Genomic DNA, 72089 nt, shown 5'->3' with positions numbered 1-72089 from the left:
TATAAATTGAGCCATCAGGAAGGAGAGTGGCAGGCGAGATGGCTTTAATCCACGAGTGAGGGAACCGCTGCTGAAGTTCTGAGCGCTGATTACACTAGAAAGGCTGCGGAGCTGTAGAAGCGATCCAACACACACACACACACACACACACACACACACACACACACACACACACACACACACACACACACACACACACACAGGAGCCCGGCACATTTGTAGCTTCCTGGCTCTTTACTGTCCATTGTTGTATTTAGTGACACAACTCGCAAAGGCCGTGTTCAGCGTTGGGCCCAGAAAGAGATTTTCTCACACTTACACGCTCGCACGCACACACACACACACACACACACACACACACACACACACACACACTGTAGAATTCCTGCAGTGAGACAGGGCCCTCCTCTTGCACTCAGTGCAGGAATGCAAGGAAGAGCGAGAGGGGAAAGAGAGAGAGAGAGAGCGAGACATGGGGACTTTCCCCAGGATCCCAGAAAAGGAGGGAGAGAGGAAGCAGACAGTGGGAGCGACAGAGGACAGGAACAAATACAGGAGGAGGAAAAATGGATGGGTTGTCTTTGTGTGTGCATTCGCTTCTCTTTCCCACAGTGGAAATGACCCAGTTATTAGGCTGCAGCGCCGGTAAGCAGGAGGAATAAGCGCTACAATGAGGAGCTGAGGAAGTTGTAAGAAGCCGCGTGGAGCTCCCTCGCTCGCTGCCTGTCAGTGTGTCCCTGTCAAGGTTAATGCCGTGTCCCCGGAGCCCGATGCAGCTGCTGCTGATGTTCCCATTGATCCCACGCACAGCCACCGACGCTGCTCCCCATATGGCACTACTAAGGGTGTGTGTGTGTGTGTGTGTGTGTGTGTGTGTGTGTGTGTGTGTGTGTGTGTGTGTGTGTGTGTGTGTGTGTGTGTGTGTGTGTGTGTGTGTGATAGGGATCAGTAGTCTTGATTGTGACTCACTTTGTGTGTATGTGGGATTGTGTGTGGTCTTTTCCGTGAGCCATACTGGCATTCAAGGTTGTATATATGTGTCTGTGTGTGTGTGTTTCTGTGTGTGTGTGTGTGTGTGTGTGTGTGTGTGTGTGTGTGTGTGTGTGTGTGTGTGTAATAGTAGAAGCCTCTCTCTGACATTAGCAAACTTGCCATGTCATCTCAATCCACGGGAGGCCTCGCTGCGATAAAAGAACAAGGAATCCTTTTACCTCAGTGAGAGCCCACATTAGTGCAGGAGCATGTGTTTGTGTGCGTATCTACTGTACGTCCAGGTGCTTTGGAGTGTGTGGGTGCAGGTACTGTATGTCTGCATAGTGCTTTGCCTATACATGTCTGAGTGTGTGTGTGTGTGTGCAGTGAGGGTGGTCTCCACCTGTGGATCACTCCGTACAGGCCCAAAGGGAGGACCTTCGTTTCCCTGCAGAACACGATCCCTGCGCTGAATAACAACCCCAATGCTGTGAGAAATACGAGCCTCCCTCATTCTGAACATACTACAGGATCCACTTTAATGCTGTTTGACAACTTTAACTGATTATAAATCAGCTGAATTAAACAGGAATGGGTGGGTTTAGGAACGATAGCCAGTGGTTTGTGTCTTGGGTGTTCTGCAAGAATGCAACACGGGAAGTAGATACCGTGTTCCGCCGTGGTGTCCATTCATTCTAATTAAAGCTGATCACTCAGCGTATATGAGCCAAAATACTTTCTGCTTTGCCTCACATTCAGATGATATCATGAACCAGAAGGCTCTCTGGCTTTGGGAGACTTACTGCTCTGCATATTCTGTTTTTTTTTATGTTCTGACGTTACATACATCACACGCGAATCTGGGCCCAGGCACAAAGTCCACGACGGCGGCGTCTGTGTGTGTTGGCTGGCATCGACGTCACCAGTTTAACATCAAGTTGTGTGGAAATGCTTAACTAGCCATTTGTTTTGGAATCCGCTAAATGCAGCATCCGGCCCGAGACATATGAGCTGGTGCGCTGAAGCTTCATCAACCGTGAGCAGTCGCTCCCCTCCAGTCCCAGTCTGCAGCAGTGTTGTGTTCCAAGCAGGCAAAGTCCAGGCCCCCGTGAAAGAAACCATAGAACAGATAAGCTCATCAACAGAACGTTCACACGAATCCTGAGGTGAACTCAGATTTTGGTTGCATTAGATGCGTTTAAAGAACCTAGAGTTGATTTTGGTTCCTATTAACTAAACTGAATTAAAGCTTTTGAGATTTCAAACTTAGACAAATAAAAGTTACAAGCTCTACACAGAGGTTACAACTCATAGTAGAGCAGACGTTTTCCATAGAGTTGAAGCTGGAACTTTCAAAACTCTTTCCAGGTCTATCATGATGTGATCCAGAGATTTTGACATTATTACAAATTAATTCCTTAATAGAACATGGCTAAGTATTTCAACACATAACCTAGAGTGGTGTGGGAGGATTAACCTGTTGGCTAACACCACCTAGAAGAACTGCATCCATGATTCAGTAGTACAAGGATTTTTTTTTTTCTTTAACGCTGAAACTGTTGCATCGAAAGAACCGAAAGGAAAAAGAATCAGCGCTGGCCTTGAAGAACCCGTGTCTGTCTAACCCCAGCTGGTGTGTGAGAGAGACGAAGGAGGAGGCTGCAAACCACATCTTAGCCTGCCAAAAATCACATTTCCCCTCCGCAGTATAGCTGGTTTACATTAAGTCTCACACATGCATGGCAAAGCGCGGGTCCACCCACTTCACATTTCATTACCAAGAAAGGCTCAAACTGTCGTAGCAGCCGCTGCGATACAGCACACGTCTGTAACGTGATTCATCAGACCTTAAGGATGAAAAAGGAGGTTAAGTCGTGGGGGAGGAGGTAGCGGAGGAACAGAGCTACTATAAACCCACCGCCGAGGATTTGGACCAATGGAAACCGGAGAACGTGGGGTCAGCGGTGCCGGCCGGAGCGGCCCCCGACACCTCTCGTCATGAAACCTGCCCGCAGAACACGGGGGGATCACAGCGAAGCGCCCGCGGACACGACTCTCGCACCCGGTAGCGATTACTCAACGTCTGATGATGTAATCAGGGAGGAGAGCTCCTTTTCAAGCTGGCCTCCACGTTGCGAAACCGCCGCGCTGCTGCTTCGCAGGAAGTGTACAATGAGGCGCGTGTGCACTTTGACCCGCGCCAGACGAAGTCGCCTGAGGTCGTGTCTGATCCTCGGCTGCATCGGCCGCTCAGAAAACCTCCTCGCTTGTTCTTACTGTACGTGACCCAGATGCTTGACCCGTGCTTTACACAGTGAGACGCTAAATGCTTGTTCGGTCCTTCATTTTATCAAAAGAGAATATTCAATTTGAAACCCGACGCTGCCAGTTACAACAAACTTGTCAGCAAAGGTTGGTGTCCGGGAGTTAATATTCATTTGTATAGATGGAACTGGAAATCAAGACATTTCATCTTCAGGCTTTTGCATGAAAACATATAACATGAGAAAAGATACTTAATGCTAAAAGAGTTTCTGCACTTTAGCATCTTTTTTGCGTAACTTTTGCCTCCTGTCACTCACGCGGACGACTTTATTCATAAACTGCTCGGACACGCGTTTTAATCAGTAACACTGCTGCCAAACAGTGAGCACAACCCACTGCTGTAGAACCCAGCGTACAGTAACACATACCTGCTATATTTCAAAGTATAAAGCATAAAGATGATAAAGTCGCTCTCTCGCTTCCTGACGCCATATGGATCAGTTTAAACACGCCCTGCTCCGGCCCGGGACATTTATCTTTATTCCCTTCTTCCTCTCCATACCTTATAGAGAAATGACTTTTACAGATGTGCTCCCTCCCTCGCTCGCTCGCTCGCTCGATCGCCCGCTCTCTCGGCCCCCATGGTTTTCTGTGCCTGTGTACACGTATAGAGCTTTCCATCTGGAAAATATATCCTATACTTGACATATGGAAGCGCATGAGGAGAGGACTTAGCTCTTTTTCTTTCTGTGTGTGTGTTTCTTTTCCTTTCCTCCGCTAATCAGACATACGAGGCAGCGTAATGCAACCGAAAACAATTCACCAACATGAGTTTAGAAGATTGCAATTAGCAAGTATGATGAGGTGGTATAACATGCAGCGTGAATTGGCGTGCGGTGAGGGGTTAGAGTAGGTAAAAGATGTTCTGATAGAAATATATGTGATTAAATGCTGAACCAATACAAACGCTAGAAAGCAAATATAAAGCATTTACTCAGCATTCAGCCAGTTCGTGAAGCTTTTTTGCTGAAAACACCTCGGGCTCGGCTGATACTGATGTGTTTTGCTGAAGCAGAGGCACCGGCATCAATTCGCTGGAGGTATTTGTTTCATCAACAGAAACCCTAGAAGGCACAGCTGCGTCGAAGAACTTATTAAAGGTCACCGAGATCAAACACGCCCACGACCTTTGTCCATCACAACCCCCCGTTTTTTTCCTGGGCGTCCTTGTCCGCAGCCCTCTAATGAAGTGCAGTCACGGATCCCAGCACACGAACGGGATGAGTGTGGTCAGTTTTGACCCCATAAGACACATTTCACGCAGTGATCTCATCTTAACACTTTGCTCATTCACTTTGAAGTGGCTGGAGTTGATATGTTTGTAATAGCAGCGTCTCAAGTGACGGGAACTACAGTATGTGACAGTGTCTGAGGCCAACTGTTCTGCTGCTAAAGCCTTTTAGCAAACTGCACCATTTCAAGCTGCAGTACATGCAATTTAACCCTTTAAATCACCCAGCATTTAACAGCACCTCTTCACATTCTCTAAGCTGCAAAAGTCACAACTGTCATCACTTGGATGGTGATTCAAAACTATAGTGCAAGTTTGCAAAAAGTGCTGAGTCGCCCAAAACCTTTCCCTGAGGTCCCAGAGCGTGAGAGACACCAAAATTAAAAGTCACCTCGCTATTGTCGGCGCCGTACTGGTCATAACGTATAGATGCTTTTTAACAAGGCCTCCCATCACCCGGTCATCACCACAGAATCCTCTGGGCCACAAAATTACATGTTCTTAGAAAAGCACAAACAAACAGAAATAAAGATCCCATGATAATGGAGAAGGGGTAGTAGCAAAAGCCTGTGACTCTTCCCTAAACCTTCTCATTTTCACAGACATCCTGTTGGTCTTCTTGGTCCGACCAGACACTGTTGTCAACATCCTGCGTGATGTGTTGAATGCATCGAGGACAAACAGGTCCCTGCATCCTCTGCATTGATCACCTGTGATGTTCTCTGTCCTGTCGCCTGTGGCGAACGGATGGATGTGGTTCATCGGGCGGGTTTTGATCGTTTGATGGATCGTTTTCTGCAATTTGATGCTAAAATGGTGAAAGGGGAACAGTTTGACAATCAAATGAGTTTTGATCGGTGAGCCATGAACAATGTATGTGTCATAAGATAAGGTAAACGCCTCATGATGACGGTTTGGAAGACTCCCATCTCACTAAAAGCTCTGCTTTTGCTCCCAAACTCTAACAGAAAGAACAATCTCTGCGTCAGGTGGCGTAAGTTTGCCAATATTCGACTTTGATCTGCGTCTAGACGAGCCGTGACACACAAACAAAGCCTGAGTGCTTCTCCTCTCAGATGTAATGACCCCGCCTGCCTCCGGTCCACTTATATAAGGAGGAATTACACAAACAAAAGAACGGTGCAAGGAGCAGACCGATATAGCGCCGCAAACCTGGCTGTGCGTTCGATCAAGCGCGTGTGAGCGGTGGAGTGCGTTTGGAGGCAGGAAAGGATGTGCATGAGTCTATATGTCAGCGAGAGGTGGAGGCTGACAAAGACGGAGGGGAAGGAGGCAGGGGGTAGCGCGCGGTCTCTGTGCTTCGGCAGAGAGAGCAATTCATCATCTCTGCGCAGCGTGAATGTGTAAATTGTTTGGGCCGCTGGAAATTTACATTTTACACAGCTCCTTCGGCGCTCGAGTTGCCGATAAAAGTCACAGCAGCCCGGCTAATGCATTGAATTAGTGTGAGAACAAAACAGACAGTTGAGGGGCGCTGGAGACGAGAGGGGAGGGGGGGGGGGGGGGGGGGGGGGGGGGGGGGGGGTGAGGGTTTGACTTAGCAGAAGGACTGGAGCTGCTTCCACACTTCAAGGGCTTTAGTGACAGGGAAGCTGCTGTATTCAGCACTGTCAGCAGTTTTGCTCAGGCGTGTGTGTGTGTGTGTGTGTGTGTGTGTGTGTGTGTGTGTGTGTGTGTGTGTGTGTGTGTGTGTGTGTGTGTGTGTGTGTGTGGTACATGTGTTCTTATCCACAGGGAATGAAAACTCCCTGTGTTGTTGTTCCATAAAGCAAGGACACTTTGTAACATACAGCAGACACAAAGGACAAACACTCACCCAGCACTACAGCACACGTGGCCCCCGTACTGTTAAGTACATCGCACAACGCTGAACTGATGCTGAGCAAAAAAGTCTGATATCAGCTTATTTTCATTCACCACTTCCATGATGAAAATGTGCTCCATTTAATATTTAATGTATAATTATTCCATCCTTCGCCGTTTGCCTTCAGAGAGACCATGTAATTAATTCAGGTGACATTTTGGTTGGATTGCACACGCTCACCTGCATTAATATGTACAATAAGGCTGAGAAACGGTAATTGTGATGTGCAATAAAACATATTTATCACACATTATTAATTGCGCCACGTCACCATTAGTCACCGCCGTCGATGTGCTTTTAAACAATCCACCGCTGTGCAACACGTCAAATGTGGAAATATTTTAGAATTTCAATTGTCATTTCCTGTCATTCACTCCAATAAAGCTCCCGAAGTGTGACTTTTATTTGTAATACTTACGGGGCACGCTGAGGAAGTGATATGTTTCTCGGTGGTAGTAGTGACAAAAGCATAAGGGAAAAAAAACATCCTTTTCTGCCACCTGACAGCTGCTGTTTTTGTTCTTCACCGAGTTGCTATAGTAACAGCGATCTTTGTCCTCATTTGAATTTACAGAACTTTTCACCTTTGACAGTTACAGTAGTTTGCAGCTCACCGAGGAAATCCTCAGTCCGTTCATGAGAAACATTTTCAACCAACAGAGTTGATTAGTCTGTACTAATTCGAGTGTCAGTGTCTGAGTGGAAACAAACAAACACGGTTTCAAACTGAGATTCTCTGAGGTAGTCGAATTTACGCAAGTTGTCTTTTGCAGAAATCCCACGACAATTAAAACAAGAGCTTCGGGTTCCAACAGGTTCTTCAGCATTGATCCTAAGTTTATTTCTCGCATTTGTAATTTTTTTGTACCTTCGTATTGTGGTTTAGTACTTTGACCATCTCTAGAATCCCTCTAGATCAATTAACTAACCTAGAGTTGAACTAGTTACTGACAATTACTCACTAATATATAGTGAAAGTCATAACATTGTATTTCTCCTTATCGTTGAACTACAAGACCTGTTCATCGAAACCAAGACCTAAAACATTAAAACAATAAAAACACCTGAGACTTTATTTTAACTTGGGAGCCGTTAGCCTCAGGTCAAACTAGCATGTCTGTCGTTTGTGCTTGCAGACAGAGAGGAACCTCATGTCACCCGTTCAACCAGATGTTGGACGCTGTGCATGGGCTGAAGTGTTCCAGCGTTGCCGTATCTGAACCGAACCCTTAGATGCATCCGGTCAACTCTTCCATAGTCGCTACAATCCAAGGGTTTGAGGAGAATCCAAATCCCAGCATTTCCCCTCTTTCTGTGCATTTCACACAAACCCTAAGCAGCACTCTGTGCAGTGTCGGACCCACACTGTTACTAAACGATAGCACGGGAATCATAAAAGAACACTTTGTATAATTCAGCGGGCCGCGTTAAGGCTGCAGCGGTGGCACAGTGGCACCCGGCAGTAAAGTGCAGCCATCCCTGGCTGGCACACAGGACGCCCATTCACTCTGTGACAGGGTGTCACAGCACATGATTTATGACGGGTAATTATGCTTATGGAGGTGACATCATATCCTACTCGCCGGCTCCCCGCGTGCATCCGCGCGGCGCACGCGCGCGCGGGTGTCTGTGTGCGCTTTCCTGACTAATTAGTTATGCTGTCTGAATCCAGCAGTGACTGTCTTTGTTTTGCCACACAACGGAAGACAAGGCATGTCACAACAACGCGTCTCGCGGCCCCTCCAGACGCGCACGCACAGCCCAGCGCAGCGGCGCACAGCGCGTGGCCCGCTTTTTTTATTTTTTTTTTTTTGCACAAATTTAAGAATTTGTCTTGAGTTGCGGAGGAGCGACGACGGACGAGCAGAGGCGAAGGCTCCGCGTTCCAGCCGTCAGTCTACCGCGCTCTGAAATTGGCGGCGGCGAGCAAAAGCGCACAATTAGAAATCATTACTCCGCACCTAACCGCTGCTGACAGGCATGGGCACGACGAAATGGGAAAATGGGAAGATTAGAACACAATTTCTCTCCCCTGTACACATCTGCTAATTCACTTGCCAGGTCTAAATAAATTCATTCATTTCAAAATGATTTGACAGACCGTGCGCACCTCTCGGATTACAGACGTGAAGGCTGCCGGGAAAGCAAAATGTTCTTATATCCAACAGCTAAATTAAAGCCATCACTAACCTGGAAGGCCTCTCTTTACGCACATTTTTCATTTATTCTGCAAACAACCCTGGCCTTAATGCTGTTTGAGGAATTTGAAAGCTAACAAACTTTGAACAGGTCACTGTGGGATACATGAATGGCCTTAATCAGCCAACTGGTAGCATGATAATAATAATAATGATGCGAGAGGAAAAAAAAATCTTATATCGACTGCCAGAGTCGCCATAATGAGGTTTTTTGTTGTTGAGTAGACTCATTTCAGTATTCACTCGGAACCTTGGTCCTAGCTACAGGGGCCTCGTATGGGAATGTGCTTGAAAAGTCCATATTTGACTTTATGCCACTATTAAGGCAGCAGCAGCAGCAGCAAATCAGAATCATTGTGCTCCTTATTAAAGTCACTGCAGGTCAACATGCTACGTGAAAGGAAATATACATCTCTTTGTTTCGTGATCCTGCAAATATTTTGCAAAAACGACTGACCTCTCCACTCGTGGCTGACGTGCCGATGAAGACTTCCCAGAATCCCGAGCTCGCGGCGCTCGTTTATCAGAGCTAAACGCTGGCCTGAGTTTATATTCACAGGGTCTTGAAGGAACAGCGTTCATTCAGAACTGCTGGGCTCAGGTCCAAGAAACCCTTTTGCTCCAGTCAGTAATTTAAATAGTGTAATGACACAATGAAATGTGAGAAAAGAAGCAGTCTAGCGCACCTGGTTTGGTCCGGTCCAGTGGGTCGGGGGAGTTCTGCTCCTTCGCTCCCTGGATTTAGCCTTTAGATGCATCACACAAACGTTTCGCTCCTTCGCCTCCTGCATCACGCTGCTCCTTCTGCTGGGCTCCCGTCATCATCGGTCCACAAAGCACCTTGAAGTGATGCCCCCGAGGCATCACTGGAGTATCACAGAAAGCACAGCACACGGCTTTGCGGGGGTAAATACACAAGGAGATTATCTGACGCTTAAGTTAAAGAAGGGAACATGATGCTGTGTTTTATAAGGGTTGAGTCCATTTAGGGGAATGGACGACCTACTGTAACATTTAGTTGAGCGTCGACGCCTGCAGGAAACATGGACGACTAACTTCGTGCTCGTCATCCTTCATACAGGAAGTCGGCCGTGTCTCTCGTGTTTGGATAGCCCCCCATCATCCCTCAAATAGTGTGAGGACGTGTTCAAAAGCCCACCAGAGGATTTTCTTCACGAGGACCCCGCAGGTATCTCGGAGCTCCACTATCCCGACTTTTAGATTCAGTCATCAAACGCATCTTCGCCTTCTCCGTGGCCGTCTGCCGCGGCGCTAAGCCTCTCTGTACTGCTGCTCAGTGGGCAGCCGGTTGAAGGAAAGGACGAGGGAGATTGTCATCGAGTCTCCCATTGCTGTGTCTCTGTGAAAAGCTTTAATCTCAGAGACAGCGCTGATCTACTGAGAACAAAACGAACCGCGGCACCTGAGCAGTCGGTTCAGGTGTTGGTTTGCGTGCCTCCTTCTGGTATCGACAACCTTCCGAGCACCTCAGGCCCCCACGGAGCTGTAATCCTGCTCGGAGCTCTTTAGCATATCCTATTTACTACTAGTCTGCTTTCACGCCCTCCCGCCTCCTGCGTAATTGCTGTCTATATCTGAGTTGATCTCCGTCAGGCTATAACTCATAGCACTTTCTGCACCAACATGAGCTGAGGGTGTAAAACAGACAACCTCTGCAGAAACGTCAGATTCTCCTGCAGCTCAAGACCATGAACTGTCTGAAGACGTGAGTGTACAAGCCTCCAGCTGACGTTCAAGAGCAAATCAAACGGCAACTAATCATTTAGATGAACACAATCAATATTTAAGAGGTCACTTTTCATAAAGAACATAGACAATTATACGGAACGACTGTGAAGGACTGTTTGTTCCTATATATAAGGCTGGAATAAGCAGTGGCTCCACTTACTTAATTTAAAATGTATCACAGGCTGCACAGGCCACAGGTGGAGAAAAACCCTTGAGTGGCTCCAAAACGCTCACGGCAGGTCCTGATGCTAACGCATTTCAATGCAAGCCTCAAAAGCGCACACCGCTACAGACCCAAAAGCACCAGATACGTTGGTTCCAGTGAGCTTAACGGGTTATAAATAGACCAGAGAAGTTTCAGTTGTGCGGAACTTTTCAGGCCTGTGGATCAGTGATAAGTCTGGAGGATGGAGGCTGAAAATAACACCCTGCTCGGCCTGGTGGGCCGCTCCGCTTCCTCTGGCGCTGTAAACCTGCAGCACGTGGGAGGCGAGATGCATTCATTCAAGTATCAAGACGTTCTGGGAGAAAATGCCGCGTTTCCTGCGAAGCGGCTGACGGTCGGGCCTCGTCAGAACCCTGAGTACGAGTCCAGATTTGCTCGTCTCTCCTGTTCATTTCATTGTCGTTCGTGTTGGCGCGGGCTCAGTCAAGCTGAGTGCTGAAGCGAGTCCAGGGAGATGATGTAACTCAGGTTGTGTCACGGCAACAGCGGCCCGTTCCCATTGGAGCGCCCGCTTCCTGATCTGGGTCGCGTCCCGCGTCGCGTGCGAGGAGACACGAAACGGGACGCGTCCTCTTTCGGCTGAAACGCCAGCGAAACGCTCCATTCAGCCACGTGAGCTTTTAGAAATGATCCCTCCAAACCTCAGCGTTCTCGGAGCTCGCCTCTATGTTTTCAAGCACACTCGAGTGCAACACCTACCGCTATGACTCAGTATTCCTCTGTCATGCTAAAATGTCTCCTAACAATGTGTTCCCTGTGCCGTACACGGTGTGCTCCGGCGGCTGAGGGCCTGCTGAGTCTGGATGGAGGTGGAGTGGCACTCGATTGTGAGGCCACTGTGTGCGCTCACGACTTCTTTCCTCCTTGCACCTTTGTCATCCAGACAAACTGTGATGGACTTAATGTACTGCATAAACAAAGTGATTCAGAGCATGATGCAACAAGGGACTGTGTGAAAATGACTGGACTGATAGATGTGGTTGTGGAGGCACACTGCAGTTTGGAATTTCCAGTGCACCCGTGCAAAATTAAAAGGCTCAAACGTTAAAATGATGGTCTTAGTGGGCACAATTGGCATTAAAGACATTTAGCGCTGCCAATGGGGATTAGTTTCATTACTGCTTAATCTGCTGACTATTGTCTCAGTTGGCTTAAACAATGATTTTTTCTTAAAATAAATATAATATAATTTTCCACAGTAAAACATTGGTTGTCAATATTGACCAGAAGACAAAAAACATACAATTTAACGCTATTATAATCAACACAACTGAGCGTCAATTTGTGAGTCTATCCTTTTTTTTTAATTGTGTAACAGGTCCTGTTTGTCCTTATTTTGACAGTCCCTTAACCTCTATTGTCTTAAACTTTCTCCACAGTCCCTAAATCACGAGCCCTGGTGGACCAGACCTTCACTCACTGATGTGTCTATGAGCTGCTGTGGAAAGCAGCTCGCTACTAAAGAGCTTCCGTCAAAAGGCTGTGATTTATCAGCTGACTTATCTCGCGTCGCCCCACGCAGCCAGACACCATTTAACTCACTGCGCTGAAACAGGAGACGCTCCAAACACCCGTCGGCTGTCACGGCGATCCGCTGGACGGAAGCTGGAGCTGTGCAGCCGTCAGCTGTTGCCGGCGGCTTCCGAAGCGTGTCTGGCACGAGTCGTGTTTACAGTCCATCAGCTGACACCTCGGATCGTCTACTAACTACCTCGACAGCACTTTTTACACAACAATTCAACACGCGGCCCAGTTAGACCATATACTGTGTTTTCATGAAACTATGAGAGGTTGTAAAGACAATCAGGCAGATAAATCAGATCTGACTGCCTCCTGCTCCTCGACCTCCAACTTTCCAAAACTTTAACATCTCGAGCTCCTCTGAATATAAGTTCTTTTGTGACTTCACTCCCATTCTTCAAACTTTTTGTTTTTCTCCCTACCCTCCTGTCAGATTTCCCATTTGTCAAATGCTCTGCCATGAGAGCGCAACTGACTGAAATCAATGAAACAAAGCTGTGCTGCAAGTCTTACTGAGTTGTTGGTGTGTTTCTTTGCTTTCACTTCGTGTCCCGGTCTCAAATCTTTTGTGATATTGACATCAAGCTACTGACATCGCTATAAAAGTCAGTGTATCATCAGTAAGCATTGGTTATCACCTCTCTGGACTCTTCTTGTAGTAACAGCAAACTCAAACCATTTATACTCTCACTTGATAGAACTGCATAAAATATGCTGTATAGATAATATTTGTAAACAGGTTATCATAATCTACATTAAAAATGTAAAGTAGGATCCTGAAACTTGACTAAAATGTGTTAAAGCTCCTCTCTCTAAGTCAAATAGATCCTCTGGGTGACATCACATGGAGGAGATCTGGAGAAGCAGGTCAGTGAAGGGCTGCAGCCTCTGTGGAATGACTCATCGGACTCCAGACGACGTCAGGGTGGAATATATTTAAACAGGTAAAGAGTATTTACACTAGAACTAGAACTAGAAAAAGGAAGTCGAAAAACATGGAAGTTGCCTTTAAACACATTAAAGTGAATATCGTGGGTCCAGTTTGAGAAAAACTAAACAAATACAAAAAATGCAATAATGCTTCCTGAAAAATGTGTTGCATAGTAAAAGGTTTAGTCCAGTGTTTTGGAGTCCAGTCAATGGATCAACAGATATTACATTTCTGAGAGGTCATATAGATGATTAACGAGGTAGAAAACGAAGGAACGCTAGTCGGCAACGCTACGATGCCGCTATCTGAGGAACACAGCCTGAGGAAAATCACTCATGGTGGAAGTGTGAGCGGCCACTAAGTAAAAAGCTTGGTAAATACTGGCGCGCACTGTATCCCCTGTTATCTAAATGTCAAACCTCCATCTGGAAGTGACAGTAGGGTTTACAGATGAATGCAGTGAAACCGCAGCGCTGCCCCCTGAAACGGCGGAGTTGATGCACGAAGCAAAAAGGGCGACAATGTGATGTGGGTTCGAAAAGAGCACGACTCCAGTCGAAGCCGCCGAAGCTCAAACAACTCAGCTATTTCAGGAACGTGAAAGCAGCTTGTTTCGCTCGTATCTGTACCTATATCAGCCCCGAGGTTCGTGTGCTGTAGGCTCCGGTTGTCTGTGTTTACACTCCGGCACGTGTCCTGATGTAGGTCAGTGTGTGAATGAGACGCCGCATCCTTCTCGCGCCTCATATCCATCAGACTGCGGGGACGATCGGCCGCCACAAACGCACCTCACACACTGTTTCCTGCCTGATGTTAAGATTGTCGGGAGGGAGCCCCGATGGGGGGGTCGGGGGTGGGGGGGGGTCTCATCTCTGGGATGGTGTGTGTAATGACCATGCCTTATCTTTCTCATTACCCAGCCTGAGATGTCAGAGGGAAGCTGGAGACGGCCGCCGTCTCCTGATAGAGAGAGAGAGATGGAAATAATTAACAATGTCTCTTGTGGAATAGGCCGTAAATTGATACACACTAAATACTGTACCTCGGGGGGGGGGGGGGGGGGGGGGGGGGGGGGGGGTCTCTGGCTCCTCTCTCTCCCTCCCTCTCATCAGATGTACTAGACAAATAAACGCATCCAGAAGGAATTAATTGGATTTGGGAGCAGTCTCCTGCACAATCCACCAGGACAGACAAACACCCCCTCTGCACCCTCCCTGCCTTTGGCGCACACACACCCACAGACACACACCTCCTCCTCTTCCTTTATTCCAGTCATGCCTTCCAGAAATGTCTGATGCCCCCTCTCTTCATTCAACCCACCCCCCTCTCTGATGGATCAGTCTGCGTCCCTTATCCCCTCACACACACACACACACACACACTGCCACACTCCTCCCCACCCAATTGCAACCTCTCTCTTGGATACAGTGTTTCCATGGCAGCCACGTTTTCTGCACGTGTAGAACCAGGCGGTGTAAAAAGGGAGAGGGAGGCCACTCCTATCGATTCACTGGCTGGCTATTGATTCACAGCTGCACTTACCTACAGCAGACACGCACGCACGCACGCACATTCACCCACACGCACGCACGCACGCCTGCACAAGCAGAGTGTAAACATCCGACTTCAGATCGGAGCATCTGAATGAGGCTCGGCTGCAGGCAGTGATAATGAAGACTCACCTCTCCTTCAGCATGTGTTCGCCTGTGAATAGATATGTGTGACTGCTCCAGCCTAGATCTCTGCAGTGTGCCACTGCCTGATGGTTCTTAAAAAGCTCATACAAGACCACAAAGAAAGGAAAAATTCTTTTCAGTTCCAGCTGATTTTATTTCCTTCTTGGAAGAAAAGAAAAACAATAAAAAACAACAATCTGTACAGAGGTCTGAGAGGCAGTGATTGACCCAAACATTGGCTGGTTTTGAGCAATAAAACATCAAATGATATTGGCATGATTGGACAAAACATGATCATACACGGCATATTGCACAAATGAAAGAAAGAAACAAAGTTGATGGAAAAGATGTCTTGAAGGTAAAAAAAATCTGAAGAAATAAAACTCCTGGATCACAATCATCTCCAACATAACAATGTCCAAAGATGGCTGTCCTAGTGCCTGTCGTTGATCATCATCATCATACATAAAACACACAATCTTTGCTTATAGTACAGTCAGTTTACATAAATATCTTCATGTTATTATTCTTTTAAAAATCTTAAACACAACAGCTATAGCTACATATACCTGAATCTGAAATACAAATGCTATTTGCCATGCCATAATATAGGAAAACAATTAGCCTGCTATACTTAGCCAACAGGTACAGAAAGGTTAAATACTATTTTTGATGCAATTTGCGCAATAACAGATGAAGCACTTCATACGTCTCCCTCCCTCCAACGTCTAGGCAAAGTGGAATGAGTGTGAGATTCCATCCAGTGGTTCAAATAAAACTTATCTTGATAAAAAAAAGAAAACAAAAAGCACACAGAGGTATTAGCTCTATCCAAACAGTGACTCTCTGGGATCTTCCACTCATATACATTAGGTCTATGTGTACTGGAAACGCAGTCACCACTCAGACTGGGAGCCTCAGTGGTGCTTTGTTTACTTGGCTGGTGAAACTGGAGTCACTGTGCCATTAAGAAGCATGTGGGTAAATACTGTAAACACCGCGTGAGGTCAGATTGTGCCAAACAAACCCCCCATCTGCACGTCAAAACCGAATGTAGACCCAAACAACAATGTTGTAGGCTACCCACTCGCTGGAAACCCCCTTTCTATAGATTTTGTACAAAAATACAAGTAGAAAATCATGACACACTCAAATCTCCTTAAAAGTGAGAGAAGTCAGACATTTTAAATAAGATACACTTCTAGCCCTTCCGCGCTGGATACAGACAGGTGTATGTGCACAAACACAAAGGAGACCTGTACGAGAACAATACTTCTATGTATAAAAAAGTTTGGCCGGTATAAATACATCGATATAAAAAACGTCATCTGACACAGAGGAACTACAAAGTTGAAGCACTAGGCAGAAAGAATGCGCGTCGGGGAACATTGGTCCTGAATTGTGCACTGAGTGTTTAAAAGGTTCAGAAAAAAAAGCGTTTCTGAAGGTTTCGAGTCAGTCTCTGTTGAAGTCCTGCCGTTGAAAGAGAAGCTGGTGATCGTGAACTGTGTCCTATGGTCACACAAATTGCGTAATTACGCAGCAATGAACATTTTACGCGTTAAACGACAACAAAATCCTCCTTATCTCGGAGGGCATGCCTGTTGATAGGAAAACTGTTTTGAGTTTGGAAAAAAAGTACAACCTGAATAGCAACTTGATGGCCAGTATGAAATCGCTATATCTTAAACGAAACCCGACGTGACGAGCGTCTCTTTTCCGAACAAAATAACATGACGAGTTAAAGTTCAATCTAGTCCTCATCCTCCGCGGATCGGGCTGGACGTTTGAGCTGAAGTCCGTGCGTTTCGCTGCCCTCTGCTTACATTCACTCCTCCTGTGTCCAAATGCTAACTAAGCACCCCCCCTCCGCTCCGCGCGTACCCGTCAAGCGCAGCGAGCGCTGTCCAAGTCTGTGAGCGGCGCGTGCCTGGGCTTCAAAGCGCACACAGGCCACCTTTGCTTTCCTGTTTTCACTCTTCTAAGTGAAAGATTAGAGGAAATATTCTGGTCTGGACGCACGCGCCCGACTGGGAGAGGGGAGGGCGACGAGTTCAAAACGTAGCGGGACATCGGCGATCCTCTCCGCCCGGCTCCTTTTAGTAGGTAAACACCAGGTTGGAGATGGTGGATTCCAGCCAGTCTCCTGAGATCATCTCGCTGACCTCCGGGGTGCAGTAGTCGGGGAAGTCGAAGTGAGAGCCCGCCCCGCACTCCCCGAAGCTCCAGTCCAAGTCCCGGTCCAGCTCCGCGTCAGAGAAGCCCATCCCGCCCAGAGACATGCTCTCGAAGCCGGGACTCGGGTTCAGGTCCAGCCGCTCGTCTTCAAACTCTTCGTCCGACGACGAGGACGACACGGACGACGAAGAGTGCGAGGCCGACGGCGTCGGGGACGAGGCGCGCGCGTACCGGAGGCGCGCGGTGTGCGACGACTCGCTGCCCGCCGGGCTCTGCTCCTCGTACAGGCTGAGCGGGTCGCTGGACTCCGCCGAGCTGCTCAGCGTGGGACTGCCGGGCACTCCCACGGAGGGCGGCCCGCTTTCCAGGCTGCCGGCCCCGCCGAACACGTGGCCGCGTCTCGCCTCGCTCGCGCGCTTCTCCGGGATCTGCCTGGCGCCGCTCACTGACCTGGATTTGAAGAGCGCCTGGTGGTCGCCGGGAGACGCGCACTCGTGCCCGGCGGCGCCCTTGGCGCTGCCCTGTCGGTGCGTCCTGCTCACTTTGGAGCCGGGGCTTCTTTTCACGCCGGCTTTGGCGCTCCGCTCGCCGCTCTTCTCCGCGCGCTCCGCCTGCTTACTCGCGCCGCTGCCCGACTTCACCTTCTTCCTGGGCCGATACTTGTAGTCTGGGTAGTCGGCCATGTGTTTGAGCCGGAGCCGCTCCGCCTCGCGTATGAATGGGATCTTGTCCGTGTCTTTGAGCAGCTTCCAGCGCTTCCCCAGCCGCTTGGAGATCTCCGCGTTGTGCATGTCCGGCGACTGCTCCATGATCTTCCTCCTCTCGATCTGTGACCAGACCATGAAGGCGTTCATGGGTCTTTTGATGTGGCCCGTCGGCGTTTTGCACCACGCCAGGTCGCTGCGCTCCCCGGACGACGGGGACTCGGGGGTCGGAGACACGTCCATCTCCAAATCCATTTCTCCCGTATCTGTCGAGTCTCCGCCGGGTGAGTGCGCGTGGGCGCTCTCTGTCTGGCTCGTGTGCTGCACCATCCTCTCCTCCGAGCGTCTGGAAACACTCTGCTCAGTGCGGTGCTTTCACAAAGTTGAGGTGCACAAAAAATGCCTCGTAGACTTTCACAAAAAAAAAGTAGTCCTCACTTGTTCTCAGTGCGAGCGCTCTGGAGCCAAACCGCTGATGGGTTCAAGTCTCTCTAAAAAAAAAAGTTTCCTCGCTGCTTCTTTTCAGTTCAGCCCGTTTTAAAGAGATCAACTTTTCTTTTTAAACAGCGCCCTTCACGGAAGCGAAAAAATACATTCCGAGATCATTTTAAAAAAAAGCAACCTTCAACTGCCTGTGCGGCTGAAAACTCTCTCGGCAGGGCTCGATACTCGCCGCTGTGGGTAACAGCAGTGCAAGTCCCTTATGTGAACCTGGCTGTCTGCAGCGCAGCGTGTCTGTGCGGTTGAGGAACCATGTGGTTGAATGGAGCAGCTGCGCTTTCTCATAGTCTCCCTCTTTCCCGAGCGCTCTGTAATGTTACTGTAAACACAACAACGAGAACCTCGCCGTTATATAGGCTCATCGCGAGACGGGGCAGCCAATCAGCAACTGTCTCCATCTGATTTTTGTGTCGAGCCACGCCCCCTGGCCTCCCATTGGCGGAATAAAAAACGGGCAATAATAATAATAATGTGCAATGAGAATCGGTGTGTCTGACCTCATTCCTATCAGACTCCAGTGGAAGAAAGACGAACCTGGTGTGTGTGTGTGTGTGTGTGTGTGTGTGTGTGTGTGTGTGTGTGTGTGTGTGTGTGTGTGTGTGTGTGTGTGTGTGTGTGTGTGTGTGTGTGTGTTTTATAGGAACGCTGTGTCCTTAGCCCTGCTCTACGGTGAAGCTTCCAAGCATATACTTAGAACTACATTAGCTTCAAATGGATGAGCAGAGACTAAATTTAGAGTTGGTGTAATTTGGGGGCAAGGAAATGCTGAGAACACACAAAAGGAGCCACAACATGTTGTGTTAGTCAGACTGCAGTGTGGTGAGCGGGGCTGTAGTGGAGGGTAAACCCACCCAAACACGGCTCAGCCAACCTGTTATCACGCCACCCGTTAACATCATTACATCACAGGAGGCAGAATAAACAGATTTCTATCCACACTCTTGCATCAGAGCATTGTGGTCAACCAGACGCGTGGACACTGATAATTATGAATGTTGTGAAAGGGAGTGGAGTTATGTATGAGGGCCACACAGAAACAAACACACCAAAAAAAAAAAAAAAAACTCCAGAATCTTTCTGATTGACAACAAACAGACTCGTCCTCCTCCACGGCCTCTTCAACATGTCCAACTTCACGTGGGATCGCATTACAGCCTGAGTCGCTAGATGTCAGGCTAGAGCCAACGGCAGCTGATGAAGTGTACATTGTGTGTACGTCTGTGTGTGTGTGTGTGTGTGTGTGCGTGCGCGTTAGCATGTACAGCAGATTTATCTGTGGCCTGTAATCGTCTGCTTTGAGCTTCCAGCCGCTAAATCGGGCAGGTGATGTCATCAGCTGGTAGCGAAGGCTCCCCTCCGTTGACTGACGTGAGTGTTTTTCACACCTGGAGATAAACACAGCCTGGTGATAAATAAAAAGTGGGCAGACTCTGTTGTTCTGTTAACGCCTGCCAGGGGAAATATGAACCAAGACGCCCTTGTGTTTATTAGATTCTCATGCCCCGTAACAAAACATTAGTCATAATATGTATTTTTAATTCACAACAAGATCTATGTGGAGCTAAAACTGTCTTTAAACTCTTTAAAATTTCACAACCCCTTCCCCTCCTGCCTGGTGCTTACATAAATCAAACACATAAATAATAATGAGCTCCTTCATCAGTCTCTGGAGCCGCCCCAGTTCTAACAGTGTTTGCCCTCCTCCACTATCTCTGCCTTGTTTGAACAGGTGTAGCAGGTCTACCTGTAATCTTATCTGATGCGTGAGGAGCAGCTGTCAGGCAGCTCGGCGCTGGGCTCCCGGCAGACGCGCGGCGCGGCTCCGCCAGCGCGGCCCCATCGCGCCGGTCTATCGCTCTGTCGTCTCCGGAGCCGCCGGAGCCGCGTGTTTACCCCAAACACACCGGCGCTTTGTCTCGGCTCTGTTGACGCCTAAAGGGACGGCGTCATTATGAGAGCGTGCTGTGGGAGGCTGGGGCGCTTATAGCGACTTCTCCGTGTGTGTGTGTGTGTGTGTGTGGGGTGTGAACTTGAGTTAGTGTGATTTTGAGCATTCTCATGAATAAAACTGATTTGATTGAGCCACAGTTGTATTGTAATCACAGTGGAACCCGTGAAATCGCACCCCACTAACCTTGGGACACTAAAACACTTCATTAAAAGAGAAATTATTTCAGGTCCTCTAAAAAGATAACATTAAAATCACATTTACTACAGGGTAGGAATGTCTATTACATCAGAGGTGACTGCCGCAGTCTTATATGAATATATATATATAAATATGCAATTTTAAATAAAACATTAAGATTAACCCGATATGTCAGGCTAACCCTAGAGCAAACTGCAGGCTAAACGAGCGCACACCGTGTGCACGTGCGTGTGACTGGGCCCATTTCCAGGGAGCCGGGTTCAGAGAAGCGGATCGCGGTCGTCACACTGGGAGATGGAAACGGGAGACGCAGGCAGCGAGCGGCGTGTGTGAGCGAGCAGTCAAACGGGGTTAGTCATTACCACGGAGTCGCCTCCTTCAACCGCCCAGGAATGACGCGCCGTTTGACCCGCGTGCTCGTCATCCGGGGTCAAACACAATGAGGCCTTTGTGAGTGAGTGTGTGTGTGTGTGTGTGTGTGTGTGTGTGTGTGTGTGTGCAGTCCAAACCGAACTGGAGCATTTCCAGGGATGAAAAGTTTGAAAACCAGTGGGAAGTCCCCTCCGCCCTGCAGTTAAACAGAAAAACCGAAGACTAAGCACTGATTTGCATATGGACAAGTGTGTGTGTATGTGTGTGTGTGACTCATCGCCTCGTCCCCCGTGACTCCGTCCACTCTGTGTTTTGTGTGGATGTGGCAGACAGTGCAGGTGGCCATCTCACAATATCACCCACCTACTGCTGTCAGCCCTTCACACAACAACAAACACAGCCGGTTATTTATAAGTTAGCGTGGAACATACTGGACCTAATGCTTCTTTATGTCACGATGCAGTTTTTGCCTTCACTTCTGAACTGAGAACAGGTTTACAGTGAGATAAAATAACTTGGTTTATTCCTTGATTCCTGAGTCACATTTTGAGGAAAGTGGACAAAATAACAAAACACTAAAATCCTAAAGCTTTATTTAAAAACTTTTGTGCAAAACTTCCAAAAAACCCTAATTAACTAATACCTATATTAATCCTTCCTCAATCCCCCCCTCCTTCCCTCCTAGGACCTTTAAAAATCCAGGACACACTAAAACAGAAAAAAAAACCGTTGCGGAACATAATGTCATGCAAAGACAAAAGAAAGAGCCAAGTAGTGAGCGACCCTCGACTCTCGCTGGCTTTTCCTCCATCCACAGCTGTAATCCGCAGCATTCGGTCAAGAACTGAGCAAAAAAAGGGGCGAACGTGACGATGAGGAATGTCGGGGGTGTGGTTAGGCCGGCAACGCCACGCCCTGGGAACTCCCAGCAGCGCTGGCTCCGGATGGTGACGAGGCAGGTCAGATGATCGCTGTGTGTGTGTCTGAGCGATGCCGACCAACTCACAACCAACACACACACACACACACAAATGCATGAACACACACAAAGTCAGGGCGAGACGGAGGCAGCTAAGTACCAGTGTGCCGCAGCAGGACCCAGACATGCTGCAGAGTCATATTGAGAGCACAGACACACACGTAAACACACACACACTCTCACCGCATCACTGTGCCACACTCAGCCGCTGTCATACAATGATCGTCGTTTTTGGGGGCATTGTCTTAAAGCCAGAGGAGCAGGACGGAGCGGAGAGCAGAGGAAAAATCAGGAGACGGAGACGCCGCCGACAGAGCTTCTGGCTCTGCGGAGTCAAAGTCCTGGAGCTCGTCGCCTCCCATCAGACGGACGAGCAGCGAACGCCGGACGCACGGGGGACACTTTCGATATTCAGCGTTTCGGTGACAGCGGGTCTCTCAGAGCTGGACCTGGATGCAGCACGGGGCTGTAAAAACAGGACCGAGAGGCGCGTTCTCCCATCGGTCCTCACGGAGCGGACGCCGCGTCCACGCTGGGGGTCCGCCGGGTCCGGGAGGAGACACGGGAGAAGTCACGCGGGCGGCGGCGGAGCACGGGACGCGGACGAGGAGCCGGCAGCAAAGACGGCAGCAGACGTGCTTTTTTAAACAATGCGGAGATGCCGGCAGCTCCTCCTGCCTCTTCACCTTCTGCATAGACATATTAGAACATCATAAGATAAGAGGTGCTGACTAAGCTTTTAACTGTACACAGACAACCCGTAACTCCCCCCCATCACTCCCCCATCACCCCTCCCTCCTCCTGTTTTGGAGCAGCCGAGCATCCTCCTCCAGGCAGGTCAGCTCAGGCGGGCGGGTTCTGTCCTCGTGTAATCCAGGGAGAGGCGTCCTGGGCTCGGGCAGCGAGGCAGCCGCTGCAGGGGTCGAGCGAGGACCCGGCGAGGAGCTCGGAGGCGCTCTGCTGCTCCAGACAGGCTCCAGACACACTGACCTACATCAGCCTCAGTCAGACTGCAACGGAGATGGAGAGAAAGCGGGAGAGTGTGGGATGCTGCATGTGGTGGTGGTGGTGGGGGGGTGGGGGGGGGTGGGTGGGGGGGGGGGGGGGGGGTGGGGGTGGCGAGAGAGAGAGAGAGAGAGAGAGAGAGAGAGGAAGGGAGGGAGCGAGGATGAGAATGAGTGAGAGGCGTGTGGAGAGGTTGGCGAAATAGAAATGTTCGTCGAAACAAGTGCGAGACGATGGCGCGGCGCGAGGAAGAGGCGGGGGAGGGAAGAGAGGAGAGGAGGAGAGAGGAGAGGAGAGGAGAGGAGGAAGGAGAGAATCTTTCCTTAAAAACTTGCCGGCTCCCGATTCCTCTCTGATTTAACTCTCGACCCTTTCGCACTAATATCGCTTCCCCAAAAAAAGTCCCTTTTTGTGCTCATCGTTGCTAATCTTTATCCTCGCCTCACTTCTCTCCCCCCTCGTCGCCACTCTTCTCACCCCCCCCCCCGTCCTCCCTCATCCTCTCCCGTGCTTTTTTTTTTTCCTGTCGGCTCAGCTCGATTCTCATCGTATACCACCCGAAACGTCTCTCGCCGTGGGAGGATTAGTCCGTCTCTGGCTGCCTGCTTATCTGTCTGCTCTGGCTTTTCGGCTGCAGGGAGAGGAGGAGGCGGAGGAGGTGGATGTGTGTGTGTGTGTGTGTGTGTGTGTGTGTGTGTGTGTGTGTGTGTGTGTGTGTGTGGAGGAGGGCGTCTGGCATCTCAGGCTCAGTTGTTGTGGCTGCATCAGCTCCGTGGAGCTTATAGCGGCTGTTTATGTTTAAAACATTTTGCACCGTTCCCCCGTTCAGACAGGCGCTGGTGTATGTGTGCGTGGAGCCACATGCGTCTCCCCACCGTGATGGTTTGCTTGTTCCCGTTCCTGCAAAGCTCCGGAGGTGTGCGTCCGACCGGCTGTTTGTGATCATTACTCCCCAGCGCCCCCATCGACGCTAAACGCCAATCGATAGCAGGAGCGAGGCACGCGGGTTATGCTAACGCTAGCCTGACTCCCAGAGGACCCTGTGTGGCCGTGGAAGCCAGCCTCTGAAGCAAAGTGGCTTAGTCACAGCATTCTACCAATGTTTTCGACGTGAGGTGAACATTTGTGGGCTCTAGGGGATTTAGAAAGAAAATGACGAGTATATTAGAAGGCAGAGAACAATCCGGCGGGCTCAGAGTGACCTGGCGAGGTCAGCTCGTCACAGCCAAAGTTGAACATTTGAGACTGTCCAGGCGTTTAAAGGGTTAGTTGAGTTCTGTTCTCTAAAGCTCACCTGATTTATCCGCAGCCGTCCTCCCTCGCGCTTCATCTATCGACGGACTAACCCCTGGGTTATGGCTTTGGACAGATAATAACTGGGTTGATAAGATTTGAGAGATTTCTGGAGATCGAACAAAACACTGACGGTGAAAATCCCCCCTCTCGCTCCCTTTCTCCGCACAGCGAGGGGCGACGCTCTCCTTTAAACCCAGAAGACCTGAATACGTGGGAAGGAGATGGATTCATTTCTACAGAGTCTCCACTGTCGAGGGGCTTGTTTAATACACCCTGTGGAACTCCAGCCCTGAAACAATGGACTCAGGGGTATAAAGTTATCCTTGGATGACAAAATCAGGGAGTGTATATAAGAAAATAGCAACAAGTAGCCTCAAACCAAACAATGGGGCAATTTCTTTTTCCACTGCGTAAATGTAAACCACCCACATAAACCTTATGTTTCTACGGGCGACGGCGTTGAGAGCGTTCCCCGTCCCGCTTCGGATACAAATGCCCCTTAGATACAAATCCAACTTTTTCACGCCGCAGCCAAGTTTCAAAGTCGCTTCAGAGAGTTGTCGATATCTGAATCTCTCTCGACGTTGACTGCAGAAGAGGGGACTTATCAGGACCAGATGCAAACGAAAGTGGGTCACCACAGTAAACGTGTGCCAGACCCTATACCTCCCCATATGTACGAGGACCCGCTGCCTGAACCAGTGCACGCGCTCTATGTACACTCGCCAAGACAGGCTGGTTTCCTGTCAACTCCCAAAATAGCGCGAGTGCCCGGGTCCATCTGGCGTGAATCTAGCGTCCCGGCTCCAAAGATGGGGTCCCCCGCCGTAAAACTCACAACCGTACCCTAAGTATAGGCCGCGCTTCACACCGACGTGCAGCGTTCGCCGGTTTTTCCCACCGCCTTTTGTTTTAACGTCCTCCTCGTATGACATCCAAACTAGTAGCTGCCTTAAACCCCCAGACCCTTTCATGCCGCAAGCCCAGCCATCGCAAACAACAGCCATCAAAAGGCGGCGGAGGAGTGCGGTTTGGCCCGCAGATGTCTCCAACGGGGAGTTTACAGGCGAACAAGCAGTTTATTTCACTGAGGGAGTTTAGAGTTTCTGGGCTCTAGAGGTCACGAGGAATCTGTTGGGACGGGTCCAACTTGACTTCGGGGGCCATTTATCATCCAGCTCTCTAGAAAAGCGTCGTTATTTGAAACTGTTTGCAGAGGCTTTGTTTAGATTATGAGCTATGGTATATCATCAAAATAGCCCAAACAGCCTCGGGCCCTGTGCTGTTTGGGAACACACGGCAGACGCGTTGAAGGCCAAGAGTGCTCTGTCAAAGCTCCCACAGTTTTCCAAGTATCGCCCAGAATGACCTCGTCGGTTCTTAGAGAAAACGCTGCGCTGCCCAGAAAGCGAAATCCATGACACACTTCCTTCCATCCCGTTGCCCACAGCTGTGTCCTTTCGCCGAACGCATTACGACTAGTGACAAACGACGTTACTGAAAGCGCTGCAAAACAACAGCAATATCTGGATAAAGCGGGAGCACGCGCGCGGCCAACACACACCACTGGGCCGACTGGGAACGACAATGTGATCGGAGCGGACAGCGAGTGTCAGGCCATGGGGCAAATCAGCTGTGTTATGATGCGTAATCGGGAAGCTGTCTGAGTAGGTGCGTGTGTGTGTGTGCGTGCGTGCGTGTGTGTGTGTGTGTGTGTGTGTGTGTGTGTGTGTGTGTGTGTGTGTGTGTGTGTGTGTGTGTGTGTGTGTGTGTGTTTGTGTGTGTGTGTGTGTGTGTGTGTGTGTGTGTGTGTGTGTGTGTGTGTGTGTGTGTGTGTGTGTGTGTGTGTGTGTGTGTGTTTGCCACACTGCTACACATATGGGTCATTCTCTAGCAACGCCCACGGTGTATTGCATTGATTAGTGTCTGAGCGTTGGTCACTTGTGATAGCAATGCAGCGTGGCTGCCGTGACAGCGGACGCCTTGGAGACGCTGCCGATGGGCTTATTTCTTGGCGTGTGTGTGTGTGTGTGTGTGTGTGTGGTGGCACATGAATATTTCTGCTTTCTAATACTGAACGACGTGGCCTTCTTCATTATTTGATCTGTGAAGAAACGTGTTTTAACAGTCCATTTTTTACAGTGCCAGCCTTTAAACACGTTATATGTGTTTTAGTTTGTTTGTGTACAAATAAGAAGATTTATCTGTAACTGTATTTGTGGTAAAGTTCCTGAACTTGCTGTGACTTTAAATCAACTTCACATGACGATTTAGTTGTGTAATCTTCATAAATGACCATGACACGCATTGTTTAATGGCGATCTCTGTGTCTGCCCTCAGCTGCTTTTCAGAGAAGCCTCCTCTTAGTGCGACTGTGTGTGAAACCTGGAGTAGTCCAACAATTGAGCCGAGCGGCGTGTTTGTTACACAACACTGAGTCAACGGCGTGGAGCTGTATGTACAGTAACAGCAGACTGCTGGCACTCACAGCGAACAGGTGGAACAAACAGTTTCCCGATGACAATTTAAATACACGAAGGAGAAACAGCCAACTCCTTCACATTGGCCCAGACTGACAGGACAATAATAATAATAATACCATAACGACGCACAGGCCTCGAGGGATTCCACGAATAGAAACTTTAAGCAAGAGAGGAGGTGGAGGAGACTGGGAGAAGAAGTAGCAGACAAGGAAAAGAAAATGGGTTGTCTGCATTTGTCTGCTACATAACTGTCTGCGTGTGCTTATTGGTGCAGAACAGCACATTCTGGTTTTGTTGCCTCCGCACTTGCAGAATCTGCATGTCAGACTCTTCCCCCCCGAAGCTCTTTGTTGCTTTTATAGCCCGGGCGGTCTTATCTAACCGGGCCTCCTGAGAGCACCAGACAGAGAGCGGGCGAAGTGGAGCTCAGAATCACATCAACAGCGCAGCGTTGCTTTGAAAGCACCCGTCCTAATGAGTCACACGCTGCAGTCGAGCGTCGGCCTTGTTTGAAAAAGGAGAATTTCACAACTTAGTTCCCAACGCGTGGGTCATTTTGCTTTGTGCTTTTAATATTTGGGTTGTTGTTTGTATGAAATTGCTGAAAGGAGCAAAAATGTTTATAGCATGTGAGAACAAGTCCACAATGGAAAACAAGCTAATTTGGAAACATATTTGAAAAAAAGGGGGGAATTCTGGGCTGTAGCAATTGTATCCTTTGAAGAATTGCTTGTGTGATGGAAAATAACGCTCCACCTGCAAATCTCAGCAGCAGCTCCTAAAGCAAAGCTGCTTATGCTTCATAGCCTAGTGACACATTTCTGACAGTGCGGGCGCTTCGACAAGTCCCGCAAACAAGTGTGAAGTGTGATTTATAGTCTCTCGCACCTGTTTAATTAAAGGACAGGTGCATGAAGCCGTGGAAGCAAAGATAAGATTTGTATTTAAAACGCCTCCACATTTTATCATCATTCCTATATCACCTAAAGGAACATATTTGGACTTGAAGGAACATATCTGACCTGTAGCCTCCATGTATTTTTTACAATACTCATTCTAAAGTATTGGCTGCTCAGGTATGACCAGGTATGTTCTTCAATTATAATATAACACCTTTCTAAACTTCTAAACGTTTGAACTAGTTTTCCCTATTGACCGTTAAGACGTTGTTTACTAAAGACTTTATTCACAGACACAAGTAACCCATGCAGGAAGACAATTGCAAAGAACAGCTTGTGTAACCATTAAATCAAAGGATGTTGGCCCCATGTTGCAAGCTGAGATAATACACTTATTCTATTGCTATAACTAATTCAAACAGGCACAAGTCAGCTTATGAACTCTGCAAAATCCCCCCCCTCACTGAATAAAATTGACTCTTCCTTGAACTGAAACCCATTAACTCACAAGTCTGAATAAAGGACTGATTGACTGGTTGAGATGGATACTTTCTGGCAACATAGGGCGTGTGTGTAATCAGACAACTATCACATGCAGACAGCTTTGAATATCTGCATGCTTCCTACTTCCCGTGCTGAGATTCACATTTATGTTAACGCCACAGTACTTTACCATAGTGTTGCCCCAGCATCACATTACTGGAGCGTGATGTTCCCTGCTCCAGGGCCAATGTGTCTGACTCCCTGTGTGTGTGTGTGTGTGTGTGTGTGTGTGTGTGTGTGTGTGTGTGTGTGTGTGTGTGTGTGTGTGTGTGTGTGTGTGTGTGTGTGTGTGTGGTGTGCTCTCCAAATCTGTTTGCAAACTGCTGAACTCAAGCCAAGAAGTGGGTTCACACTGGATTAGCTCTGAGTTGGCTAAACACCAGATAGCAGAGATAACAGTGTGTGTGTGTGTGTGTACAGGGGGTGGCCAGCTGATATCAGCAGGAATAGGGGAAAACACTGATAAGTCTTTGTCAGGATCTGCAGTTGTAGTGGTCATGACAGTTAAATGCTAACGGACAGCGCTGATGTTTACTGACCTTTATTCTCCAATCTTGTTTACAGAAAGCAAAGTAGATAATATAGGAAGAATAGAAGGCAGTGCAGGAGGGAAAGGGAAGGAAGGAAGGAAGGAAGGAAGGAAGGAAGGAAGGAAGGAAGGAAGGAAGGAAGGAAGAAAGAAAGAAAGAAAGAAAGAAAGAAAGAAAGAAAGAAAGAAAGAAAGAAAGAAAGAAAGAAAGAAAGAAAGAAAGAAAGAAAGAAAGAAAGAAAGAAAGAAAGAAAGAAAGAAAGAACGAGACTTCTTCTTCCTCCCACCAGTTCAGACCCAGTGGGAGGGAACAGTCATCTTCACTTTCCCTCTTTTTACTTTTCCTTTGTCTTTCCCCCCCAGATTTAACTATCCCCTCATTTTGTGGGAGGGGAGGTGAATCTGTACAGGCTGCATCTCCCCCAGCTGACGGATTGATGCTGAAGTGTTGAAGTCACGGAGGGCTGCATGAGCGGCTCAGCGGCCCGTTGGCTCACGCAGGACGCCGCCGATGCTGCTTGTTTTACCTGAGAAATAGGATGCTAATCCCTTTGATGCATTTGTGGAGGCGGGAGGGGCGGACTTCCTGTCTGTCAGCTTCCCCGTGCCAAAAACAAAGCTCCTCGGCTAAAAGCGCCAACATGCTACAAAGATAGCGGCATCCTTTGTGACATGTGAATTACAGCACAGTATATATGATGCTTCTACTTACGACTAACAAGAGCAGCAGCAGTTCCAGGAACAGGAACTTCCCCTTCGTTTCAGACCCATGACTCTGTTATGGAGAGTCCTGCTCTCTAATGGAGTCAGAGTCCGACACAGACCACAAGGCCGCTAAATTAGGGAAGTCATCATCAGCGGCAGACAAACGACGGTTAGCTCGGCTCCTGACTCCCAAATGCGGAAAACCAACGGGGTCACGGTCCGTCTCCTCTTCGCCGCCGCCCCGTTTTGATCTGGCCTTGCAGTGTATCGCCAGACGCCCTTGCAAACATTATTCGAAAGCAGCTTCATGCTGGTGCCGGGCAACCTGCCAAAGGCCGTTGACAAACCTGCCAGCGTGGGTTGTTTGCTGTCAGCGCGCAGGTCAGCATTCGCATACGTACGGAGGTTCCAGCACCGAGCAGGTTTCATATAGTTACTTCTTGTATAAAACTCCAAGCTCTAATTTGAACTGCTTTACATTCATTAAAACACGTTGCTGTATCTGTCAGACCAAAGTTGTGGCTACAAACCGCTAACTAATAAAATATCAAACTCATTGCCAATAAAATGTCTGTCAATCATGTATTCAAGCAGTCAACTAATTGCTGCACCGCCAGAGCTTTCTGAGTGTCTGGGGAAATTATAACATGGCTGAATGTAATGGGGGTCAACAGGGGCCCAAGAAGAAATTATAGCCCCAGGGCCTCTTAGGAGGTTAATCTGGCCACGGTACACTTGAAATGAAGTACTGTAGTAGCTACTGGAGTGTCTTTGTCTCATGAATGAGTTTTTTAGAATGCAACGATACAAAGCAATGGGTTTATTTTCGGAGGTTCAAAGAAACACTTCAAGGGTCGTTATTGTATGTCTTTGTCACCTTCACGCACACACACACACACACACACACACACACACACACACACACGCAACTCATTTATATGTGACAGTGGGAACGGAGAAGGCTCGAGTCTCCACCAAATCCCTAAAAGCTGTCACCGACTTCAAACACTGAGTTCTTCACAGTGGAGCGCCTCCGCCGGGCGACACAGCCGCCTGTCTTTAATTTTCCATAGGAGCCCCTTTGATACGGCCTGTGCAGTCCGGAGACAGCGCACAGCAAGGTAGATCAGGACTGAGTGTGTATATGTTACATAGAACCATGTGAAATACAGTATACAAACACACACACCAGCACCAGACATGAACTTTGATAAGAATCCTTAGCAAAACATGTTTAAGTAGATGAGGGAGAAGGTAGAAAGTCCTGCATCAGAGCATCAGTCCACAGAATTATCATTTACAGATTTAAACACTGTATTAATTTTCATGAGGCATGGGTAATTTATGAGTGGTGTGGGACCGTGCGTATCTATCAGTGTCAGAGTGACATGTGTGGGGCGATAATCTATTCTATGACCCAAATTGTTGAAAGGCTACAAAACCGCGCTGCAGCCCTCCCATCCGATTTCACAGCTCATCACTGTCAGAACCGTAGACTGCACACGCGCATGTGTGTGTGTGTCTGTGTGTGTGAGTGAGGATATGATAAGAGGAATGTGTTATCCATCTTATCCAGAGGAGATGTTTTGAAAGGAACTCTGTTATTAATAAATGCATGAGAGCCAACAGAAAAAGGAACATTCTGCCGCTTTGCAGAAATAAAGAGCAAGAGAGAGAGGGAGAGAGGGAGGAAGCTTGTTAGCATTCTCCGAGACGCGGCTCGTGCTAGGAGCTACGTCCTCAATGGGAGACGCATTAGATCTGGTTAGCGCGCCTATCTGTTATTCACAGCTCTGAGAGAAACACTGGTGGCGAGATCAACGGCAGTCACTTACAATATATCCCGGAGCAACATCGTCTCATTCATGTGCAAAAGAATCCTTAATAACCACGGCTGGAGATAGTGGAGAGGCTGCGAAGTTGGCAAAAAGCTTGTGGAGGCGCAGAGCTTTGATTTCCATGGTTGGTATGGATTCAATGCAAACTTGATTAAGAAGTGGGAATAAAGACGAGGAGGTCGGGGATTGTTTTGAATGTATTATTTAATATAAAGTAATTTATGGGCTTTGTATAATGGAGATGCTCAATAAAAGGGAATCTTGTTTGTCCTTTGAAGGGAATCTCCTCTTAGCCCCTTTTTTATTTATTTTAATCTATAGCTGCATTTATAGATGGCAAACAACTCCTGCAGCTTACTGCTTTATTAGAATTCTCCCAACCTGGCGGACGCTCACCAGGAAGCAGAAGCGTGAACAGACGTCCGCGGGTCCAGGGCTGGCGCCTCAAATGTTAATAAAATCAAGGGGAAATTGCTCGGTGTTTATCTGTAAGATGACAAAACGCCTGGACGTTGATCCCAGACGCGTGCTATAAGCTCACAAACGCACAAATGACATTTTAAATGCTAATTCCACATGTGTGGGGGCTTATTAGATAATATGGACGGGCTTAGCACTGTTTTTTTTGTAATGTTGAATATTATATCACAAGCAAATGTATGTTTTCTTAAAGGTGTACCTACTTTGAGTGTAAAGTGTTCCTACTCGTGTGTGATGCTACACACATAGAACTGTCAATAAAGTCACGATTTGGAGGAAAACAGATGAAGAGTTGGTTTGTGTACAGCTTCCACCTTATGCGATTGTAAAAAATCTGGTTCTATGGAAACGCGCTTGGCTTTGACTGCTGTCCTGGCAGGCACGGAATATTTAACAAGCCAAATATTCTTGCTTTTTTTTTTTCTTTTTCTTTTTAGGTACTCAGCTGCTGTCTGTTGCTATGCAACCGCATCCTCCAAATTGTCAGGTTCAGGGCCACATTCCCCTCCTTATGCCTCCTCCTCTTTCCAAAAAAAAAAAAAAACTGCAGAAGGAGAGGTGCTTTGTACATTAAGTGAGGGTGCGCATGCTGCAGCACCCCCCTCAGGATCTGTCATTTAAATAAATCCCAGTATTCCAATATTTGAGTTCTCTCACATATTAAATTTTCCAGTATTTTAACCAGTTCACCTTTGTTCAACGCGCATCCTGCTCGTTCCGTACTCACTCCAGCCTGATGATTTATCCTCTTGTTCTTCCCTTCTCTGTTCTGTTCTTTTCATCAAAAATCACTCTCCCTCGCTGTGCTCGTCTTTGTTTGTCTCCTACACACACACACACACACACACACACACACACACACACACACACACACACACACACACACACACACACACACACACTTCTCTTTCTAGCCTCGTACTTACTGTATGTCTATGAGGCAGACTGTCTTTATAATTGGGTTATTCTTCTCTTCACCGGTTTGATGCACTGAGACACACGTGCACAGAAAGCGTGCGCACACACTGGTTTGATAGGTGCAGCCGCTTTCAAACGGATTGTTGCTGAGGAAGGAGAAAAGCACCCATGCATGCGACTTGTTTTTTTTCTTATTCTGGCCTATAAGAGGATGTTGGAAGCATCCTGCATCCTGTACGTACGAGAGGGCAGCAAACCGAGCCAAGAGATGCGACAGCGTACCGTGAGCATGTGCAACACAAATACATCTGGACAGATGCACACGGGAACGCGGCCATGATGAAAGGGCACATTTTCACGGGGTATAGTGAAGAGGTCACCCCCTCTCCCCCCCTCCTCTCTTGCCGCAGACCTGTATCCCAGCGAGGTGACCCTGTTTTAATATGTGTTGAGCGCTGCTGATCTACAGGGGCCCTCCGAGCTCCAATATGCATGGCTGCACTGTGAGCGTTGCACCTTGAGCATCCACTGTTAATACCAATAACACACACACACACACACACACACACACACACACACACACACACACACACACACACACACACACACACACACACACACACACACGAGAAAAACACCAAATCAAAGGTAATAGCACGCCTGAGTGGGTGTCAAACTCAGGGAGTTAAACCTGTTTGAAATCATCCTGACACAGTGCGTGGCGCTATGAGACGAGGCCATTCTTTACACCTGTGGGGTTTTTTTTGGTTAATGGAGGGGGAAGTGGGGCAAAACGTGAGCCAGGGCCCCAACGCATTCTAACGCTGTGACAATGACCATTCGATGAATGTCCAGAAACGTCTGGCTCCTTCAACCGGAGCTGCTTTAAATTCCCGTCACTCGGACTCATAGCTCCTGGCTCGACGAAGCGATAGCGGCGGCGGCTTAGGACACCTGCAGGCATCGCCTCCACGTCCCACTCGGCTGTGGGTTCACCGTTCGCCGACGCGTCATCCGCAATTACGCTTCGCACGCTAGCCGCGGTCTGCTTTCGAAACCCGGCTTTGATTTACCACACCACTGTGTTTCAGTAGCTGTGCTGTAGAGTGCACGTGCCTCATCCGCGTCCTGTGGCTTTGATGGTGGCTGTGCAGTGCGCCGACGGCATTAGTATGTATTAGGTAGTAGATGGGCTACAGTGCTCCCCTGATGCTCCCTGTAATGATGAGCCATGTTCCTGTTTATCAGACAGGACACACTCACCTCTCCCCTCATCTGCTTTGGTCTCAATCACACATCTGTCTATATTTCTCCTCCTCTACTTCCCACACACGCTCCTCCAGCGGGTCCCCCAGGTGAGGACGCCGGCCCCCGTCGGCGCGTCTCCGTCGTTACGTTGCCGAGCGCCGCGTTGGTGGCGTGACGGCTCTGGAGGGAAGCCAGGGCTGCAGTAAAACCGCCGCGCGCCGCGTTGATTATCGCCCCCCCCCCCCGATGCATCACGCCAATACGAGTCCCCTAAGGTGAGTCACAGAGTCGCCGCCGCTGTGCGTCGCAGATGGTTGATTTGTAGCGAGGAACACAGCGACAAGGACGCCACAGGCTTTAATGGCTTGGGTGGAACCGGAGTGAGCAGGAAATGCTGACCATTAATCCTGTCATGTTGAAAACGCCTGGGAACATCACTGTGGCATCGGAACTCTTTGATTATTTGACTATTCATTAAAAAATGGGTACAAGTGAGAAATAGAGAGAGAACAACGAGATTAAGTCAATTAAGAAAAGTCAAAAGTTTATGACTTCTCACAATAAATATAACTGTTTGTCCACATATCTCTAAATAAATAGTGATAAACAGCAGGTTAAAGTAACATCTGTGCATCTGTCTGCTATAGTACAGTATGTGTCACGCTTATCTGACACAAAACAGCCACCATGATTCTATACGAGCAGGCTCTCCACACATCAGCTCCCCCACAAGCAAACGCCTCCATTCACCACCTCCCAAACACTCTGAGTAAACGTGTCCTGTTTTCCCGCCGTTACCCGTGACCACCAGCGCCGCCTCCCAGACGCCAAGACGTGGCCCGGTGACAAGCGTTCGCGGCCGCCGAGCCGCAGACGGCGAGGGAATAGGGAGACTGTTGATTATGACAGCGGCGCTGAATTAGCATCGTACGGGGACAGATGGTGGATGTAGCTGCGGGTTGAAACATATGGACGCGCCAAAAAAAACAAAAAAAAAAAAGCGCGAGGATTGGCCATCAATTCAAACGCAACTTGTGCTGCACTGCAGCGCGCGCACGCACACACACACACACACGTGCACGGCTGCCGTCTGTCACTTCGGTTACGAGTGCCTCAGGGCTTCAGAAACGCTGGGTGGACAGATGATGCAATAATGTCATATTATGGATCAGGGTAATAAATGTAGGTCGTACAGGCAGATATCGCTCCGTCTACTGTGTAAAACACACACCAGGCCAGTGGAGCAGCCATTAGACATGTGTGTAAAGAGAGATGTCTATACATTAATAGTGTATAACGTTAAAAGAGCATAAACTGAAGCTTAGTTCATTTTCTAATCTTTTTTTTAACATTTTTCTATTTCTGTCATCCTTTTATGAAGCGCAATTGAGGGGAAGTGATTGCAATCCATGACTGACACAAAGGCCCCACCCTGACGCACCACACACACAAAACCCAACACCAGACCTATACGCTACCTTCAACAGAAAGAACGGCAGCCTCCTATAAGGAGGCGGCCGTCAAAGCGCTGGGCGTGATGCGTTTGACATGTATACGTAGAGCTGGTTTAACGCAGCGCCGCCGTAGATTGACGCGTACGCCCACGGCAGCTCCAGCCAAGATGCCCCAGCATCGGGCCGGGGGAGTTTGATGATGTCTGAGTCTGAGACGGGACGGCGCCGGAGCCGAGTAGCAAGCTTCCTCAACATCTCATCACACACTCGTACGCAGCCAATAGAAGAGAAGTGACATTTCTTACAGCGCTTCAGTGTATCCGAACGCATCACAATCCGCAGCCGTGACATGTACATGACAAGAAGTGGGTGTTGGCTGACTGATGAAAGAATGGGAACAGGGGATGTGGGGATGATAAACCTAGAAAACTGGGTTTCTTAGGGTTTTTTTTATTTGCAGGAATTGCTTTTACTAGCCTTTAAAGTGCTGCCATGACCTAAATTCATGTGATACATCAAAGCAAAAAGGCATTAACCGAAATAGAAAACGGTGTCAATATCTGATTCACATATGAAGATGGGCTGTTTATAATGTACCATAAACAGATTCTTTTCTAATTTCATGTGTTTTTTTCTATACAGATATGAGGTTACAGCTGTTTTGCTAAACAGGTTTGTCTCGTCTAAATTGCAAATGACTATTTACATCGAAAGGCGAATATAAGTCTTGTGTCTCTAACGCTGTCTGTTCTAACTGGGAGGTTCACAGCAAACAATGTTCCAGCAGGAAGGGGGGGGGGGGGGGGGGGGGGGGGGGGGGGGCTGGGGGGGGGCCCGCTTTGATTTCATGTCTCATGCTGCTGCAAACAGGGACGGTTACGATGTGGAGGTGAGAAACGGGCTCGTGTTCAGCCTCTCTGATTAAATCTACTATCTTTACGCCACTACTTCCACTTCTTCCACACATTTGGTTTCACGTGAGCTAATTCCCAGTGAAGGGTTGGCGGGTCGTGACTACGCAGGATCCCGTCCCAGCTGTCGGTGGCGTCGCCCTCTTCCATTTATTCTGATTTCGTGACAAACATCCCTGCACCGAACACATCAAAACAAAACTGATTGCAATTCTTATTCTGCCGCTGCTGTAGCTTAAAATGTATACCGCAGCTTTAAGTTCTTTGTTTGCCTTTATTATGTGTGTGATGGCCCATGTGACAGACACAGGGATGCCAATCATCTGCCACTCAGCAAAGAATTACCTCATGTCACATGTCATGATGAGGAGCTCGACAGAAACACAACATCAGAGACAGATCCCGACAGGAGAATGTGTCTACAGGACAGCTACACATTTACCCTATTGGCAGTAATTCATGCCATATATATATATATATATATATATATATATATATATATATATATATTATCTATATTATATATAATAGTATATATATATATATATATATATATATATATATATATATATATATATATATATTTCAAAATACAGCATCTTATTAATGTCTGTAAAAAAAGCATTTTTTGAATCAGAACAGAAATATGTGTTCCAATAAGCTGTATCTTTAGTGAGCTGACCCTCTAACACTGTCTCTACGAGTTTGGAAAATGTCCCCTTCCGCCGCTACAGGTGTGAAAAAGGAAGCAGATATAAAAGTCACAAAACAGCTTTAAAACATTCCCCGAACGCTAAATTCCATAAATAACAAGAAACCTCGTCACAATTCTCACCTCTAAAGCTGCCAAACTGGGTCGTCTTAAACTTAAATGAAGCTGACACAGATTATACTGTGAGTGCAACTCGGCGCGTGCACACGTGAGCTGAACCACGTGATGCATTCAGGTACACCCAGGCACACCTTTACGCCTCCGCTTCCAGCTTGTGTGGGAAACATAAATAAAGAGATTGAGGAATCAAGGCACAGATGAAGCTCAACACTCTTTTTCTCTCACAATCCATTTCCCCATTACGGAGGGCGACACTAGTGCCAATTGATCTCCTCCATCTTTCCAAGCGCTCGGAATAAAAGTGGACACCAGCAACAACACCCATTTACTTCCTGTCGATCTCATACAAACACTGTCGACCTCACACGCGAAGCTCACTCAGCGGGGGAAAACTGGACGGGTTCCAATTATATTTCATATAGAATCTGATATCACAAACACCACCCACTTGTTTATGAAACTAGATCCTTAGGAAAATGTTGGAACGGAGCGAAACCGTTGGAGTAAACAGGGAAAATGCACCGCTGAGGAGCCGGGGCAGCGCTGCCCCTCACAGATTCCGACTTGACATTTGGTGTGAGAGCCGGTGAAATGTCAGACGGGTTATGACAGGAATGGTGATAGGCAGATTATGACTGACCTCTGACCTGGCAGCCTTGAAAGAGCACCGCTCGCTCAGCCGTCTGGAGGCGAATCTGCTTCCAGATCACGAACCGGGAAGGTAACCGAGCCACACAGGGACACGGGGGAGACGCGCTCGCCGCCATCGACCTTTCCTCTTTTACGTCGTTTAACACTGGTTAAAGAACACAGCGGACTGACGCGTCTCTCAACTTAAACGAAAGCTGTTGCCAGCAGGCTGTATCAGCTGTACAGTAACTAAGTAAGTAAGCTAACGCTAGGTTTTAACGCTAGCTAAACGCCATCTGTACAATTTGTTATTGCTTCTAGCTGAGTCAGAGAAATCTGCATTTTATACTGTAGCTATACACAATAAGTCAATGTTTTGTGATTGTCAGAGCTGGAGGCCTTGGAAACTCTGTTTATACTGTAAACGGAGGCCGTTAATGGTTTGCTAAACTGTTAAAGTCGTAGGCTGCACATTTGTACTCGTACTCTTGGTTTAAAAGGGCGTAAACAAAAAGCGACGGCCGCACAAAATATTTACTGGCTATGGGTTTCCGGGTGACGTCATCCAGAGGAAGCAGATGCAGGACAACAACCATAAATAACTGAGGGTTTATGAAGACTCTACAGTTGCATAAATCACCAAAGGAACGAGTGGAAAATACCCATCATCCATAGCTACAGGCCGACAGAGGCATGTGATTTCAAAAAGGAATAGGAAATATTCACATTAATGATATACAGAAATGTGTTTTCTGTCTCGACTGGTAACAGGAAACCCAGAATATCACTACAGCCCCGCACACACTAATGGCTGCTCAACGTATGGTCAATTAAAAACCATGAAAGCATCGTGTGTGCAAACAAACAACCAGGGGAAGTTGAGCGGAGTTCAGATTACACGCCTTCACTGCCTCCGTGCCGTGGTAGTAAGCAGATTACTGCCCCTGCCATTACATCAGCCTCCGACAATCAATAAGCACCATTAGCGCTAATCACTTTTTAGATCACGATACAAGCAGGGCCCAGCCGTCGGGGCGGCTTCGCGTCAGATCCACCCACGGCGAGCGCTTCCAGACGCCCGGGCCTCGAACGGCTGAGAAACAATTTTACTACCAGGTTGCGCTTTAAGGAGATCTGAGGTGCTACCTGTTTCACCTGGGGCAGTCCCGCGCTTTCATCTAGAAAGCAAATTAACGAGCCCACAACGCACGCTCATCCAGCTAACAGGGCGCCTTTCTTGTGGTGCAAGGATTTCCCAGCGCGAGATGCTGAAACAACAAGGATCAACTCAAAAGCTCCCCAAACTCCAAAGCGAGGCATTAGCGATGCCTTTTATACACTATGAATGATCCTCGGCACCGGCTGCGGCGGGAGAAACCGCTCGCCTTTGGGCATAAAGACTGGGAGCTTTGATTATTGATTCGCCGTCTCGCTTCTTTACACGTAAGGTACCAGTTCGACCTGAAAGAGCTCGCGAGCTTAAAAAAGAAAAGAGAGAATAGAAGAAAAGGGGGCGAGTCTGTTGGGGGAAACACATCGGGGGATTTAAACCCGGGCTGGATTGGAATTTAACAGTTTGAGGAGAATAAAGAGAAAGAAAACACAATAGAGCAACTGTAGGTTCATGATTTTACACTTGAGACATGAAAAAGAACATCAGGTGAGAAGCTGAAGAAGCTACCACTTACTCATTCGTTTCAATTTGTCGGCTGCTTCTGGTAAAAGCACGTGAATGTTGCGGTGTAATTTTACATGACTGTGTAGAAACAGAAAGCTTCCCTCCTTCATTTATTATATCTTTGAAGAGCCGCTAATAGTGTCTGCTTTTCCGATAGTCCGTGTGTATTTACATAATATGTTTTGCCAGAAGATGAGAAAAAAATGCTGTTTTTCTTTTTCTGGCCGCCGCTAAAAATACTCAGGATGTTGCAACATCACGGCAACACATGCTGTTTTTGATTGCTGGCTTAAGCTGCCCCCAGGTACAGGTCTGGGATCAGCCCCCCCGTGTACAAACACGCCGGTCCTCCAGAGGAGGAGATTTCAGACTGACCAGATATCAGTGTTTGTCTGTCTCCGCAGATCCCCTTGAACTGTGAAAGCATCTGGACGAGATGAAAGAGCTCGAAGGCGCTAGTTCGATTAAAAAAAAAAAAACACTTGAAAAGAAAAAAATAAATAAAAGCCTCTCAATCCCAGCACTCTTTTATGGCCAGATTAAAATACATTCTGATTTGTGCGAGATGCCTTTTCATTGGTGAAAAACACAAAATACAAAATAGCTCCTGGGATTGTGTGCCGAACAATGGCGAGCCCACGTTCTTGCAAGGCTTTAATGGCCGCACTGTCCAGGCTCTACAAAGACGTCTAAATTAGATTTGCTGGGGCAGAGACATGGCGTGTTCTTAAGGCGGCCTTGCTTGTGTTTATTTCCTCTGCTGATGGATCTATTCACCGCAGCTCAAGGTCACTATCTTTATCTGCCTCTGTCATACAGGGATTATTTGGTGTTTCTTCTTCTTCTTCCGTGTGTGTGTGTGTGTGTGTGAGTGTGTGTGTGTGCGTGTGTGGTCACTAATTTCTCCTCTCTACCTCTGTCACACTCTCGCACTAAGTGGCTATTGGGCCATGTTGCTAAGCAGAACTGACTATTATTTGGGTTTAGTGTTTCTGGGCGTAGGGTTCTGGTGGGGGGGGGTCGGTGCAAAACCTATTAGTATGTCTGAGCCTGCATCTCCAAATCTTGTTACTCTGAAATGATGCAACAGGAATGCAATACAAACTCCCCTCCCTCCTTCTCCCCTCCATGGAGAGCTCTCTCTCTCTTTCTGTTTCTCGTTCTCTCGCCCACTCGCTCGCTACCTGCGCTCCCATTGCAGTGCTTCTTCTCCTTCCTCGCCCCCCGGACACACTCGCTCTCTCCAAGTCTTCACTTCCCTCCCTTTCGCTCAGTCAAAATCACTGTCACCGGGCAGCTTTCTAATCTCTGATTCCTCCTCGTCTCCTTCTTTCTATATTTATTTGTCTGTCTTTGAAATTATATGGTCTCCACTAGTGGGTGACAACTCAAATTGGAGTCTGCACCTTTCAAATGATTTTTCTAGATTATTGTTGTTTCTCTGTCACATATTTCACTTCCTGACCTCATATTAAAGTAAAGTGGCCACATTCTGGTTATTTACATCCTTCTTGCTATCGTAGCCACGCTATAAGTAGCATGTTCAAGACAGACATGACCCTGTTCTTAATATATGTATTTGGGACGGGCGTGAAACTATCCAGCAATAACGCTCGCTGACAAATCATAACGGAAGAATATATCAAGTTTCCCTCCAGGAAAAAAGCAAACAGTTTCATTTTGTGACCACAGACCAGTGAGGTATGTAAACAGGGCTCTGTTGACTGTAAAGAGGTGAGATGAAACAGGAGTTCTGAGAAATGGAGTTATCAAAATAAAAGGAAAAACAGTGACTGTGTCTCAGGGTGACACTGCAGTAAACTCCCGATGAGCGCGAGAAATACCGAATAGAGCAAATCATATGTCATGAGTCTATTTGATTCATATAACAAACCTGCTGAACGAGCCGAAACACTGTTGCACCAAACAAGTGTCTCCCTTTGTTTTCTTGTGCAAACAACCTGAAATCAAATAATCAATACTCAGCGGAAGAAAGACGTGTGTGTGTGTGTGTGTGTGTGTGTGTGTGTGTGTGTGTGTGTGTGTGTGTGTGTGTGTGTGTGTGTGTGTGTGTGTGTGTGTGTGTGTGTGTGTGTGTGTGTCAGAGACATGGACAGTGGCTAGATTAAACATAGCGGTTAAACAAGGCTGAGAGCAGTAATCCTTTACTGGCGTTGACGTATTGCATGTTGACTCTTATCTTTAGGCTATATGTCAAGTCACACCGGTTTCAAAGGCACGCAGGTGACACATCCATCATCCCAGTGGGAAAACCAGTCGGCATGAATCCCCCAGCACCCACCATACATCCTCCTCTTTGTCTCCCCTCTGCAGGGATTTCTTTAATGCGCTGTATTCCCAGTAAGGACTGTCACGGTTTCCTCAAAGCACGTGAACCCCCCAGTGGGAGAGCGCCCCCCCCACCTCCACCACCACACCCCGAGGATGCTGCTGCTCTCTGTGGGACCCACGTCCCCCGAAGTTGGATAAGTTATGGGATGTGGCATCACCTTCCACCATAATTATTCATGGGCTGCACTGGCACTGGTGAGGCCTATATATATTTTATTGACACGTATCTAATATCTGTCTGCTCTCCATTGTTAAGACCTGGCGTTTGTGTGTGATGGGCTGCTTCATCATGTTAGAGGTGATGATTAAATGTGTTGTTTTATGTCGATGGTGTAATTGATGGAGAGTGTAATAAAAGTTGCTCTGGCTTTTTTTTTTGTTCATGTTTTTTTTTTTGGTATTGAATGAAGAAAGGACTAAATAAGAAGTGGGCTGCTGTAAATATAGCAGGTTTCTCCTTACAGCTCCCCTGACACGTCCTCGGCGCCACAAGCTTTCAGATTTGAAAACAGAGCAGGTATCACACACAGAGGCCGTGAATTGTGTCCTGTCTGGGGGATTCGGGGCGAAATAACCTGACTCCACAAGTCATAAATCTGCCTGGAATTGGCCTTATATACAGCTAAATAAAGCATTGGAGTGGCGGCGCTCGCGCATTCGCATGTACGCTCGTGGCGGACTGGAGAGGCGGGGGGAGGGGGGGGCAGACAAACACGTAACATATAATTTGGGATATGCATTATACATGCTACGTGAGCAATAAATCAGGTCACACGGGGCGCGCGGCGACGCTCGCGCAGGAAAATAAAAAGTCACGCGCGCGTGCGCGGCGTCTGAACCTAAACACCGGGAAGGAGGTAAGTCATTTAGCTAACGTCGCCCCGGAGAGGGTGTAAAATCATTTATATGAGACCGCGACGGAGCCTGTTACACGGTATTGAAGCGGAAAAGTGCGCTCGCGCGCTCTCGTCACCGTCACCGGCGCGTGTCACCGCGAAAAGGACTCGGCTCGCTATGGAGTTAACTGGTGGGTGTCAATGAAGTTTTCGCCGGATTGGGGAAATATTACACTGAGTCAAGAGGTTTTTTTTTTCCTTATTACAGAGAGATTTTCCCGCCGCGGCCTCCTGCACATCCCCACGTCCGCCTTTGACTTCACTGTGTGAGCCGATCTTCAATTATTCACCCACGACGGCTTTTCAACTCCAGACGAGCCCCCCCCCCCCCCCCCCCCCCCCCCCCCCCCCACCCCACACACACACACACCCTCCCCCTCCCCCCGTGTCGCGCTCCGCTCAGCCCAACTTTCCCTCTCGTCCTTTTCTTCTTCGCCGCTCTCTTCCGCTTCTTTTCACCTCGCGTCTGCCTTCCTTTAAAGCCGCAAACCTTTCATCCACCCCCCCCCCGCCCCCGCCCCCGCCCTTCCGATACATCTCCTCCCCACCACCGCCCCCTCCAGCCCAGCAACAGCCCTCAACCAGCCATCCCTCCTTCTTCACATCTCCCCCGATCTCCAGGTTTCCCATCTCCACTCACGCCTGACAAGCAATGGGCGTGTCTCCCCCTCCTTCCGAACCCCGCTCGCGCACCCTCTCATGTCGGGGAAACCTGTAGGCGCCCGAGTGCTACTTTTGATCATTGCCTTTGCTGGGAGCCCTCGTCGCCGTGCTCAGCCTCGGGGTGGCACGCAGATGCAGGGGATGCGGCAGAACAGAGGCGCGTCTGTGTCAAGTCTGGCTGACGTGAAGTGCAGCCACGCGGCGGCGGCGGCACCTGAAGCTCGCGAGTAGTAAATAAAGCTCCCGTTGGAGCTTTTGTATATAACACAACACGGGGTGACACGCACCCGCTGTGTTATTATGGTGACACACTTTTCCAGGTATTCAGATGCAACAGGACGAATGATGATAAGAGAGGGAGCGTGGCAGTGTGAAGACTGCGCTCCCACGCAGGCCAATCAGCGGCAGCGCTGGCAGCTCGCGCTCCACGTCGCCTCCTCGAGCAGGTGCTATCCGCGCTCTCACTGTTTACAGATGCCGCTATAAGATGCGTTATTCCTTTGAGTCTGAATATGTGACATGGGATTGTGCTGCAGAGGCAAACAGCCATTTAATAGTGGGTTCATTTATTATTTAACAATAAAAAAGCGCATCATGGCTTTAACGCTAACCTAAAGGTCGACTTCAATTCTTTAATTGGGTGCTAATTTTATAAGCAGCAACTGCTTTTGCATCAAACAAGTGTAAAGATCTTTTTATTTCTAATTGGACCTCTGTTGCTTTAATACGGCATAAAAGACGTTATCATCTTCAAACCTGGAAATGAAAGAAAGCGCCTCCTGTTTATTCAGAATAATGTAAAAACTGTAAAATATAAGACGTGTGAAGACGTCGCTCGATGTGAATTCAAAAGGCTGCGAGAGACACGCGCGCGAGTCAAAGTCGGCGGCACGTGAGCAACGAAGTGCGGGCTCGGCTCCAGCCGCGCAGGCATTAAAGGCTAACTGAGGTGTTAAACTTTGGACGACCCGCAGGACACGCCGCATAAAGCAGCAGTAAATTATAGCAATGAGGAGGCGCGCAGACGGCTGGAAATAAAAAGTTATGGATGTGGCCGAGGGTGTGAGGGGAGCGCGTGCGCGGCATAGAAAGGTGACGCCCTTATCGCGTTCCAGGCTCAGACTCGTCGGGCGCAGAACGCGGGACGTGTCCTCGCGGAGCGACGGGGGTCGCGACGGGCGACGGTGTCTGGCAGCATCTTGCGAAACGAGCGAAGCGCTGACAGTAGGCGCGTATTTAAAGCCGTCTGTTCTATTAATAAAAGACCTTTATGGAGCCGTCAGAGGTGTTTTATGTAACGGCATCAAACTGAACAGACTAACCTACTTCAGCGCCGGTGAAAAACTTAAATAATCTGTTCAGACACACTTAGGGCCGAGTCGTTAAAGCACCGAACACCGTGACGGCTGACGCCTTTTAAATGATGACTGACGCTGGCGATTCAAGGATGCTGCGATGATGACGATGACGATGATGATGATGCTGCAGTCTCCTCAGGACCATGAGTGGAGCCAACTAAGTGCTGTGTGGATTCAGGATATGATGCGTCTTAACGGGCTGCAACAAATTCAAATCCATCATTTCTACGTATAAAATCGCAAAAGTGTCTGTCTGTTATCACCTTTTTTAGCAATAACATGTTAATGCGCCCGACAAACAAACAAAAAGTCCTTCTGGCGGCAGTTTCATGGCTCACTTCACACATTTTGTTTTTCCCTTTTCTATTCTTCCCCCATCACCTCTTCTGTCTTGAGTGAGCTATTTAGCTGTCGACCTCTCTGAGCTGTCAGACCCCCCCCCCCCACACCCCCATCTACCCCTCAGAGACTGAAAGGCAATTATTTACTGCCTCCTCCCCTCCTCTCGTCTTCCTCCGTCTCCCTTTTCGCGTTCTCCCCTCTTCGTCACCTTGCTCCAGCTCACCTCCCACGACCGAGAGAGAGAGAGAGAGAGAGAGAGAGAGAGAGAGAGACGCGGCGCCGCCAACCTGTTGTGCTTTATTTTTTATTTTTTTCTCCTCCGTCTTGGTTCGACAAACGCCCTCCACTCGCCCTTGCAATCAAAGTTAATGAGCAAAGACACAAAGACCCGCGCATGCAATCAGCAGACAAATAGTGACACTCCTGTGGCACACGCGCGCACACAACCACACACACACACATTCAGAGCCTAAAGTTTTATGGGTGAGTGGATTTACAAGCTTAAATGGGTTCTTAAGTACAGGGTATCTACCCGTGGAGACCAGAGCTCCATCAGTCAGTCTGTCATTACTGCACACGCACACGTCACAGCTAAGCCAGCGCGCGTTCTGCCGCCGTGATGAGTTTCCCCTCGCGGGGCTCACCGCGCGTTGGCAGGTCACCCTCCCCGGGCCGCTGCCGTCCAACCGGGCTGGAGGAGCTCCCGGCCGATCCGTGACGGCATCCAGGCCGACCTCTGGCAGCCGCCGCTGTGCCACTTTGGCAAAGGATTATGGGAAAAGCGGGTTTTTTTGCAACTAGACTAAGAGCTGAACATCCAGGAGAGGAAGAGGCGGATCCCAAACCTGGGCAGCTGTGGACACGTCAACATTGAGTGGGTTTACTAGAATCTAAGTTATCGGGTCAAGCATATTGATGACAAATAACTGTTTAAAGTTGACTTAAAGTTGGGGAATCAGAGCCTTTAATCATATTGCATATTTTTCCACGTTTGAAAACAATATTAACCCAGTTTTAGACACATCACAGCACCATCGCCACCGGCTTCGAGGCCCCGAGCGTCCGGGTGGGAGTCTCCGATGGCGGCTGATTGACGGCTGAAAGCTGCCGCGGCCACGCAGTCGTACAGTACGACACGCCGTCAGCGCCGGCGCCGCACTGTAGTGACAGCAACCAGTCACCACGCAAATGCCACGAAGGCTGACAGATGCTGCGTTTGTGGCCACGCGGGACGGTGGGAATTGATTGTCTCCACAACAACCCAACTACTGTAGTCGTCCTGTGTAAGTGTAGTCTGCTGCCCTTCACATTTATAATAGTAAACAGCAAGCGAAGACTCAGACCTCAACCTTCATGACAGTGTGAGTCCAGTTTCTTTGCCCTCTGTCCTGCTCAAACCACAGGAGCATCTCCTGAAATAGGCTCCCAGAGCGTCTGGTTTACCAGCAGCGATCGTAAACACATGGTCGCGCTGACGTTCGCTCCTGTTGGGGCACCGACGTCATTGGGTTCGGTTCACGCGCAGCGACTACTACTATGATTAGCTTCAGCAGGCAAAGAAAAACATAGTTTGAGGAAAGGTAAACATCACAAAGACGTCATTTTGACCTAAAAATGATGAATCTTCGCAGGCAAGACAAGTTTTTGCAAAAATCATTTTGATTACAGGGTTACTTGTTTTTGTCACTGCCGTGTTTCCTGATGTCGTGAGTACAGAGAGATTTTATGACTTGACGCCAGTGACAGCTGTGACCACATGCTCAATGTTTCCTACAGGACCTCAGGTGTAGGTTGAGACGGTGATTTTGTCTCACATAAGATGTAAAAACTAGAAGTAAAGTTTTTTCTTTAATACTCTTTAATGCTCAATCAGCATCACATTGATCAGTTTACTATATATACAGACACACAGACACACACACACACACACACACACACACACATACACACACACACACACACACACACACACACACACGCATACATATCTGTAGTCAAAACCACCGCCAACTGTGGAAGCAGGAGGGCTGCAGACACCACAGATTGCCTGCTTTTTGGACAGGGCCTCCAGCATCATATTGTGATTAAATCTCCAGAGATAAAGACGAACTCGCTGGCTGTCTGTTTGTCTGGCATCTCCAACGTGACAGACAGATGAGTCATAACTGTGTCCCAGCGCTAGCAGGCTGTCGAGACGAAAAAGTGGAAGCGTGGAACAAGAGGTTGAACAAGAGGGACAAGACGCGTCTGATTCTCACTGTAGACGGGTCGGAGAGGAAAAATGAGTTCTGTGCTGTGTCATGTTGTTTTTTTTATCCTAATACTGAACATAAATGCCAAAGACTGACACATTTTCTCACTAGTTCTATTTCAAAAACTACTTTAGTAGTTGGGAGCCAGAAGGCCGTCTCTAGTAGTTAGATCACTGCGTCGGTTCCAAACCTTCACTCCTCGTTTCAGAGCGACATCAAACGCAACACGAGGTAAAAGAACTAATCTCATCCGCTGATACTTTGAGGGCTGAAGGCAAAAGGCGATGCAGGATGGACAGCTTGTGCACTATTAGAAGAATTATTCATGTGCTTACACAAACAGTCACGCATGAGCTGGAGAATGTTACATAATGTCACTGTGTTCTTATTCCTCAACAGCATTTAAATGATGCAGCGAGTCCGTAAAACGTGGCTTCAGTCGCTTTCCTGCACCGAGTGCATTGTATCACCACAGCTAAGGTTGTGTCTGACTCCGGGCCTGACGTACTACATTGAACCCAATATGCACATGAAGGTAATTCACTGCTGCTGTATCCTCATTTGATTTCATGACAACTGTTTGTGATGTTTACCTCATTATGTCTGCGGCTTTTCTGCATGAGCATGCATATGTGTGAATGTGATTATGTGCACTCGTGTGTGTCTGCAGTTAGGAATCTCAGTGGATGTGTGTGTGTGTGTGTGTGTGTGTGTGTGTGTGTGTGTGTGTGTGTGTGTGTGTGTGTGTGTGTGTGTGTGTGTGTGTGTGTGGTTCTCTCCCAGCCCCGGGGCCCGACTCAGCGAGGTGTCCCCCAAGGCCCCCCCCCCCCCCCCCCATCCATGCCTCTACTGTCTCGCTACCTCTGCCTCTTCCTCGCCTCCGCCGCCCCTCCCGTTGCCCTCTTTAGCCACGACACTTTGAATCAAGCAGAAATTAATGCAGATGATGCATTCACTGTCTCGCTGTCGCCAGCATCCGGCGGATGAATATCGGGATGACAGCGACACTGGGGGAAACTACTGACGTGAAGCTTTTAGCGAGGCCGCGGGGTGTTTACGTATGTGTGTGTAAATGTGAAGATGTGTTTGTCTGAGGGGCAGGGCGGCAGTATGTGCAAGTACAGCAAGTTGGCCTGTGTGTGTGTGTGTGTGTGTGTGTGTGTGTGTGTGTGTGTGTGTGTGTGTGTGTGTGTGTGTGTGTGTGTGTGTGTGTGTGTGTGTGTGTGTGTGTGTGTGTGCGTGTGCCTACTTACATATGTAATATGTAAAGATGGTGTGTATATTGTGTACGAAATGTCCATTTGTAGACACACAGGCCTTAATGTGTCTGTGTGTGAATATAACTGTGCACTTAGTCTTTCCTTCTGTATGTGCGTGTGTGTGTGTGTGTGTGTGTGTGTGTGTGTGTGTGTGTGTGTGTGTGTGTGTGTGTGTGTACATGTGTATGAGTCACATTGTAATCCACCACCTGGGGAGAGGAGAAAAGGGTTATGGGTAATATGCGAACCGCTGTTTGATTGATGAGCCAATCAGAGTGGCACAAAGAATTTCATTAACAATGGACACTCTGTCACAAATCAGCAATCATCCACACTCACTCACTCGCTCACTCACTTATCAGCAAACACGTACATACACACACACGAATACAGCAACTTATCATCACTTGCGAGTGTGTCTGCCTGCCCCAGCAACTCTGCTAGGTGTGTGTGTGTGTGTGTGTGTGTGTGTGTGTGTGTGTGTGTGTGTGTGTGTGTGTGTGTGTGTGTGTGTGTGTGTGTGTGTGTGTGTGTGTGTGTGTGACATCGGTAACCCAGCTCTATCACACAGTCAGCAGTAATACTGTGGCTATTTCATCAGACTGAGCTCAGAGCGGCGAGAAGCGCACGGGTCACTGGTTTGCTTTAGAAAAAAAAAACTAAACTCACGCAGGGCAACTGAAATCTAAGCATGTGTTCATTCCTCGCCTGCACATTTGGCCTGTTCCTCAATGACTGTGCTTTTGATGAAGAGTCAGGCTGCTTGATGGCAGAAGGGGAAAAAAGGCACAAACTCAGATGGGGGAATTACTTTTCAGTTTTTTTTTAAAGTAAATTAGTTTTTACGCCCCACGAGCCCTTTGCTCCGTTTTGATCTCCACGCTTTTAAAAAAAAAGGGGGACACAGCTGCTGAAACATGCACACGCACACACACACACACACAGTAATAGGCTATACTTTCTCATTAGGGTGACAGGGGTGTTATTTAATGTGTGTGTGTGTGTGTGTGTGTGTGTGTGTGTGTGTGTGTGTGTGTGTGTGTGTGTGTGTGTGTGTGTGTGTGTGTGTGTGTGTGTGTGTGTGTGTGTGCATTTAGGTGCTTCGTTATTATTGATTGCAATAATAAGATATGTGGACGCACAGATTATTTGCATCCTTGAACAGAGTTATTGTTATAAAGGGAGGATGATGTGATTATGATGGTCATATCCACACTGCCTGGGGCAAGATGCTGTGTGTGTGTGTGTGTGTGTGTGTGTGTGTGTGTGTGTGTGTGTGTGTGTGTGTGTGTGTGTGTGTGTGTGTGTGTGTGTGTGTGTGTGTGTGTGTGTGTGTGTGTGAGACAGACTGAGAGAAAGCCTGAGTGACACAGGCAGAGAATTCGTATCTGTGTGCACCCTTCCATCTCCATAACATGTCTATGTCTAATTGGCTCTGAGCTAATTCCACCCCTGGAATCCATTTTATGTGGTAACCAAGGTGACAGCATTCGTTGTCTTCATCGTCGGGTGGACGGAAACATGTATGAGCACGCACGCACGCACACACACACACACACACACACACACACACACACACACACACACACACACACACACACACACACACAAACAGGAGAACTGGCAAACACTCAGAAGAAGCCCCAATCCCTATTAATTAGCTCCATCTATTAGCAGCAAATCCACTAATTAAAGCTGAGCCAAGACGCGACCCAAAGAAAGCTATCTACATAAGCCATATGGAGGGCTAAATGTGGAAGGGACCCAGTAATGACACACACACACACACTGAGTGGTAGTGTACCATACTGTATGTATCAAAGAAGGTCAACAGAAAACCCTTGGCTGTTTTTATTTGCCAACCCTTCACAGAGCTGGAGGATATTACAGGTAAGCTGCTTCTCAGAGGCAGAATAAATGTCATACAGGGGTTTTCAGTGCCGTAGCCTTGATTCAGCTCGTCTTGAAGAGCCACAGCACGTCACGTTAGCCAGATACAAAAATAAAGAAGAAAGGAAGGACGATAAGAAGGAAAACGGAGGAAATACAATTAATAAAAGCTTTTACCGCAGACAGTAAAGGCTGCAAAGTACATGTAGTAAAGGCTAAATGAGCCTCCCATGTATTTTTATCTGCCTTCAGAGCAATAGCCTCATGTTGGTGAGCACCAACCAGTACCTATGAATGAAAAGGTGAATGCGCTTTAAAAAGGAAGGGTAGATTTTCTTGCGTTTAACTTGGGTTCCCGGCGCTTTTGAGGAGCGGCGCCCGAGTCGGGCTTCAAAGGCGGCGCCGCCGCGATTGAAACGCTGCTAAATGGAACGGAGGCCCGCTGCGCAGCGCCTCCGTCCCCTCCCTTGCCTTCAATAGAGGCGCGAGATGAATGGGAGCGAACCGGGGGCAGCGGCAGAGGACGACGAGGCAACAAACACGGGAGGAGAAGCGAAGAGCCTGGCGCCAGCGTGACACGTCGAAGTCCAACTCTGCTCTTTTCCAAACAAAGACACCTTCCTCCGCTACATTCACCATTAAAAAGGTATAAAAATGCATTAGAACCACACTGTGATTGCAGTATAATTACCATAATCACATCATGATCTAATAAACATAATGCGCTAAAAATTAGACATTTGAATATTTTATGCGGCGAACTGAATAATTAACGACGCACCATTAACCCAAATGTAATTTTCTGACGCACCCTGCAACTTTCTCATTGCTCATAATGGGCTCGAAATCTCTGTGCGATGCGAGGGTGAAACCGCAGTTTACCGAATAAACACTCAAAAGCCCAATATTAGTGGGAATGTCTTGTTAACATGGATATTTTATGCAGAGCATGCGAGAGGACGCGCGAAAGGGGACGGTAGCGGGTGTGAAAGCGGGCGAAAGCACAATCAGGTGTCAGTGCGACCGAGGGGCTGGAAAACTCTGCGGGACGCCCTCGACGCTGCCTCGCCCCCTCCCTCCCCCCCCCCCCCCCCCCCCCCCCCCCCACCCCCCCCCCCCCCCCCCCCCCCCCCCCCCCCCCCCCCCCCCCCCCCCCCCCCCCCCCCCCCCGCCTCCGGTTCCTGCCTCTGTTAATCGAGTGATCAGCGCTGCATTAGCGTCTGGCTTTAACCACCGCCGCACTGCACAGGCAGGGAGATTTTTACAGCTTTAACCTCGATGCACCCCGGAACAGGTTACCAGTTGATCACACAGACAGGCTCTAAGAATATTCATAACAACAGACAAGCTATAAACCGAAGACACACAAGCTGATCTGGTCTGAAGTCTGTCACGAATGCAACTTCTTTGCAATCATCTCCAATCGTCTCAATGTTGCGCAGCTCATGATTTCATTTCACACGTTTCACAGGTCCATAAACAACCTCCATGTTGTATTAAAGGAGATAATTGAGGCCGAGTTTGAACCCAGTAAACGCACCTGTTTACTGCACATCTTTGTACAATTATCAAGCTCTTAACTGCGTCCGCTCTGTCTAGCAACCCAGTTCGAGACCTCGTTAAAGCAAGAACTCAGCCCGGCCACCTGAAATAGCTCGGTTACATAGCAGCCGTGTGAAAAACACACATCCTTGAGACTGATTACCGCCACGGGCTGCCGTTATATAACGCGCTGAGCGCGATGCTATCATCCTGTGAAGGCGGCGCGTGACGTAACGTCTTGTGATGTAAGGCCGTCGCATTGTTTCCTGCTCGCTGTTGACTGATTAATCAATGTGGTATTTTTAGCGCTGTGGGCGAGTGTCAGAGCGAGCGGGCCCGTGTTACCGTTCCAGTCCTCCCACAGATCAAGTCCAAGGCCTTCTGGGTGACAACAAAGCGATGCTGAATTTGAATCAGGCCCCCAACTCCTCCCTCGCCTGAAGATCCATCACTGTAAGACAGCAAAACATCTCTCTGGGCCCGTTTTCCTCCTCTCTCCGTCTCTCCGTCTCTCCCGCAGCGGGGACGGACGGAGGAAGAATGCTGAGAATCTCTCAGGGACGCTTCCTAAATTGTTCACCGTGCAGCCTCCCTCTCACCGCTCTGTGTAATGGGGCTGCGCATAGGTGGCACTTATACGGTGAATACCATCAACACTATTGAACATGACCCTCTTTCACTCAGGGGCCGGCCTCCAAGCAGCCGCACTCTGGCAAACGGGGGGCTACAGGTATGTGTCCTTCTGCACGCTGAGCCTTTTCAATCCTTCACACTCCATTGCTTTTTGCCCTCCCCTCTCCTTTCAGCAAACACAGCAGCACTCAGTCTCACTCCCCTCATATCGCCGTCTCCATCTATGACGGGGGTAAAAATCAATACAACACCAAACAATGGCTTATAGGCCTAAGGGTGCCGTGTGCAGAAAGGTCACCGCTATACATTATGTATGGCAGCCGGCTAATGGTCAGCGCGCCTGCAGACAAATGGCCTCTAAGCATCTCCCCTGTGTGAAGATGCTTAGATACACACTAATACGAACCGCCGCGGTAACCTGCGAGCAGAGCGGGATGCAAGCGTGTGCATGTAAGCGGCCGCATGGAGATGTGTTTAAAGGCCACACGCACGCACCCACTCGTGATGCCCCTACACACACACACACGCACACACTGCTAACGTCCACGCGGCATCGAAACCAGAGCTTTCATCCCCGTTTCTACACTCCCACACGTCCACAGCCTGTCTGTGGCACTCGAGCCCTCCACGAGTCGCGTTGTTGTCATCGTGCCGTTGCCAGGCAACCGGCACGCTTCACCTTACCCTTCACCAGTCTTTCATGCGGTTCATGACGTCATTGTTCACAAGATCACTCCGAAGCTTGCTTTATTTTTCGTCATCCTCCATCTGTGTAGGACTTTAATTCCCTGTCAATTCATTCTTCTTCTTTTCCCTTCAACTGCAAACCAACAGTGGAACACAAAGGGAAACCCCAAGCTACAACAAAGCTTTGGACCTGAGACGGCTTCATCCTCATGTTGGCTTTACTGTAGATTTCCAAGCAGTTCGTTGCCACATTCAGACCAAGTGGATACATTTGAAGTTCAGTGAGTGGTTTACAGTGTTGGCTTGCTGGCTTAGATACAGGAACATGTGGCTTTTGTTGAAATGAAGCCAGATTAGCTCAGGTCTTTAGTTTCTTGTTTTTGGCCAAGCTACTGTAGATAATAGCATTGGAGAGAAGCTAGAATACACAATGACATACATATGCACATATAAGCATGAGAACAACAAGCAAATACACTCTAAATATTGTTTTTATTTATGTTTTTTTATAATAGGAAACTAAACGAAGGAATTGTCATTCTGCTTTTTAGGTGTAACGTCATTCACACGGACAAATGATGTCATTCAGCGTCGTCACACGCCACAGAGACTCAAAACACTTGGAACTTAACCCAGCAGACAACACGCGTTCACCTCCCTAATGAATGCAGCAATCCCATCAATCAGAACTGCATCCCGTGATGGTGTCCACGGCAACAAGACCAGAGCGCTGCAGCCACCAAAAGGAAAAGAAAGGGGAAAAAAAGAAGAGAGAGAATGACTAAATCTACAATGATTGCCTGGTGGGGAGCACAGTGGATGCATCAGTATGATGTGGTAATTGCCTGGACATGCTAGTGAGGGCAAAGAGCACATTATTTATAGAGGAGACGGGAACAACATGACAGGAAACAATTTGTATGGAAGCGTGTGTGTGTGTGTGCGTGTGTGTGTGTGTGTGCGTGCGCGAGCCAATACTCCAACAGGAGAGAGTTTGACCTTCATGTAGGAGTGCTGGAGTTGACACAAGCATGTCTGCACTGGGACAAGAGCTCAGGTTTAACAGGCATATTGAAAAGGTCAGAGCTGCCATTCACCCAAACACACACTCACACACACACACACACGTGAAAGTGCACACACAGGCAAAGTTGGTTCGCACGCGCGCGCACACGCACGCAGGGAGGCAGCGGGCGCATGCCAAAACGGTGAACCATGTCAAATTAAAAGAGAAGTGTGTGAGCTCGCTGCCCATCTCCTTCAGCGGCTGACTTAAAAAACACACACACACACCAGGGCGACGCAACACACACACACACACACATACACAATTTGGGCAGCTGCCAAAAATCCACGGCGTTGGCAGTTTTTGCCCGGTATTATTTTTCACCCTCCTTCCTCAGACACATGAGCCCACACCCAGACAGGGTCATTGGCGTATAAAGTTGTTTTGGTCTGTTTATAGATTGTGATTGGTCGTTGGGTTGCTAGCCAAAAAAAAAAAAAAAAGTTTTTTTTTTCCCGCTGTAGTAACAGCTCAAACTCAGCCCAACTGCAGCCCGTGGAGCCTGCTAATCTGCTTCCTGATTGGCTGAGGAGTTCCCTCATCCTTTTTCTTTCCCTGCCTGTACCTCCATCCAACAACAACACTTCTCCCATTCAGACGCTGGCACAATCAGAGACACGCGCCCGCACGCGCAAGCACACGCTTGATTGGCACGAATGCAGCAACAACAGCAAGTGAAAACGGGCTCTAAACGTAGGTTTGCCCCAAATGTGTAAAAAATCAGACCTCAACGGGCCTCTTCTGCTTTATTAACTAGACAATGCATCACAGACAATATGTGTCATGACCTGGCTCATTATCAAGCGTTTTAAATTCCAATACGCTCATACCTTAGTTTTCAGAGTTTTGATCATTTAAAAGTATGTTTAATTGCTTTACAGTATATTGTGACAGTCTCACTGAAACACACGCAAGCTTTATTCTGGTGAACTGATTAAACTGTTAAATGAAAATCTGGATTTCATCTATTTATGATCTAGTTTCATTCCAGAAAGTTTCATATATTATTATATTTCGTTCTTGCTTCAATTAGTAAAGGTCAACCTGCTAGACTAGAAGGGTTAACATGGTTACACCTGTTAACATAAGATTATCTATGTCAGCTGACATTAGCATTTAGCTGGAGTCACAGCACTCGGAGCTGCTGCTGAGGCAACTTCACAGATTTACAAGCTGAGTTTGAACAAGTCGACCGTATGAATAACATTAAATGAAGTCTCCGTCTAGAATGTGTCATCTCGCAGCTTCCGCGCAGCATGATACAAAAACACATATATGCCTAAAAAGATGGTGACTTGAAAAGAAAAACAGAAAAAATCACACGCAAATAGCTTCACGTTTTAAGATGGATGGGAAAATAACACGATGTCTCATTGAAGCCCGTTGGTTTTTTTTTTTGTTTTTTGTTTTCTTACATTTGCTGTGTTGGAATCAAAACAAACGAAGTTGTCTTTTGAGTCTCTCACTCATCTCCGCCATGAGCTTAGAGGAAATAAGAAGATATTCCATAGCTCGCAAAGCCCTCGTGGCCGTGAGTCAGAGAGAAATATAAAGGTGCAAGCCCACACACGCTCCTCAGAGCACCGTGCCACGCTCTCACACACCTTCCCCAGTAATAATCTGCTGAAGGTGATAATTTATTCTCCGTCTTTGAAACTCCAGCTGGCACAAAATCCACCCGCGGTGCGTGTCAGATGGGCGGGGGGCTGCATTTTTTTGTGCTGGGGGGGAGAGGGGGGGCGGGATAAGTTTCAGTGCCACAGACTAGAAGTAATTGTCTCGCATTCACTGCTTTTACACTGTGGGTGTTTTTCAATGCCGAGCGCCTCCAACCTCGCCAGCTGTCGACGCGCGGCTCGACTGGATGTTTCCACTGGATGCAGCGGCGGGAAGGAGCTGGAATTAGCCCAGACGGCGTCCTAGACACAAACACAAGCGGGCAGGAATGGGAATGTAATATTCATCAGGTGATACCTCCAGTATCACTCTATTATTTATTAAATCGGAATCAGCTCTGTCATCATCCACACTCTAACAGCCTCAGCCTCCAGCACAGCCACCAGGACGGAGGAGGAGGAGCAATATCTAGATGGATTTCCCAAATGAATCGGTGGATCCGATGCATTCTGGTCCAAACGCAGCTAATGAGAATTTGGGCTTCGCCTGAAATCGGCTGCGAGGGGGGATTACACGGGATCGAATGCAAATATTTCATTTCTCCGCCGCCCCCTACCCCCCCCCACCCCCCCGCTCTCGCTCCTTAGGTCAACAGCATTATTCTGCCTGCATAATTTGTTTCTATTCCAGTGAATGACATTAATCAGAGCCCGTGTTCCTGTAATGTACTTCAATCCGGCCGTTAACACATAAACCCCCCCCCCCCCCGTCCGAATGGTTAATACGCGTGGCCTTAAATAGCCGCGGATGGATTAATGACAGAGGTAATCATTTATGGTATGCTTTATTAATATGCTCTGTGTTACGGGTCTGTCCGCCGCAATGGCTGGGTGGCGATGGTGCAGCTGGCTGGGGTAGTCCAATGTGTGTATATGCATGTTTAAATGGCAGATCAGAGGAGAATCTGACCTGACGAGGTGATGATGGTGCAGCAATAGAGTCTGGATGCAATTTTAGCTGCGGTTGATGGAAGAACAAACTCTGTCCTCAAGCAAAAGTGCGGGTTGGAGTCTTTCTCTCCTGCTTTGGTCCTGATGAAGGCCCCGGTGCAGATGAAACCGCTCGGCACTCGAACCAATGTGCCTGATTAAATAACTGCTTTGAAACATGACTCCTCGCTGTGCCTGAGAGCGCCTGAAGACTTCTTCTTCTTCAATCAATAAAAGTGCAAGCACTTGCCTAAAAGTACTCCACTGTAATGAGAAGAATCACTTAAAGTTTTTTCACTCAAGCCGAAGTACCGCCGTAAGTCCATGCCCAAAAAAATTAAAAGTACATGAAATATACAGAAGTACAAGTACGGGGCAAAGAGACTGGTTTATCTGGGAATTGATCAGACTGAGTTACTGAAAACATTTTAAACATTTTTCAACTTGATGCTGTTGATAAAATGAACTGGCTCCAATTTGAAAAAGCATCTATAAACAACCTTTTTTGAGCAAAAACTAACACTGCTCAGGTCTTGTTGAGATTAATTTATATTAAAATATTCAAGAAAAGAACTTCAAAAACGTCTAAAAAACATATTTTTTTCAGGGAATTGTGTTTGAAAAATCATCCAGCGTTATTTGAATTTGTTCCGTTCAAAAACGTACTGTGTGGTTACAAGAGAAAAAAGCTGAAACCAAACTTTGAAAAGGGAGAAAATATTTGTTTTGAAACTTGTAAAAAAGACTTTTGGAGGTGAAAATTGTCTTCATTAATAAAACATGAGGATCAAGGTCTCTGCTATAATAGAATCTCAGTGTGGACAGAAAGATTCTCTGCAAGGTTTGAACCCCTGAAAGTTTCTGCAAGTAACTTCAACCCCCGGGGCTTGAATGCAGCCAAACAGCAACAGTGATGTAATGAATGTATGGAGGTGGTGCAGGAACAAGGAAGTGGCCGCTCCATCGTTGTAAAACAGGGAGGAACAGGAGAAAGAACTAAATGGCACTTTTAAAACTGTTAAGGTTTCTGCTAACAGACATCTAAAACCACATCTGTGTCCAATGATGTCACTCTTCTGGCAGCAGCATCCCATAAGCTAATAAACACCACAGCGCAGGAACTTTGAACTTTGTCTTAATATCTGCTAAATACATGAATATATCTCATACGTTCACATTTGATTCCACTGCCTTACAGTTCTATTGACCTGTTTAAATGACACCTTCACGTGCTTCCCACCTTTAGCGCTGCCGCACGTTTCCTTAAACTCATTAAACTCCTGATTCCCAAACCACAAGATTAATCACCTCCTTTGGGAAAAGAGGGAGGAGGCCCGAGCGGGAACCAGCAGCAATAAACACAGCGGGAACAAGACAGCACTCGCTCGGAACCTTTTCCTGTGACACACTGTGAAGGAGACCACAACTGAATGCAGTGAACCTACTGTAACACGTGAACGTTCAGGCAGAAGAGAAAAATACAGTAAACATCAGTTTGAGACAATACTGATCAAACTGTGACTAATTACAATTTTTACAACTTTTTACAATTACAACTGGTGATGCAAGAAAGGTCACAGGTCTCTGGACATATAGTTTCCATCAGATGAACCAAGCACGGTTCACGTCAGACTCCTCCTGGAGCCATCTCCGCTCCGCACGCCTCGTCTTCCAACGCAATACAAGAGAAAATCCCATTGGCGGATCGGAGCTCAGCAGCTGGGAAAGGCTCCAGCGCTCCGTGACCCCTACCACCCCGCGTGGCTCAGTGCGGATGAGCTAATATCGAGTCTGCAGCTGCATAGCCTCATCAACACAACACAACACAACATCCTGACAGCTGCTGAATATACAGTAGCCAAGCACCTACATTAGCTACGCAGTCACCACCGTTCGCCCCGTCTTGCCTATTCATCCTCCACTTCGATTAGATCACCATCAAGAACTAAGTGTTGATTGGCTGCCCGCTGTACAGTAGCAGCGTTAGCGGCCGGTCAGGGTTTATTTCAGCGAGCGGATGGGACGGAGCCAGTTGCGGTGGCTGCTGCAGACTCACTGAATAAATATAATCCATAATTAATGGGCTAAATGAGGCACTCCAGCACAGTGCACCCGGCTGCCCACCGAGACGAGCTTTTAGACCAGTCAAGTGTCGACTGCACGGGCTACTGTGTGCCCATGCACTATGTATGCTGTTTGCCTCCGTGCCCGCACACTTGCTCCGAAACTAATGAGGCCATCAGAGATTGTGCACCTCTGAAAAACATTTCGGCGTTCGCTCGGCTTCGCATATGTTTATCTGGGCGTGAGGGCTGTGCATAGTGTACATACAGGACATCTCGCCCATGCACCGCACTCATTTGCCCTGTTTGTGTTTTCCCTGCTCTCTCCCATTACCGTCTCCACATCGCCAGAGTCGGCGAAGCATGGGGAGTTATTAGAACATTCCGGTTTGGAGAAAAACGAAACATGTCTTGGAAAAAAAAAAAAAAAACACCTCCTGTCTTATTATCGCATGCAGCATCACCGCCGATGTGCACGCAAGTCAGATGATGAGGAGCCAGCGCTGCTAGATTTCACGCGCAAGTGTAAGAGATAAAGGGCTCTCTAATGGCAAAGTACATAAATGGGAGCGGATGTGCACAAACACACAAACACACACACACACACACACACACACACACACACACACACACACACACACACACACACACACACACACACACACACACAAACACACACAAACACACACAAGCGCAAAGTGTCAGAAGTATTCGGCATTGTGAGAGCCCCTGACTCCACTTCAAAGCTCGCCGGCTGACGGTGGCTAATGATGAACACTCGGATGAAGAGCAAAGAGACAGCGATCCAAGACTCGGCATTAAAAAGGCCTTTTCCCGCCAAGATAAAAGGGGAGAAATCGTGCCCGACTGCGGCTAATGCGCGTTTAAGCGCTCATACATACATACATAAACACGTACACAGGCAGACGCACTTATCATGCAAATGTAGAATAATTACAGTTTTGTCTAAGGGAAGAAAGACGAGTTGCCTTTTGAAGATTGCCATCCTCAAAAGATTCATTGATGTTATGCTGCTTAATGGAGGCCTGCTCGCGAAACGCACATCCTGCACTGCTCAGCGCTCAGGACACTGTTGGGTGAATGCATGTGCAGCGAGAACGGAGCGGATCACGGCGGACCCCCATCACCAGCACAGGGGCACCCGGCGTCGGCGGCCCATTAAAGAGGCTTTATCGGTCGCTAGATGCTACGCTAACAACTGGACTAAAGCTAACGCGGGTCGACCTGGACACAAACGCACACGCGTGCATGCGAACGACCGGCTGCAGGAGCCTCGACGCACACGCGGGCACAGACCCGCTCCTGCACAGGCAAGCACACAAACTAATTGGCCACCACATTAGTAATTTATTAAGCTTGTCCTTGTAAATTTTATCAGGTATGCAGCAGGGGAATGGATTTATTGATTCGGTCTGCATTCATCAGGCCCCGAAAATAGAGAGAGCAGAGAGAGCAGAGGAGCCAAGGAGAACAGAGAGAGAGAGTACATTCATCAGGGCGGACAGCGGCGGGTTCCGAGGGGCTTTGCAGGAGATCAGGCTGGAGTGTGTTGTGATTCCCCCTGGGTCACCACCATATCCTGATTCATTCACAGCGCTGCCTTGCCTCAGCTCATCAATGTGCACGGCCCAATCAATGATTCTCATAAAACACCGTCCAGGCTTAGGCTCGTGGCTTCTCGCGGGGGGGGGGGGGGGACTGGTAGCGGGGATGCTGTCTGACTTGGTCTCGGGCCCCTGCAGGAGTTGCAGAGAGGCGAGGGGGGGGGGGGGGGTCACGCAACACACAACCCTAGACGCGTCTGGCACGAAGCTCCAATTTAAGGAAACCAGAATTGCAAAACTAATTATGTAGAAGACCTACGAGGCTGCGACCTCATTACTGTACCACCTCTCACCCAGATGCTTTCCGCTCTGCTCTCCGCCAGGTATCCAGCCAGAGCGGCACGTTTTTACTGTAATAGCATTGGCGTCCAACAATCACAGCTTTCTTTAAGCTGGAGGAAGCAGAGGAACGAAGCAGGGAGGTGGGGACGGAAGGGGACAGTGCTGAAAGAGGAGAAGGAGAGGGGTGAGGTGTGCGTGAGGGTGTATAATGTATATACTTACAGTACAGCACCTTTGTGGGTGGATACGTACGTTAAACTGACGTGACGGTGAGGAGCTTCGGCTGCAAACACAGGTTTGGGAGCACAATCCTTTGTAAACACAAACCCTCCTCTGCGTTTTTTTTTTTTTTTTTTTTTCCTTTTCTTGATGATGTTTGGAAGCAATCGTTTCTGGGGAAGGCATCAGAGAGCCTCCGCTTCAAGATCCCTCTCCCTTCAGGCGCTGCCTCGGCCGCCATTGTTCCAGGATTCCCCGGGAGGCTGGGAGGCTGCCCGCTGTGCGATTGGCGGCGAGAAAACCTTGCGTCTGGGATTCGGGAACGCGGCGCCCTAATCCGCCGCGCGGCTCCTTCTGTCTCGGGACGTCTCGGGTCGGAGCGCGTAGGTGGAGCGGCGTGAAACCCGCGCGTTCGGAAGCATGTGGACCGGCGCGATAAGGCCCGTGGATGCTTTGAGTGCGTTACTGTATGGATTCCAACCATTTCGCCTCCGGCGTTTGGACACCGCGCTCTCCGCAAGCGCTACAATATTCATGGTATCGTTCAAGAAAGTATTGAGCTACACGTTTAGCCACATGTCTGTTAGCCATGAAGATGTCTTATTCTACTCTCATCTCAGTACATGAAGGCCTCCCTCTATGAACCTCATAAAAACTATTACTCATTGATTTACTGGTACTTCATTTCTTATATTGGACCATCGTGGGATCTATCACTACCTCATTCCAGATGTTTTGGATGTAGATCAGTCCTTTAGGAGTTGTGGTCTTGTTGTTACTGCCTGTCTCTCCTGTTTATTCATCTCCTTCCCTGCATTTGTGAGTGGTGTGCGTGGGTTTAAAGGTCGTTAAAGGTCGTCGGTCTGGACATGAGGTCGTCTGAATCAGGGAGGGGTCTGTTGCTCAGCATCCTCCCTATTCATATCATTCAATTGCATTTAGCTAGAATATTGTCTCATATTGCTGTTTCTTTGGGGACATTTTTATTATTCATATTAGTGAACATTATCATATGTGGTCTTTTTAACAAATGAAACTTTATGTCACAATTTGTAAAAGTGTTGTATGAGTTGAACTGATTTGTGAAAGCTGCATACACAGCTCCAGGTATTGGCTGCTCCCAAGTCCACAATGCAGCTTATGTCTGAAATTCCTTCATGTCCTCACCTGTAAGAGGACATGCTGCAGAGGAACTATTCTTTTGATACATTGCTAATATTTTATTAATGTTTTTAAAGTTTGTGGAAAGTGCTCAAGGACAAAATTGCATCTACTGTAGGTACAGAAGGAATTTGGATGCTGAAATCCTCCCCTCTACAGTCTGTTCTGCGTCTTCATTCAAAAGAAACGACAAATGTTGGGGAAACACCAGGACGAGTGCGTCGGGGCTGATTTAGAGGGGAAGAGTGAAAAAAGGGGGGGAGGAGGGGGAGGTAACAATCTGCGCTGGGTAACGTCTCCCCCGTTGACCCTGCAGAAGGGGCCGCGGCTCCCTCCATCTGCCCGAAATGCGGCCGCGAACGCACACCCAGCGGCGCCCGCGCGCACACACACCTTCCCCCGACGACAACGTAGGATTAATGTTATTCCAACAGTTACGCGCAACGCGCCAGAATCCGCTTCGCTTTCCTGCCCAGCCAAAGTCTCGCCGGCGTGAGCGCGTGCAGACGGGGACGACTCACTTTGAAGACAGTGGGGAGATTGTGTGTGTGTGTGTGTGTGTGTGTGTGTGTGTGTGTGTGTGTGTGTGTGTGTGTGTGTGTGTGTGTGTGTGTGTGTGTGTGTTGGTGTACCCGCGTGGGTGTGTGTTGCGTCTGGGGCACCATATGTTCCCCACGAATTTGTTTTCACCCCAAAAAAAAAAAATGCATAGGAAGCAGCTTTAATTAAGGGCCCCTCCACATACTGTACACAGATGCACACGAGAGGTGCTGCGACTTCCAGTGTTCTACCGAGAACACTTGAGCAACAACTTAATTGACATTGACTATTCATATTTTGAGAGCGCCTTGGCTGGGCTGTGGGCAGATGGTGTTTGCAAGACCCGCCCCCCCCCCCCCGTTCCCAACCAGCCGTCAGAAATAAGGAGAGAAACGCTGCCTCTGTGTTGTTTCGAAGCGCCTGAGCGAAAAGAAAGAAAGTGTCATCATTCGAAATGAAAAGGGGACCTTCTCATTTCTTTTCTTGGCCAGCGTCATCTTATTCCCATCGTCGTGGCTGCTCTGTGGCCACATCAGCACAGGCCAATCTCCCATCATGCACCGGGGGAGAGGACACTGAGTGCACTCGGGACAGGCTGCCGTTCCATTACACAAGTAACACGTTGGTAACAAACACGTCGGCTCTCACACCTACAGGCTTCATACAGAGGAGCTCCCGTGCCTCAGCATCACGTCTATGGACCGTGGGAGGCAGCGGGAGCAGCAGAGACGCGTGGAAGCGCAGCAAAGACCACAATCAGGGACAAGAAATCAAGCTGTACATTAACACTGTTCCTGTCAAACATGGCATTTTAGTTTCTCAATTGTTTCATCTTAGCATCCAATGCTTTATGTAATGTATGTGTGCCAAATGACTGAATGCAAATGGAATCGTAATTGTTTAACTATACTCTGATTGAAGGTAGTCATTAAACACTCGCATCTGACCTTTCATCCGACTAAATGGATACACCAACGCTGTGTCACATCTGGACACTATGGCTCCAAATCAGGGCTGATTCTGGTGTCTTTTGAGAAAAGCAGTCACCGAGGGCTTCGATGGTTTCATTACCGGTAATCAGTGCTCAGTATCTCGATACGATGAAAGGGAACATGCATTACAAGTGTAAAGAGCAGCACTGTGATGATGCGGATGCATGAAGGCAGCGGCGTCTCCACCGGCTCTGACAGGGAGGCCGTCGCCATGGCACCCGAGCTTTGGGCTTCGCCGGGTGATAACAAGGTGGAAATGTGCTTAAAGACGGAGGGGAGGGATGGAGGGATGGAGGGTGCATACAAAGCACAGCTTCCAAAGCATTTTAAACCCCACAGAGCTTTGCTTTGGACAGAACAAGAGGAGCGCGGAGGAGGAGTCTGTCTCCAGATGCTCCAGGCCACACAGACTTCTTACTTCTACTGTACCTGCACTTGAGCAGAGGCATTTGTTGTTATGGGTATGATTAACTGCAGCTAGACTTTCATTAAAATTCCAAAACCTCACAACTGGTTTTTGAATGCTCACAAAACAGACTCCAATTAATTTCAGCCTGAAATGGCCGCTCTACCTCCTGTCTTTTGTTGTCAGTATCCATTTTCACAGCAAGCTCATTTAAAGGCAATGATTTTCAATACCTCAGACTGGCAGACGCACTGGTGGATTCATACTTCACAGTTTTGTGACACAAAGTACTTCAAACAGTTCGCCTAGCAACAAGTCAGCGCACGGTGGAGAATAATAATATACAGTAGCGATTCATTTACACCAGCCTCAGGCTGGATGCTTTAGTATCAGGTGTTGGCAGCTTTCATTGCAGTGTGAATGTTACTGTTAACAGATGAGCCTTAGAATTAGTTGTGGTTTACACAGTTTGTTGCTGTATGTGGCCTTTTTGCAGTTTTATAATCTGGTTGTGGTGAAGAAAAGCTATGGAAGGTGTTAAATGCAGTTCTCAGCTCAGTCCTCATGACGTAAGAAACAAGAAAACCTGGAGCGAGAGAAACGGTGTATTTGAGTTTTAACATTGTTTTGTTTGGGGTGTGTGTGTGTGTGTGTGTATGTGTGTGTGTGTGTGTGTGTGTGTGTGTGTGTGTGTGTGTGTGTGTGTGTGTGTGTGTGTCCTAACTTTACCATCCAACTCAGCAGAAAACTTTATTAATCTGCACTCTAATTCAATTCGACAACAAATCTCATTATTCCACTTCCACAAAGTTAGAATTCCTCAGGTTCTGTAGAACTTTTAGATGGTCCATAATTCTTCTATATGTTCATTACTGAGGTCATAGTGGAGTCTTATAGGTTGGGGTGATCCTTTGGCTGCTCTCTGTATTTACAGTATTCTGCTTTTTACATTTGTACGTATAATTGTGATAGTGGTGGATCATAGGTGTCACTTTAAGCTTCCCGTTTCTTGCTGAAAAGCAAATGGTACAAACGGTTTGCTGTGTTTAACTTCATTCCTCATTCCTTCATCCTTAACCTAAAATTTAAACCCTAACCCCCAAACTGTTCAGACATGTGGACAAATACTCGCCCCCCCACATCTTCACATCACTGTGAGGACATTTGGCCTCCATTATGATAAAACTGCAACCACCCGCTCGTGATTCCCCTCTGACTGGAAATAGATGCTATCTCTGGGTAATCAACTCGTCAGCTCAGCGGCAACAGATCTCCCAGCGAGCCTCTGAACTCCGTGTCTCTCTCACACACACACACATGAATGTGCCGTTTAATCAAACGGATGACTGGGACGGCGTCCACGAGGAGCCGGGCGACGGGAAGTTACAGCCATGTCACAGGAAAGAGGATGTGTCTTTTCCCGGGGCTGCAGGAACCCTGCGATTAAAGGGGGCCGATTGAGATGCCTCTCTTCATTACACACACGCCAAGGCAAAATTAAAATGGATGGACACAGAAAATGGATTTGCGACATTAATCCAAAACCGCACAAACAAACGAACCCCCCCCCCCCCCCAAAAAATCTGTTGCCTCTCGGTTTAATCAGAGGAGGGAACTTCCTCCTTCGCTTGTTTACAGCTACATTAAAGGAAAAGGCTCGGAACGAGTGGGAGATCACTTCCTTCTGTTATGACTAAGGCGGGCGGACAACAGTCGAGTGACACGTACACACATGGTTACATCTTTAAAGAGGCTGACACGGCGAAGCGACACAACAAGCAGTGTGACGCGTCCTCAGCCTCAAACCTCCTCCCCATGAGCTTCTCTACTGTAGTTTAAGTTTATGAACAGCAACAGTGGGACAGGTTTATTCTTAAAGTAATCATAACCGCTGCACAATGAAACACAATACTGAATCATCAAATCAAACTATACTGTATTATTAATAGTCTTTAATAATCTTGTATAGTGTTAAACAAGTACGCAGTAAACGTGGCAACGTTGTTTGTTTGTATTGGTCCTGGCCAAGATGTGGTTCAAGGTCTGGGTGAGAGTAAATGTTGGATCTGCACCAAGAAATTTGCATCTGGATTCTCAACATTTGAGACATATGCAAACTTTCACTTCACAGTCAAAGCGTTATGTCTAAACTGACACGTACCAGCTGCAAGGCGGTACAGTACATGTACAGTAATTGTAGTTTGATTAAAAACCCATTAAGGGGTTTGGATGAAGATGAATGTGAATAGTGAAGCGTGCTGTAAGTACTTGTGGAGTCATGAGTCAAAGTTTGATGTGGGGAGGCAATAGAAGAGCAGTTAGCACCTTCTCATCTGAGGAGGCATGCGATTTCCTCCTGGGAACGACTCACTGTGGATAATTTGGCTTTGCTGACCTCTGGTCAGATCAATTGCTGAGAAGGGGCAATTTGCTAATGAAAGCATAATTGAATGCAAATTTGATTTGTCCATGATTCTGTTTTAAAGTGTGTGTGTGTGTGTGTGTGTGTGTGTGTGTGTGTGTGTGTGTGTGTGTGTGTGTGTGTGTGTGTGTGTGTGTGTGTGTGTGTGTGTGTGTGTGTTTACTCATCTAATTCAATAAAACCAACAGAACATAATGAGTATATAAATGTGTTTAATCTCCATTTGTCATATTTTGCTCCTTTTCCCATTTTCCCATTGATTTAAACAGGTTTGGGAGATTTGGGCAAAATGCTATTAAACTGTAACCCTAATAACACCAACGGAAGAAAGCTCAGCTTGAAAAATCCACAATCCATACAGTCGATTGTCAAACAGAAACAGCAATGATGGATTTTTTTTCTTTAAGAGCCATTTAATAGCATTAGCAGGAATGTGATTAGGATTCATCTGATAAGAGCGTCGAAAGGAATGCTGGGAACGAAGTGTGACGGAAGCCTCTCAGAGGATGGTGTGACACGCAAATATTTGGGTCTGGAAAAGGGAAAGGAGAAGGAATGTGGAGGTAACAATGTGCCGCATGAGAGCGAAAGAGCGGAAGAAGCAGCAACAATGAGGCAACGAGACGGAGAAAGTAACACAGCGTCCTGTTGATGTCCTATCGCACATGAGCTCTACCTCATCCTCCCTATTTAGATTCAGAGCGGGGCCTTCCTGCGTTCCCCAGAGACCGCAACCTGCTCTAAATCATTACAAGATGTTTTCAAAGGAAAACCGTGTTCGGAGGCACAGATAGTGAGAACAATGATGAGGAACACGCATGCACCTGCAGCGCACGGTGATGCGTTTGTTGATGGAGGAGTTGGGTTTGAACCCAGAGGAATGTCTCAGCAGGTCAATGACACATCAAACTGCACTGATTGCAGTGTTTTTGAATATCAACAGTGTGTGTGTGTGTGTGTGTGTGTGTGTGTGTGTGTGTGTGTGTGTGTGTGTGTGTGTGTGTGTGTGTGTGTGTGTGTGTGTGTGTGGGTCACTGCTTACACAGAGAAGGTCTTTTGTTGCCTCCGGGCGCCTGATAAGAGTTTTCCACTGCAGCTACTATAAATGAGTTTTGATTCATCATCTAAGTCATGAGGACGAGGACAACAATTAACGCTGTGTTTTTGGCTGAGGTCGCGCATCCGACCTCAACGGGGGGTGAAACATATTAACACCAACGCCTTCTAAAAAGTGACCTGCATCAGGCCGACGCGGTGCCGAACCCAGTTTCCAGTCACATGAGCGTGTTGCATGGGCTGGAGAGAGGCACTTAAGAGCTTTTATTAGCATCGTTAGCCGCGCTAGCGGCTGTTAATTGCAGTGGATGATCTGAACCTACAAGGTCACGGCTACGTTGATCCAGTGTCGCACCCTCGCCCGCTTTTTATTGACCATACCAAATGTATTTCTGATCTATCTGATCACCGTCGCCTCATTCATCACAGGTGCGGGTTCGTACCGTCTCCATATTGTTTTTTAATCCCCATTCCTATAGTAGCTTATTACCCTATGCACATGCCTGTGCGCTGTGAATAAATATAGCAGGCGAAACAAGTCGTAATGAACAAACACATTCAACACAGATGTTCACAATCGCACACGCACACACCACCCACCTAATCCAATAAGCCACGAAGGATCAAGTCGGAGTCAGGGAAGCTGAGTTCACTTACTTACTCTTTGTCGGCGTGGATGTTACCTAGAATTTTAATTTGAAGCAGAGACAGCAGCCTAGTGGTATTTTCTTATCTAGTCTAACTGGAGTGTGCCTCCGTCCTAAACGAAGGGGGGGGTTGACTGATGCGGTGTTGACTTCATGGGCTATTTGAGGATTACAAATCCTGAAACGCATTCATCACTATAGGGCTGATATTTTCCTAAGAGTCCTATCAGCGCTGCATGTAAAACGTCCACTACATGATTTAGCCGTGCAAAAACAGCTAAATCAGATTTAGATGCTAAACTCTTTGGACACTGACGCGTCGAGGGGTTATAAACGGCATGGAGAAGCTGGAGGAGACGTTAAAGCAGCCTACACAGGCGTGAAGGATGATCTTTCCAGAGCAGCGCTGACCCCAGATGTAAAGCCAAAGCCAACAGTGTTGTTATGCAGGAGTTGCCGAGTTGGAGTCCAGATCGGAGTTCCAAGATGACGGGAAAAACAAAGAGGCGTTCAACGATCTTTATGAACATTAAAGACTGAGACCTGGTTCGGGCCCAGCCGGGTCCCAACCTGGAGCCAGACCTGGTCTCAGGCTGGGTTTTAGTAAATGCTTTAAATATTATCATAAACGTCAACACTTTCTTTCAGTTTTATACTTACTCCTCTGCATTTTTGAGCACACTTTTTATTACCTCATAGCTAATTCGCACGTAGGATTCACCTGATCCTCATTGTTCAGCAAACTTAACCTAACTGTGTTTTAATGATACGGGAGACGTTCAGGGCCAATTATGCCATGTGGAGGAGGTCAGGACGTCTGAGACGGGAGCCTCAGTAGGACGCTCATCCAGGTAAAAGCAGAGAGGGGTCTTTATTGTAGCGGAAGTCATTTTCATATAGAGCGCACGTCCTCCTACAACCACAGGAAGCAGGACGGGAATCTGTGAAGTCAAAGACGCTTAATACTCTCTCGTCTCCTGCTGCACAAGGCTTTTCTAAATATTTTTAGATATACGCATGCACAACTTTTAAGTCGGGGCCTATAGAGGCTTCCCTACTGTAACTTTTCTTTGTTGTGACTGCACATCTCTCCCATGCCTCGTTATAGCTGCATGTTGTTATTGTCTCAATAAAGCATGAAAAGTTTCCACTGGCGCACGAACCCCCTGGGACATGCAGCCGCTACAACTGTATGCAAATGCGCTGCAAAGCACAGGGAAACACACACAAAAAAAAAAGACACACAGTCAAAGACGCCCGGTCCGTTCAGGCATGCATAATGTAGCACGAGCGCGTGCACGCGGGCGGAAGGGCTCACGCACGCACGCACGCACGCACGCGCGCGCGCGCGCGCCGGTGGCGTTAGCGCGCGCTGACGCAAACGTGCTGAGTGTGCAGAGGAGGCCGCCGACTCGTGACGGCCCCGAACGAAGGGCAGCGCCGCACCGAGGGCCCTGCCGGTCGGAGGGGTGCGAGTAAGGAAACAAAGAGAGAAAAACGAGCCCGCCGATGAGTTTAGCAGCAGCGCTATCTCAGCGGGGGATTTGTTTTGGATGCAGAGCCTTTATCGGCGCTAAACATTCAGGAAAAAGAGGTGAGACGGAGAGAAAACAGGCTTGGTCATCCTCCAGGGACCTGCTCTAAGTGGATCCAGACTGTGCGAGTGGAAACTATTTCTATTCCTCCCCCACAGCTTCTTCTCCTCTCTCTCTCTCTCTCTCTCGCTCTTTACAGCTCGCCCAGTTCATTCAGTGTCTCTCACCCCGACTGGCCTTTTCCATTCCCTCTCTGTGCTATCACTCACTCCCCTTCACCTCTGTTTGACATGGAGAAAGGCAGTAGGGAGAAAAGGAGCTATACAGCTGGGAGGAGAAGGAGGAGGAGGAGGAGGAAGGTATAGAGGGCATTGCAGAAAGTGATGACGGATGAGCAAAGGAGACAAGAGGGAGAGGAGCAGGTAGCGAGTGGGGAGATAATGTGGGATGGAGGAAAACAGGGACAGTAGAGTTCAAATGAGTCCAGAGCTGGAAGAAAAACACAGCGCAGACAGTGATGAAGTCGTGTTTACGCCGAGTCGCCAGAATCGGGGGAAGATTTATCCGGTCGCACGCACACGCCGAGACATACATTCATTTCTGGTTGTTTGCGTTCGACTGAGTGTCGACGCGCGCTGTCCGTTTAACAGGCGCGAACGAACGGAGCAGATTGACGGGAAAAACCGAGCAGAAGGAGAAAACGGGGACGAGGAGGGAGAGAGGACGCAGACGGAGCAGCGCGTAAACAGATTTCAGCGTCGCGTGGATGCGAAGTAGCTGTGAGTGAGTTATGGAGAGGTGGAGCCACGTGACCCAGAGCTGCGTAAACTGAGGATGAGGACGCGCGACGCTAGCGTCAACCCAGCTACAGCCATCAAGGCTGAAGGGGGTCAGCTGCTAATTAGGCTGGAAGGAGATAAATAAATAATTAGGTCGGTCAGAGTTCATGGTCATTTTCAGGAGGTTGTGTCGGTCTGCAGAGGTGCGTTAATGTGCGGACGCCACTTCAAACTGCAGCAGTGAAAGATGAGACGTGGGGAATGGTTTTAAAATAAAAAAAAGTTTAATAATGTCTTCACGTTTTTGTCCCCTCTGCCTCACACACGATCTTCTCCTCCGCATGCTTTTACAAGAAGTAAATCATGGTTTAAAAAACCTTAGAGCTCATCACTTTCTTTCTGGTCTTTGCTGCTGATCAGTGTTTTGCCTTGTTTGTTATGTCACTGACTGTTGTTCTGGGCTTTTACGTCACATCACAGCTTTCATAATTCTGCTATCGGGGTTTTGTTGTGGTCCTGGCTCCTCCTGTTCAGGGTGTTTTGATCCAAAACACAGTTAGGAGGCCGTTCTTTAGAGCAACTTATTGTTTAACCAGTCCATTTCCCAGGATGCACCTGGGCAACAAAACAGAGTCACATTTTTCCAATGCTATTCCTCAGCTGAGATATGATATGATAAATATGATGGCCTCCTCAAACAAAAACTAGTGGAGATGTTTCGATTCACTAGATGTGACCTTTGCAACACTTCTGATGCAGATTCAACATGATGGTGCCGGCAAAGTGGTCCGACTTTATAGAATTCCTCTTCTGTTTTTAGCCTCCTTATGAAATGTTGATGCAAAGCCTCACGTCTCCGGGTATGTGAGTAGGAGGGGTGTGATTTGGCCTCGAGCGCTGAGTGGCTTCGCAGAAAGTCACACTGTCATCAGCGCTCTCTCTCTCTCTCCCCCGCTGAAAGAAAAGCTCTTTATTGCACAAGAACAGCTCATGACAACAGCCCCTAGTGGAACTGTAGGGCCCCTCCATTCAAACCACCACTTTATCATTACGGTAGTAAAAGAAAAAAAAAAAAAAAAAGAGAATGACTCAAAGATGAAAAACAGAATCTGCTTCTATAAACTCTGCTTAAAAGGTAAGCAACTAAAAGCTTCTCCAATGTCCGATTGCATGACAAGCATCTAAAGACTGTTACAGTTGTTGGCCACAGTTCGAAGACATAAACAAAGACAGTGACTTTGCAATACACAGCAGTGGTCATGCAACCACAAATGGTTGCTTTATAAATGCCGACAAGTCGACATTTCTGGGAGCTCGTTGTGAACGTGTTTTACACGACATGTCAAAGCTACTTTGAAGAATAATTTGCGGAAGAAATTACGATTTGTCAAAAAGTAAGTTTGCAAAAAGTAAATAAATCAGATTAATTTCTGGTTTCCAGAGGATGAAGGCCCAGCAGATCAGAGCCACGCCTGAGCATCTATGAGATGAACCGGTACAAAACACTGGTGGTTCCCACAGAACCCTGAGAACCCTTAACCCCCGAGTTAAATTGGCAGGGCAGTGGAGCTCGAGCCCACTGTGTCTGAGTCCACTCATGCTGTGGACGCTGACTTGGCCCCATGATCACAGACCCCTCGCTGGTAAATATCTGGCTGCTTGTTCTTCTTTGTGTTTTTTCACCCCTTTGGCACCGGCAGCTTAAAGGCATAATTTTAGTTTCTCAAGTCAATGTAGTATTACAGATTCTTATGCAATGCTGCCACGGGG

The 72089-nt window shown here is 48.0% G+C and overlaps 1 protein-coding gene and 2 long non-coding RNA genes across 3 annotated transcripts; 2 read left to right on the top strand and 1 right to left on the bottom strand.

The window, feature by feature from the left end:
* Nucleotides 1–14844: 14844 nt before the first annotated feature.
* On the bottom strand, nucleotides 14845–18488 carry sox4a (SRY-box transcription factor 4a). Its single transcript, XM_029166287.3, has one exon. The coding sequence runs from the start codon at nucleotides 17924–17926 to the stop codon at nucleotides 16814–16816; it is 1113 nt and encodes a 370-aa protein (XP_029022120.1). The 5' UTR covers nucleotides 17927–18488; the 3' UTR covers nucleotides 14845–16813.
* Nucleotides 18489–22180: 3692 nt separating this feature from the next.
* LOC114865295 (uncharacterized) lies at nucleotides 22181–31660 on the top strand. Its single transcript, XR_003787496.3, has 2 exons — nucleotides 22181–22321; nucleotides 28716–31660. It is a non-coding gene; the product is annotated as an uncharacterized LOC114865295 (long non-coding RNA).
* Nucleotides 31661–51755: 20095 nt separating this feature from the next.
* Nucleotides 51756–54456, top strand: LOC121202571 (uncharacterized). Its single transcript, XR_005898277.2, has 3 exons — nucleotides 51756–52330; nucleotides 53068–53201; nucleotides 53472–54456. It is a non-coding gene; the product is annotated as an uncharacterized LOC121202571 (long non-coding RNA).
* Nucleotides 54457–72089: the final 17633 nt, after the last annotated feature.

This window comes from Betta splendens, chromosome 11 (assembly GCF_900634795.4).
Source record: "Betta splendens chromosome 11, fBetSpl5.4, whole genome shotgun sequence".
Lineage (NCBI taxonomy): Eukaryota > Metazoa > Chordata > Actinopteri > Anabantiformes > Osphronemidae > Betta > Betta splendens.
The sequence above is the reverse complement of the archived record's forward strand: the minus strand, read 5'-3'. Positions and strand labels throughout refer to the sequence as shown.

Excerpts from the sequence above, each read along its gene's own strand:
- sox4a (XM_029166287.3), bottom strand. The coding sequence starts at position 17,926 with ATGGTGCAGCACACGAGCCAGACAGAGAGCGCCCACGCGCACTCACCC.